Source organism: Castanea sativa, chromosome 4 (genome assembly GCF_040712315.1).
Source record: "Castanea sativa cultivar Marrone di Chiusa Pesio chromosome 4, ASM4071231v1".
Classification (NCBI taxonomy): domain Eukaryota; kingdom Viridiplantae; phylum Streptophyta; class Magnoliopsida; order Fagales; family Fagaceae; genus Castanea; species Castanea sativa.
In genome coordinates this window covers 31582154-31643101 of record NC_134016.1, presented here as the reverse complement: position 1 = coordinate 31643101, position 60948 = coordinate 31582154, and the positions used below count along the sequence as shown (strand labels likewise).

The 60948-nt window shown below is 34.7% G+C and overlaps 3 protein-coding genes across 5 annotated transcripts; 2 read left to right on the top strand and 1 right to left on the bottom strand.

Annotated features, from left to right (window-relative positions):
• Positions 1–8153: 8153 nt before the first annotated feature.
• Positions 8154–11798, top strand: LOC142631991 (uncharacterized). The gene is made up of 4 exons (XM_075806401.1): positions 8154–8658; positions 8805–8932; positions 10694–10855; positions 11469–11798. Exons 1-4 carry the CDS (start codon positions 8434–8436, stop codon positions 11560–11562), a joined length of 609 nt encoding a protein of 202 aa, XP_075662516.1. The 5' UTR covers positions 8154–8433; the 3' UTR covers positions 11563–11798.
• Positions 11799–20054: 8256 nt separating this feature from the next.
• Positions 20055–27908, top strand: LOC142631728 (putative AC transposase). Of its 2 annotated transcripts, none has more exons than XM_075806018.1 (5): positions 20055–20599; positions 21053–21121; positions 22154–22381; positions 22905–23779; positions 26717–27908. In XM_075806018.1, the coding sequence occupies exons 2-5, from the start codon at positions 21082–21084 to the stop codon at positions 27629–27631; spliced, it is 2058 nt and encodes a 685-aa protein (XP_075662133.1). In that variant the 5' UTR covers positions 20055–20599; positions 21053–21081; the 3' UTR covers positions 27632–27908. The 2 variants fall into 2 exon arrangements, with proteins under 2 accessions (XP_075662133.1, XP_075662131.1); XM_075806016.1 differs by having other exon boundaries at positions 20056–20599; positions 21049–21121.
• A 3950-nt stretch (positions 27909–31858) lies between these two features.
• Positions 31859–40244, bottom strand: LOC142631339 (uncharacterized). 2 transcript variants are annotated; one of them, XM_075805479.1, is made up of 7 exons: positions 39536–40244; positions 38508–38642; positions 37242–37603; positions 32893–33637; positions 32656–32752; positions 32508–32562; positions 31859–32268 (listed from the first exon to the last, which is right to left on the bottom strand). In XM_075805479.1, exons 1-7 carry the CDS (start codon positions 40008–40010, stop codon positions 32206–32208), a joined length of 1932 nt encoding a protein of 643 aa, XP_075661594.1. In that variant the 5' UTR covers positions 40011–40244; the 3' UTR covers positions 31859–32205. The 2 variants fall into 2 exon arrangements, with proteins under 2 accessions (XP_075661594.1, XP_075661593.1); XM_075805478.1 differs by having other exon boundaries at positions 37242–37606; positions 39536–40188.
• Positions 40245–60948: the final 20704 nt, after the last annotated feature.

Genomic DNA, 60948 nt, shown 5'->3' with positions numbered 1-60948 from the left:
TAACCTAAACTAAACAGAGTTGAGATGAGACTGTGACGAGATGGCCATTAAAATTAAAATGGTAGGAAAGCCAATTATTATTATTATGGATGCTTCATGCTTTATCTATTACTTTAATTAAAACGTAATCTCACTCGAATATATATATATATATATATATAATTTTATTTAAAACGTAATCTCACTGAACTGGGTCAGCCAAATTAGCGCTACAAAGCATGCCGATTGTACTCTAGATATATATATAACAATTCATTTACATAATAATGATCAGACGGTTTACTTACAAAATCTATAATATATTAGAGGAAGATTGGACGGTTTGGTCATTTTTAGGGAAAAACTTGGATTCATGACACATGGCGTTCATTAGGAGTAGCGTTATTAGGATGCAAAAGTTGACTACAGTTATTATCAATGGTTGAGATGGGTCAACATGAGAGATTGTCTTCACTGTTACTATTTGTTCTTTTCTTCTTTTTTCTACTTGAATAATAAAAACATTTCTAGCTCTAAGTTTGGAATTCCGGCAAAAAATATCACAAAATAACTCAAAGTTGACATTGGTGTGGTGTTGACCAGAAATACTCTAATGCCTAAATCAACAAAGGTTTAAAAAAGAACACTCACAAAGGTGATGGTTAGAGAAATCTAGCGTTTAGGGATAGTGGTAGCAAATTCATGTTCACATGTCAAGTTTGTGTCTTATCAACTCTTGAGTATTTAACTATATGGGTTAACACTAACCCAGCATGTTTATCAAACAAATGATTCTTTAACTCTAACTAAGGCTATCCATTGGAGCTCATACCCGACCAACTTGAGGCGAACCGTCTGACTCGCACTCGAAACCAGCTGACCCGACACCGGTGATGGTCGGCAACGGGTTTCAACCTCTAGAAACCGAGACCGGCGGGTCGGTTGACGGGTCCACTCTTCAAAATCTGATTCCAAACAATCCGACCTCCTATATATCGGAAACACCCACCGATTTTCTCAGGTATGAGGATTTCTGATCATTTCTCGACAGATCCGTTGAGATCCAACGAGAACTCGTCGAGATCTCTTCAAGATTTGGTGAGTTGGTTTAGAAATCTTGCTCGATTCGGCCATGTTTTGGCCAGATCGAGCAGATTTCGGCCAGTTTGACCTTATTTCGCCCGGTTTCTTCTTCCTCGAGTTTGACAAACCACCGATCGATCTATACTCGATATCCGAGTTGCCCAAACCGACTCATCTAACGGTCGGCGACGGGTCTAGATGCCGGAGACCTGACGTGGTCGGGTCGATTTTGGGTTGAGCACAAACTCGACCCGGACCGACCCGTGGACAGGCCTAACCCTAACACGACTTATTTATTAAACTTGTTAGTCATGTTGTCGACCCATTTATCAAATTTTATTAAAGGATATTTTTTTTTAGTATTAATTTAATTGATTTGAAATATGAAAAAAAAACAAATAGATTTAAAAAAAAATATAATTCAAAACTAACAAAATAATTGCATCATAAATAATCATTCAAAAGTAAAACATATTTCAATATCACTAATAGAAAAGAAAATAAGTTTATATATCTAAGGTTTTGAAGTGTACATTGGAAAAATAACAAAATAAATAGATCAGACATATCAAAAAAGTTATGTGGGTTGGACACAAACATAACACATTTAAAGCATCTCCAATAGGCTCTCTAAACCTATTTTTGGAAAGCAAACACAAAAAAAAAAAAATCAACTCTATCAGTCTCTCCAAAATGTTAAAAATAAAAAAAAAAAAAAATGAAACTTCTATAGTTGCTCTCTTGGTCTAGAAATCACTATTCACGCTTCATATGAATTAAATTCAATAAAATATCAAACCACTCAATTTTTTTATTCATCTCTCTCTTTCTCTCTCCATCACAGAAATACCCATCCCTTTCTTTCACTCTCAAATGTCTTTCTCTTAATCCAATCTATCAAGGTCACAGTCACCACAAATGGAACCCAATGGCATAGTACCTGGCATTATTATACCACCAATTGAACCTAACATAAAACCTAGCCAGCACTGTTGGGATCCATTCTTTTATTTTGATTGAAGCCAGCAACACAAAACAATTTTCATGTTATTGGTTGATGAAATCTGAGCAAAAATTTGGGTTTCTTTCTCTTTGTTTCTCTTAACCCAACACATAACAATTTAGATATTGTTGGTTGATGAAATCTAAGCAAAACGTTGAGTTTCTTGTTCTTTGTTTTCTCTCAACCTTTGTTTCTCTCTCTTTGACTTAAGATTTGGGTCTTCTTTCTAGTAAAAGATTTGGATGCTGTTGGTTGATAAAATCTTAGCAAAAGAAAGCTTTGAATCAATTCGTTTGGTAAAAATCTAGGCATAAGAGATTTGAGTGTTGTTGATTGATGAAAATGCAAAAGGGATTTAGGTATTTATTGAATGATAAAAGGTATCAAATTTTGGGAATAATAATAATAATAAAAGTAAAGAAATAATATTTAAGTGGGGATAGAGAAATGATAGAATGTCTATCAGAAAGTGTATATGAAAAAGTAAGTAGGCAAATTGTTTACTCTCTAAATAGGCTAAAATTTTGACCAAATTGCTGGAGATGTTCTTATTAAATAGGACTACCATGTCAACTTGAATATGATATGAACATGTTAAATCCTAACCCATAACCTACTAACTTCATGTCATATTTTGAGATTAATGTATTTGTGGGTTGTATCGGATTTTGTCAACTTTATTTAAAATTTAGATATGATTTTTCATACCTTGTCATGTATTGGAATGGATGCATATATAGGGCATCTCCTCCTGTCACATGATTTATGCCGTATCCAATGATTAGGAGGGTCGTATAACACATTTGGACAGAGATAAATGCAAAAGTCTTAGGATCGTGTATCAATTCTTACACATAGCTAGAGGTGTCAAATAGATGGATTTGGGATAGACATAATTGGGTTAGGTATATAAAACTCATTTACCTATTAAAATTCATTTAACTAATTGCTTCTAACCCAAACCCAACTCAATTCAATTATTATGGGTCAACCCACCCAATTACTTAATTATCAAAATTACCAAAATGCCGCTAAAGTAAAAATGACCAAAGTACTCTAAAATCTTCACATAATCTACGTGCAAGAATTAGAGTACACCTCTGGCCTTGAATATATAATTCATGTCCTCTAGCCATGAATATAATCCAACTGCTTCTGTGATTTAGGCTTTCCAAAATCCAAACTAAGACAAATATTTTTTGTGGATTTTTTTTTTTTTTTTTGTGGAGAATCATTAGTCTGTGACTTTCATTTTCATTAGTTGCCATACTGTAGCTCGTTTTTTCTTACTTCTAGGTGTATGGCTAGGCTACATGGACCACTTTAGAGCATTCACATCAGTCCATGAAAAGTCTTCTAAAATACAAAAAACTGCTCCTTTTACACATTTTGATAATAAAAAAACACCCACATCAATGGGTGTAAAATGGTGCAAAATATACACCCGGCTGTGGAAATGAACAGTAACCGTGTAAATATACACGGCTACTGTTCACGTTTAAGCGATTTTTTAATTATTTTTTTCTCTCTCTCTGTCAAACTCCTTCTCTTCCCCAACCATTACAATAACCCAGCGTGCCAGAATAACCACCAAACCCAGCGCCACCACCAAACACCACAGCACAGAGAATTAACCCAAAATCAACATAAAATTAACCCAAAATCAACGGAAAAACAATTAGAAAACCTAACTCAAAATCAAGACAAACCCACTGAAAACCCAACTCAAAATAATCAAAACTCACCAGTAAACCCAACCCAAAAATAGTCCAAACCCATTGGAAAACCTAGCCCAAACCATACTCAACGGAAAACTCACATGAAATGCCCAACGGAGTTGGATCTGCTGCCCGATCTGCTACCGTCGGGTCTTCCACTGCTGTCGCCCGATTTGCTACTGTCGGGTCTTCCATTGTTGCCGCTGGATCTTCCATTGCTGTCGTCGGTTGGGGGTGGGAGGAGAAGGGTCGTTGGTTGGGGGTGGGAGGCGAAGGGTCGGTGGTGGAGGAGAGAGGGAGGGGTGAAGGAAAGAGGGAGGCCAAATCAGTGGAGGGCTAAGGCAGCGAGCTGGATCAGCGGCGATGGCGGGCTGGGTGAGGCGGCTGTAAGGGAGAGAGTGAGGGAAGGAGAGGAACGTTCGAGACTTGAGAGAGCTAAAAAAGGAAAAATGGAGAGGAAATGGTTTGAGAATGAGGATTAATAAATAATAATAATAATAATAAAACAATAAATAATATTATTTAATTAGAATAGATGTGTAAAATAGATGAACTGGTGTGGGTGTTTTAGAAATGTGGTAGTATAAAATAAAAAAAATAAGTTTTTAGTGTAAAATAGATGAAAAATTTTAAACGGACTTATATGGTTGCTCTTAGATGGTCGAAAAAAGTACCCATCAAATACCATCGTTTCTTCCAAAAAAATTATTAAAAAATAAAATAAAAAAAAGCTATTTTACAAGGGGTATTAAGATAGGAAAAAACTAATGTGGTGTTTGGTATGGGGTAATATTTTAGGATTCTCAGGAATGTTTAAAGATTCTCATGTTTGGTTGCAAATCACGCTAAGGAATCAGATGCCAGGAGAATCTGGATTCCCCTCTCAGTAGGAATGTGGATTCCCTTTAAAACAGGTGGGAATCCAGATTCCCAAGCTTAAAGGAAATTGTATTTTTTATAAATTGACAATTTTAACCATTTTTCATTATCATTTAAGCAATTAACATAAAATATAAAACAAATTATTATGGATTAAACTCTTTTAAAATTATTATTAAGAATAAAATCATTTGAGAATTTAAATAGTTATTATTGTATTGTACCTATCATTTTGAAATATTAGACTATAATTTTAATGAATTTTTCATAATTAATAGTTTATATTTGGTTTTCCATTATTTATTTAGAGGAAGATTTTTTTTAAAAAAAGAACTTGGTTGTTCACATTCAAATCTAAGGATAGAATAGGAAAAATAAATAATTCATTTAAGATTCCTGGGAATAAACCAAGCGTTATCATCTCACATTCCTAGGAATCTTAAGATATTCCCAATGAAACCAAACATAGGAATAACTAGATTCTTAGGAATGTGATTCCTAGAAATCACATTCCTAAGAATCTAGATGCCAATAGTAATGTGGATTCCCCCGTACCAAACACCACATAAAGGATTTTAGTTATAATTAAACAATGGAAAGTGTCATTAGTGCCTGTTTGGAATCCTCTTATTTTGCTAAAATTAAAATTTTTTTGTTAAAAGTACGGTAAATAAAAGTAAAAATTAACTAAAATAGTACAGTGAGACTCATAAATAGTACCAAAAAATATAATAAGATCTATAAATACTAGTAAAAATAAGCTGAATAATAAAATAAATTAAAAAAAAAAAAATTTCCTTATGGCCACTCAAAGATAGCGCACAGGTTGAAACCAAACCAAACTAGGCGACAAAAACGACAAGAAGAAGAACCGGAATACGTGCGTACTGCAAAACGGAGTTGAGAATGTGACGACATGGGCATTAAAATTAAAATGACAGGAAAGTCACTAATGATTATTGATGCTTCATGCTTATCTATTACTTTAATTGAAACGTAATCTCACTCGAATATATATATATATATATATATATATATATATATATATATATATTTATTTATTTATTTATTTATTTAAAAGTACGTAATCTGAGTCACAACGTGGCTCATGAACACTGAACTGGGTCACCCAAATATGCGTTACAAAGTATGCCAATTGTACACCAGATATATATATATATATATATATATATATATATATATATATGATTCTTATAAAAAAAAGATATACATAAAATAATTCATTTACATAATAATGATCGGACGGGTTTAGTTACAAAAAGAAAAACAAAGAGAATAATACATTAAAGGAAGATCGGACGGTTTGGTCATTTTTAGGAGATGGCACCTGGCGTTCATCAAGAGCATCATTATCAGGTTGCAAAAGTTGACTACAGTTCTTGCCAACTGTTGAGATGGGTCAACATGGGGAGTTTGTCTTCATTGTTACTCCTTGTTCTTTTTTTCTTTTTTCTTTTTTTTACTTGAATAATAAAAACATTTTTAGCCCTTTTACGGCTTTACCCCCTATAGCTACTATTAAAGTATTGGTTTCGTAATGACTTATCTAGAGTGATTGGTAGAGTAGTTTGAGTTATGTTATTTGAGTGTTTTTGATATATGTATAGGTATAAAGGTATGTGAAAATGTGTGTAATGTTATTTAAAATATAAGTTATTGTGTTAAAACTCACATGCCAAACAGTCCCTTAGCTTTTTATTAAGGGTATGTTCGATTGGGGTGAAAATATGGAGGATGAAAAATAGGGTAGAAAATTACATTTTCTACTGTTTAGTTCAAGAGAGAAAACAAAAGAGACAAAAAATAGGGAGGAAAATTTTCCCCCTGGACCTAGCTTTTTTTATCCTCCCAATTTGGGAGAAAAAAGTGTTGAATGATTTACTTTACACAAATACCCTCACTTTATTCATCTCACCTACCCTCACTTTTTTTTTTAATGAGTGTAAATTTGTTGACCACGTTTTTGCTGCCCACATTTTTGTTGCCCAATTGCCCAGTTAAATTATTAGTGCAAGATTTGATTTATACAAGTTTTAGTGCAAGTTGATTTGCCCAGTTAAATTATTAGTGCAAGTTTTGATTTATATAAATCAGTGCAAGTTTTAGAATTGCCCAGTTAAATTATTAGTGCAAGATTTGATTTATACAAGTTTTAGTGCAAGTTGATTTGCCCAGTTAAATTATTAGTGCAAGTTCTGATTTATATAAATCAGTGCAAGTTTTAGTGCAAGTTGATTTGCCCAGTTGCCCAATTAAATTATTAGTGCAAGTTTTGATTTATAAGTTTTGCCCAATTGAATTGCTTAGCTTATTTGTTGCCCACGTTATAGGAATACCCTAGTTACAAAATCTTTTGCCTAGTTAAATTCATATGTACACTATTGTAATTTTTACATTATAATAATAAAAATATAAATATAAATTTATATGTATGACGTGGTAAATTTTATATTATTTAATGAATATAAATAAATCTATTTTTTACATATTATATAATAAGGGTATAATAGTCAATTTATATAAACTACATTTTCTATCCTTTCACTTTTCTTTTCAACTAAACAAAAGAGTTTTCTACCCTCCCACTTTTCCACCTCTCCAACCAAACACACATGAGAGAAAACTAAATCTTTTCTATCCTCCCACTAATTTTCTATCCTTCCACTTTTCCACTCCTCCAATCAAAAGTACCATAGATAAAAAGTAAGGACAAATTTACTTAATATCTTTTTATTAAATGTGAATTTTGACAAATCTACAATTAGATTATTATTTCTTCTTATATATACCATACTTGCAAAATTTCTAAAAAACTAAAGATCAATAGTTATCTCATCAATAAATTATTTAAATTACAAGTTTTTGTAGTTTAAAATTATGCATAAAATATAAGGCTATAGATCATATGGTAAATAATATCCAATTGAAACAAAATTTGATGTGTATTAAGAAGATAAAAAACATGTAATTCAGCAGTTAAATTTTCAAAATATATAATAATGTTTATTTTATTGAATAATGTGTAGATTTAGGTTACAATCAATTTTATAACTAAACTTTATCTAAAAAGTAAAAGATAAATCAAATAATTAGGTAATTGATCATGCGAAACCCACAAAAAAAGAAGAAATAATGAACTGACTTATAAATGCATCCTAAATGGGCACTAAATTAGAAATTTTATAATAAATAAGGTGAGATGTTTTTTCATTCTCTTATTATATCTTTCTTTTTAATTTGTTAAGGATGCTAGTTAATGCAATACATTTTGATTATAATTCTCATACACATGATGTCACTTTAGTGCATCAATCATAGATGCCTATAATCCTTTATTTCTATGTTAAGATTTCCTTAGTCCTTTAGTGAAATGTCTTATACTAAAATCCTTAAGATCCACACAAGATGTTTGTGCAAATTGCATCATCGTTTATTATATAACGTGTCTTAAAGAGGTTTTAGTATAACCACCCATATATTTTTTTAAGGATCTTCCACTGCAATTAATAATTAAAGATTGGTGTTTGTAACCTACCCAATTTTCTATGATCCTCAATTTGGCTAACCTACATAGAGAGAGGAAAAAAGAGAACTCAAACCTCACAATCAACCAAACTACAAAAACCAAGAATTTGTAGACTCAAGAGAGGGACAACTCACAAAGTACTAGGATGGAGTTTGACAAACCCAGCTCATAAAAAGCCTAGAAAGGAAGAGAGAGAGAGAGAGAGAGAGAGAGAGAAGTAGAAAATGGTGGATGTGAGAAAAATAGTGGTTGTAGTGGAAGAGGTGGAAGCAGCAAAAACAGCCCTTCAGTGGGCTCTTCACAACCTTATTCGCTATGAAGACATAATCACCCTCCTCCATGTTTACCCTTCCGCAAGATCCAAAAGCAAGAAGAAAGCTCGACACCTCCGCTTAAATGGCTTCCAATTAGCTCTCTCTTTCAAAGACATTTGCAACAACTTCCCTAACGTAAGCTTTTCTTATTCAAACATGTACAAATTTTACTCCTTTGTTTTCTTTGGTTCTTTCATATATGTTGCTTATTACTTTCATTTCTATGTTCAAAAATTGTTATATGATCATGATTAATACGTAATCGTAGGGTTGTGTTACAGACAAAGGTTGAGATTATTGTGACGGAAGAGGACCAAGACCAAGTGGGTGCGAAGATTGCTGCTATGGTTCGAGAGATTGGAGCTTCATCACTGGTGGTTGGACTCCATGATCACAGCTTTCTTTACAAGTAAGTCTCTGTCCGAGTGAGTTTGACATTGAAAATTTGCTAGTTTGTTGACAAGTCTCGTGATAATTGTGATAGTGATCCTTTTAAATCATATGGGTCCTTGTTGTTTTCACAATTAATGGATAAGTTATTTCACACAAAATTTATTGCTTAATTAATTTATCCACCATCATAATCATCATCATAATTGGTGATGTTCTTGATGGGTCATAAAACCAGAAAAATTCAAACTCTTTGGAATTGATATAGTGAGCTTCCCAGGAAGGTTCGACAAGAACTGGTCAACTGTGTTTAATTTTTGATGGGGAATAGCTTATTTTGAGTATTACTATCTACGCAACTTTTTTTTACAATTTTTTGATAACTGTTTTTTTAATTATAATTACTAAACTGGTTGATGGTAAATGATGAAGAAAAAAGTGTTGGATTTATATAATAAGTTGTGTCCATCGTTCACAGTCACTGTTTTTTAAGCAATTGTGAAAAAAAAATTGTGTCTTATTTCACGTTATGTACCAATTTTTAATGCGTCAAAGTCTTACTACTAAAAGATTAAAAATTTAAAAGTAGATGGCATTAATGGGGTGGTGTGAAACTGTGAATTTCACAATAACGTGGCTTGACATCTGAGAGGGGCTGTGGACCTTGGTATGGTATGGTCTATGTATGAGCACTGCTCAATGAATTTGCAGAGAGACAGAGACTGTCACCAAATGCCTTGGTCAAGCACGTGGAGTGATTATGGTGATAGAAGAGGAGAACAAAAAGAGTTTGGGCTCCACAAAAAGATTTACGAATTGGTCATTTTCTCAGAAAATGAAATTGTTATAAAATATGAATTTATGTGACTCAAAATCATTAGATCATTATCAAGTTCTTTTTGCTCAGGACTTTAAGGTCAACTAGGAAAATGTTAACCGATGATTTAAAAGCATTAGTTTAGAAAATATTTTTAGATATTTTTTATGGAAAAATAAAAAAGTAACTCATTTTTTTGACAATTTTTTTTTTTATATTCTTCATTAAAATAGTATGAAATCTTTTCTAAAAATTTTTATTAACAAATACCTTTAAAGCACCTGTTAACTAGACTATTTTAATCGAGATTTGAAAGGTATAAATCTCTTTTTCCAACTAAGATGTATTGGGCTGGGATTATAACGACTTGCCATATTTTATGCATCCTAGAAATCTGGGTGGGTCCGAATTAATAATGATCTTCTAAATGTTTCATCCATTATTGGCAGTATCTGGATAGAGAATGTGTAAATTTTGATTTTGACAGTTTTTAGAGTACTATTGCACACTGTTCAATTACTAAATCAGAGGCATTTATAAAAATATTCATTCCCAAGCCGCTGATAATTGAATAATTACACGTTATAGGGTAATTCTGAGGTACTCCCGGAGAACGGAGAATAGTGTTCCCTCCTCTCACATTTATAGTGGGGTTCGCTCATTAAATTCATAGTGAGATCGACGATGAATGTGAGAGGAGAAAACGCCATTTCACTATACTCCAGGACTACCAAGAATTTTTCCTTTTTATGTGGAAAAAATGAGCTGTACTCTTATCAGGATAAGCTGCATTTACTCAAGAATCAAATCCTTATCCAATTCTTCAAGTTTTTACTGCATTAGGCAGTACATGTTCCTAGTATGTGCAGATAAAAACAACATTGATTTTTGTGAACTTTGTATTATTACTTACAAGGAAATAATTCAACTCAAACCAGTGTTTCTTCTATTCATGTGGTATAGGTTGGCAATGGCCCACGAGGATGTTGCAAACAACTTGAATTGCAGGGTACTTGCCATCAAACAGCCACATCCATTACCATTAAGAAAGAAGACCAATGTAGTACGAGCACTAGACAGTTCAACTAACATGGACTTTTCACAGATTGAGATTGCTGGATTACTGTAAGATTCCTATGATTTTAGAGCTAATTTTTACCTGTTCATACCTGCTCCTGTGCTCCCTTCTTTGGGAAGCGTCCTTTAGAACCTTTGGTTGTGCTTTCTTGAGACATCATACAAGCGATTTCGTGCCTAATGACCAAAATTTTGTCACAAGAACCAAAGTGGTTCTTTGTGGATGAGTAATTTGAAGCCTAAAATGAAATATTTTATATGGAACTCGTATCATTTTTCATCAAAACATAATTCATGACATGTATTTCATATGTTGGCCCAATATAAATGTATGCAATGATCAAGCTGAATGAATGACATCCTAGAGAGCAAGGTTTGCATCAAATATGAAGAATCCATAGCAACACTGAATATATGCATTCGTTTCAAACTAGAATTGGTTAATTAACATGCATATATCATATGCGTTTCTCTGATTCTTTTTACTATAATGTTAAGAAAACATGCTCAGAATAAAATGCCACTTTGGAGTGAAATATTGCATCTGACTAGTGTAGATAACTAGATCTTGTTCTAAATTTTCAAGAATATATTAGATTTAGTTTTGGAAATTTTTTGTCATGCGCCTTCAATTTGCCAAGTTTTTATATGAAAATTGCAGTGTCCCTGATATTCCGCCACCAAAAATTCCGTACCGAATATGCCCAAGCCCTACAGCAATTATTTGGAGATCAAGGAAATCAAGGAGGAAGTAAAATTTCTTGAAGTGGAGGCTCAAATTTGAAATTTATCACAGGCTGAGGTTCAGCTGATATAGCCCACTTTTTCTTTAAAGAAAAAATTATTTGGGCATGGCCTGGCATACAATTCAGATTTAGCTTTTTAACTTATTCTCACACAACACACAAAATACAAATGAAAAGTGGAATTGACATCATCTGGTTGTTTGTGCTTACATTTTTTTTAATATAAGATTTGAATCATTTGATCATATGTCATTGTCTCTGTGCACAGTTATGAGTAACATTCTTCATCTTTATCTTACCTCAAGCTAGACAGTCCATGGCACAGCGTCTTCTGTACCGAATTTTTTTGTAATTGCAATTTGCAAAGCGTGAAGAACCTGCACTGATGCATTCTTTTGGCATGAGCTACCAACTCTAAAATTTATCCACCGAATTCCTCTTCTAACCTGGTTTTGTCTCCACTAAATTATATATCTAGAGGACAAACTTGGAAAGCTAAATATTTTGATTAAATATTAATTAGAAAAACTCATTACAGAAAAGGTCATCATGACCATTTGTTTTCATTTTACAAATTGACATGGAAAATATCATTTGTGCTATCATATGGAGAGGTGGTTTAGTGGTAGAAAGTCCTGGTGATCATTATAGTTACGAGTTTGAAAATTGTGGATTCAAGTAATAACAAGTCTCATTAGTACTCAAGTGGTCTCACTCTCACGCCATAACGTGTAATGTGGAGGTATAAGTAGTGTGGGGCAGTACCTACACTTGCAAACACCTTTTTTTTTTTATTACAAAAAAAGAAAAAGAAAATTCATTTGTGCTGTCAAGGCAGCTTGAAATTTGTGTCCCATAGATGGTGTAATTTGCAGTATTAAGAAAAAATTCTGACAGTGCAATTATAGTTATAGAAAATGCCTAATATTATTGCACAAACGCCAAGCCTGCAACAAGAAAATAGAGATTCTAGTTGATGTAGTCCAATAAATTACCCACATTCAATTCCTATTGTAATGCCCAATCAGAATATGTAGAAAAATAGACACAACCACAAAACAAAACAAGTCAACAACAACAACAACACCATTAAAAAATCGTTGAGCTAACCAATTCTCCTACTCTTTCCAACACAGTTGACTTAAATAGCTTTTTTTTTTTCCTTTTTTTTCTTTTCCAAAACACTTCTATAAAGCTTTACAACAAAGAACAATTTTTAAAACAAACAGCTAAGGAAGTGGGTTTATATTATATTTACGGATGTGTAAGGTTATAAAATAGGTAAATATCGATATTGAAATCGAATACAAACTGAAATTGTACAAGATTAAACATTTAAAACGAAATGTAAATGTATGATAAATTTCAAATAATAGTTCAATATCTCATGAACTTATTTTTAAATTTACACAATTCAATATCAAGTCGTTTAAAATGATTATTCATATCTAGTGGATAGCAATTAATACAACTGTGACAAAGAGTGATTTGATTCATGTTGAAGAAATGAAAAAAAAAAAAATATATATATATATATATATAGAGAGAGAGAGAGAGAGAGAGAGAGAGAGAGGAAAACAAAAATAACATTAATAAAAGTAATAAAAAAGAGACATCAATTAAATATTTAGTAGAGATTATCACTTCGAATATAATACATTTTTTTGAAAATAATGCTTTATTGTGTACATATAAACATATAATATTTTATATATGATCAAATCAAGTTTCATAGTTTTATATTTTTTGGCCTATTTATGAATGTATTTATCATGTTTGACCTTGTTAAATTGTTGAGCTTCAATTTTTTTTTTTTTTTATATAGAAAATTGAGCTTAAACTTAGGATTGAGTTTGACTTATTTGCTAAATAAATTAATATAAATATTTTTTCCCAAACTTAGCCTAGTTGTTTATGAATAGCTCATTCATTCATAGCAAAAAGAATATTGGCAAGAATTTGAGAATTACAATAATTTGATTTCAACAAAAATAAGATTAATGCTACATCCAAAACATTTTGAAAATAATTTAACAACAAATCTTATGTGGTAAGTTGTTATTGATTCTAATTAGGGCTTAATACTGACATTACTTTTTTACCCACTAATAACAGCTTATCACATAAGATTTTTGAAAATAATATGGACATAGCATTACTTCAAAAATCTGCCCCCAAACATAATTCTTAACCCCTTATCCAACAAAAAAGGCTTAAAAACAACAACCAAATTTGCCCAAAATAACATAAAAAATAATCCAAACAACAAGTGAACAAATTATTCAACAAAAAAACCTATTAAAAAAATTTCTTTAATCATTCAAATTTGTAACTCGTTCAACTTATTATATAAAAATAATTTCTAATTTCATTTATCCTTAAAAAACTGTATCAATAGAAATACTGTGCTTGTGAGTTCTCCTTGGTGGTACTAGTAGTTATGCTCTCTTTGGCTTTGCAATCACAATAATTTTGCTCTCCTTACAATTTGTCTCGCAATTCTAGCAAATACTATCATCTATTTCTCTTTCTATCTGTCTACAATTTTCTCTTCTTTATTATCATTTTAAACATCTCTCATTTTACTATTCACGTTTTAGCATTTTTAGTTTTCACTTTACCTCTTTTTAGATTTTGAATAGTTTAAAATTTTTAGTGACCACACTAAAATAATTCCTAGAACTACCACAGCATGGTAATCTTACATTTTGGAGAATCTTTTTAGATTTCTAATCAAACTAAATATGGACATACTTACACTTGTGGGCACTAAGTTTTTAGGCATCATAATCCTAAGAACCTGGGCGTGGAAGACATTAGATTTTTCAAACCAAATGCTCCAACTACAACAAAAAAATTAAAAGTTTACGGAATTTGACTCTCAATTAAAAAAATAATAAATAAAGAAATATCATCACATATGAAATAAAACTGTAAACACTATGTTACAATATTTTATGAGAGTTTTCTTTGCTTTCATTTTACAATATTAGTATTGAATTATACTAGATTAGATTTAGTTAAATTTATTAAATTCATATAAATAAATTGTGTATGCTATTTGATAATTCTTTATTATTTTTTTAATAATTCAATAGTTAGAGGTGGAATGATATGAATCCCAAATATACCAGTTGAAAACAAGGAAGTCAATACCGTACCGGAGGCTGTACCGGTTTGGCCACCGGTACGATATATTTCGGATACCGGTCAATACCGGTATACCGTTTCGGGTTTACCGCTATTTTATATATATATATATATATATATATATATATTATATACACACACAAAAATCTCTAGAACCATGTTTATAAGCATATAATATTTCCCTTATATTATAGTAAATATAAAAGTTTATCATAAAACATTACTCAATTCAGAACAAATTATTTATAGTTTTAGACTTTAGTATCAATTAAAAGGAAAAAAAAAAAAACACACAATATAAAAAATAGAAAATTTAGTTGTTCATTGCATACTAAGAAAACAAATAATACTAATAAGTTAATATAAATAAGTTACCATTATACTCTTACAAAAATTCAAAAATTACAAAACTAAAAAAAAAAAAAAGTTTTTTTTTTTTGTACCGGCCGGTACGCCCGGTACCGGCCGGTATTGCCCGAAATTGGCCGGTACGGCCGGTACGCGACCGGTACGGCCGGTATTTTTTCCGGTACAAAATAGAAGTGTACCGGTACCGGTGCACTGGCCGGTACGGTATGTACCGGCCGGTACGGCCGGTACCGGTACGGTATCGACCACCCTGGTTGAAAATATTAAGAAGTGTCAATCGATTGAAGGATTTTTTTTGCTGAATTAAAAAATAACTTAAATAAAAGTAAACTATAACTTGAATTGATAAACTTTATTAATGTAAGTGAAGCATACATCTAGGCCATAAAACCCTTTAAAGATATGGAGGAGATCAGTTTCTTCCACCCAAACTGTTTCCTCACACAAAGTGGTAGCAAATATCCATAGTGCTTGATGTGTTCTTTCATCTCTAACAGATACAAAAGTGGAAACAACACAATTGAATAAACATAAAAACACACCTTAATAATAATAATAATAAAATCTTTAAATGGGGATAAAAAGGAAAACAAGATAAAAAATAGCTTGATGTGGTTGGAATTGGAGATGGAGCGGCCCTTTGAGACGGTCAAAACCAAAGATGGGGGAGCGGGTGGTACAACTATGCAACAAGAAGTTAGAGAGAGAGAGATAGGTACAGTTTTGTGTACTAAATTCAACATTTTTTTCTTCATTATAAGTATGATTATAATAAATTTATTAAAAAAAAAACATTGATACAAAGTAATTTCTTTCCATTTTTTATCAAAAGACTGGTGCATTAATAATTTAATATTACTAAAAAAATTACTCTAATTACCTAGTGACGAGGGGGGAAAAGAGTTACATATACAAGAAAAAGAAATGAAGAAAATTCTTATATTATTACAACATTTTAAAAAAGTTTAACAAAAAAAAAAAAAAACATTGTTAAAAAAAACATTTTTACAAAGAACATTGAAAATTATAAATGGGGTTTACTTTCTCAAATTTCCACTTTGAGAAAGTGGAAATTTCCATGAGCTTGTAAATCAAAAATAAAATTTCAATGAGCTTGAATGCTTGATGGGTTTTTTTTTTTTTTTTTTTCCAACGAATTTCCAAGTCATGTCGTCATGGATAAACCTCATAATTTGTTTATGTTTGTCAGGAGTTGTATTTTGGTCTTTGCAATTGTAAGAATAAATTAAATGAAATAAAAACAGGATAGAAAGAATAAATTAAGTGAAGAAAAAAAGACAGGATATAAAAAGTGGTTATGCTTTTATTTATATACTTCTAGATACAATAAAATTTCAATATATTATGTCTACTTCATGATGATTGCTAATTATTACAGTATTATGCTAAGACATTAATCAGTTTATGATATAAGTAGATTTTAAATCTCAAATCTTTTATTTGACAACAGGAAACTTTACCAAATGAGCTAACAAGAATCCACAAAAAATAATGAGTTTGATGTAAAGATATGTGAATAATGTTTTAGTTAAAGTAGAAAATGTTGGCTAGAATTGAACCAAAAGTTTATTAAAAGTTGATTCGGTACAATGTTTTATAATGCTAGTGTCATGCACTTTGTTATAATTTTTTTACATGGCAAACCGTAAGTGGTTGAGAAAAAAATGATGAGTCTTTGCGATAGTGTCATACAGTCAATCAAATTCTGTCACATAAGATAGTTGTGACAATGTGAGTGTGAAACTACGTCGGTAAAACAATGTAACTTAGGGGGGAAGGGAAATGACTTTTAGGTCAAACTAGCCTCTGAGCACACGCATAAACGAGTGCTCAGAGGCTAGTATAAAATTATATTGTTAGGTTGGATTAAAATTGATTAGTAGCTGATTTTAAGTGTAAATGTGTAATATATAATTTTTAATGTCTATCACACCATCAGATTTAATTTTAACAAAGCTAGAAATAGGATTAAGGCTCAGTTGAAAAAAGAAAAGAAAATTTAAACAGTATTAATTTCTTAAAACACCAAGAATACCATTTGAGAAGTCCACCTATTTTCTAAGTTTAATATAAAGTGATGTAATTTTTTTTGATGCATCTATTTTTTTTTTTTTTTGAACCCAAGCCCAAAAGATTAATGAATGAAAATTATTCCTTTTGAATTGCGAACTTTGTAATGACAGAAGAAGATATACCGGTCATAAAGTGTCACAATTATCATTTTTTTTTAAATGAGCATTATCAATTTTTTGTTTTAAAAAATCCTAAAAGGTGGCCACTTAGTGCTAAAAGGTAGCTAGTTATTACACATCCACAACCATAAAAAAATTTCAAATGCTAAAGACTCTCAAGTTGTAAACACATAAATTTTTTTTATTCAATTTTTTAAATGTATTTATGTAATTATATTTAATCCAAACAGATAGGCACTTAGTACACATCCATAATTAAATTTTTGTATGCTTAAAAAAACTATAAAAAAAAGAAGGGCTATCAACGTTACACAAATTAATAAATATAGGCATACATAAGTAGGATATTTACAAAAAAAATGATCTTTAACAACTACTTGATAGATTGACTACCACTTTGCTCACCCGAATTCATCCAATGTGCCTGCTATGCAATTTAACAAAATTATTTAAAAAAATACAAAACAATAGAGAGCAAGGCTTAAATGTAAGAAAAACAAAAAACAAAAATAATAGGAGGAAGATTGAGCACTACTTAGAACACATACACTAAATAATGAGTCAAACCCAAGAACCACAGAAAAAAAAAAGAAAAAAAAAGACAAATGAAAATATATCATTCATACTCTTTAAAAAATACTGATTAATTAGAGAAATATTAAATACCCATCAATCTGACCAAAGAAAAGAAAAGAAAAGAAAAGAAACGAAAAGATAAGATAAGATAATGATATGGAAAGAATAATGATAACAAAGTGTGGTCCTATTTTGTAGGCAGTATTTTATGTGGGAGTTAAATTTTTTTTTCCCTTTCAGACTCTAAATCACGATAAAATAATAAAGTTTTTGTTTTTTTTTTTTCTTTCTAAACTCTAAGTCAGCATTCAACTAAATTTGTTTAAAAAAAAAATCAATTTGAGTTTTAAAAAACTAATTTGAGTTCAAATAGAACAATGCTACAAATATCAATTTGAGGTTTATAAAACCAATTTAAGTTCAAAATTCAAATACAACTTATATATGAAAACGTGAATATAAAAAAACCACGTGCATGTGATGAGATCTCATATTTGAAAACGTGGAAAAATAAGTTCACAAAATAGAACTCAAAATTTTAAAGCATTAATGATTCACAACAAGCAAAATAAGTTTCAGATAAGTTCCAGTTCCACAAACAATGCCACAAATAAACTGTGAGGTGGGATGGGAAAGTTTTGGTAAAATCCCAAGTGGCATGACTTTAATCCACTTACCTTCAGGTTAAGGTATCTGAAGTTGAGCATCACTTTTTCTTTGATAAGAAACAAAGCCATCATTTTTGGAGATAAAACAATCCTTTTTTGATACAAAGTAAGCAACAATTATCCTAGAATTTTAGATAGAGAACCTTATATATATGATTTTATTCCCAAAATCTACCTCATAAATTTAATTTTCTCATTGGTAAACCAACCCATGGAAAAGAAAATTAACACAATATCTAAGAAAAGTGAGAATATAATAAACGTGGTTATTAAAAACAAGGAATATAAGAGAACGTGAGACAGACTGAGTTTATTTCTTTTATTTATTATTATTATTTTTTTAAGATAAGATAATGATTTGAAAATGATAATGATAATAAAGTAAGGAAACCAAAAATAAACCAAATATAAGAAAGCAAATACTGAATGACAACTCATAAAAGCAATTGTAATACAAAGAATCCAACTCACATGAGACATTCTAAATAGAGATGATGAAAGATACTTACATTTTTGTCATTGACTACACTTCAAGTCCAAAGTCCAAACAGTCTGTTAGAGTTGGAGGACAAAGCACACGAAAATCTTGAAGATTTACACCCCAATGCATGTTCCTTGAAGTTTAGATATGAAAATCTTGAAGTTAGACACCCTAGTGCACACTCCTTAAAGAAATATGTGAAAGAAATTAAAGATAAGGTTGAAATATAAGGGTTATTTTACACAAATATTTGATTTTTTTTTTCTAGAATATAAGATGTTGTTCATGAATTAGAAAACCAAAATAAAAAAGACCAAAGTACATTGACATACACATACTGTTGAGCAGGAGCAAATAGAAAAAATGATAATAATGGTGAAAAGAAAATTAACATAGAATTGAGAGAATTAGAAAACTGAAGAATAAACAATTTGAGTTTAAAAACCAACGCGAGGGTCCTAGGAGTGTGGTTTTGTTTTGTAGATAGCGTTTTAAATGGAAGTTAAAGAAGCATTTTTATTAAGTTTTGTCCTTACTTAAACGTAGGCTGTAGGTATATTTTGGAAAAAAAAAAAATCTAGTCCAAATAGAAAAAAACTCCTTAAATAGTAATCTATTATAGATAATAAATTTTGATGTTTTCAATAGATGCATTCGGAAAAAAGAAAAGAAAATGGCCACTTTTATTAAAAGGGAATAGTAAAAAAAAAAAAAAAGGGAGAGGGATTGCAGTAAATAGTAAATGAAGAATATTTAGCGAGAAGGGAAAAAAAAAAAAAGAGTAAAATAGTGAGTAAATCCGGAAATGAACGTTTAATTTGAAATTGGGTCGAGACATGGAGCGAGGCTGATGGATTTTAGTTTTAGAGCCAACAGAACGAAAGCTAGCTGGGCCTGGGGCTCAACAAAAAAACACAACCGCATTTAAAAAAAAAAAAACCATAGCTGGCTCGGTTCCTTTGTCCGACACTCACTCAAGTCTAAGTCATAAGTCATGAGTCATGAGTTTTGATTAAAAACGGTGGCGTCAAAGACTCAACTAAGAGCAAGAAGCGTGCGTTTGGTTGAGTGAGTGAGCCGTCTGAGATAAACAAAACAAGAACGAAGGGTAACAAAAAACAGATCTGAAGCTTGTTGGGTTGGGTCTCTCTTTTTGTCTCGCGGCTGAGTCTGGGATAGGCTGAGAGGCTCTGCATAGTCAAAAGACTCAAAGCTCATCTACTTTTCTTTCTCTCTCTCTCTCTCTCTCTCTCTCTCTCTCTATCGGCTAAGATAATTAGATCCGGCTTTGATCTACGTACTAGCGCCGCTGATCCCTTCTTTTTTCAGCTTTCATCTCCCTCCATTTCTTCTCTCTCTCTCTCTTTCTTTCTTTATTTCTTTCTTTCTCAGTTTTCTTTGCCCACTTGGTTATGCTCAGTCTCCAACCACCCAATTCCACCACACACCTCACTTCACCACTTCACGGTCAGTGACCCCCGGTCACCGGATTACCACCCTCAGTTTTTTTTGAGATTGTGTTTCTTTGCAGTGAGGACTTGAATTGAGGAGGACCTTTGGTGGTGCTTCCAATTCGAATGAATTTTGGGGTAAGAGCCTATAAGCTGCTGCTAATCTTTTTTTTGGCTTCCATGATAATAATATATATCATATGTTGTTTGGCTTCCATTTCTTAGTTCTTGATAGTTCCTACTAACTCTGATTGTGAAGCTCACTATTTTCAGTTTCTAATGGCTTCAGTACTTATATGTATGTATGGAAAATTGATAAATATAAATAATGTTCTTAGTTTTATTTATGTCACATGCCTGTGTTTTTTTTTTTTCTTACACCTCTTTCTTTTGTCGTTCATTTTGTAACTTATACAATTGTAATCAAGTTCCCAAGATTTGTTATACAATTTGATTTTTTGGGGAGCATAATCAATTAATTTTTGTAATATATATAGGGATTCTAAAGATTTGATCTTTAATTTTTTTTTTTCCTGAAGAGTGAAGATATGATTTTTTTTTCCTCACAATTGATGTTGGACTTCTAGACAGGAACAGTGAGTGGGAAGGCAGGGAATCAAATGGACTGGTCCGTAACAAATGCATTTAAATCTTTCAAAGGTACTGGAATTAATATATCTTGCTAATGATATTGCTATTTCGTGAATAAATTATACTGCCATTATATTATGCAGACAGCATTGTCTTTCATAATATTTATGCGTAATTTATACTACATAGAAGCCAAATTTCATGTATGACAATATAAGAAATACTTGTCAAACATATTGAGATACTTAAAGCAAGGTAGAGGCTAATTCTTACATCTTAATCAGTGTAGTCAAAGCCAAGCCTGGCAAGGCAAGGCACCACTAAGGCGCCTTTAAAGCCTTGAAGCGAGGCGCCTTTAGCGAGGTTCTCTCACCTTTAGAGCCTAGGCAAGTTCCTTAAACAGGCTTTAAGGCACTCACGTGAGAACCTCAATGAAATTTAGAAAAGAAAGGGAAATTTTGTTATTTGGCAAAACTAGATGGATATATACTATATTCACATTAGTGGATCTCTTTCTCATACTTCCTTCTCTCTCACCTCTCTTTGTTTTTGCATCAATTTAGGATTTTTTTTTTTGATAGATTTGTATTTCAATCATATCAATCTTTAGTATTAATAGTAAATGAAGGTAGGCTTCTTTTGTTCAAAGAAAAAAAACCTCCAACTCTTCATAAGACTTGCATAGAGGAAGTTGTGGGGAGCAAACATTTAGATTAGGCTGTTTTCTTTGACAAGGGAACATATCTTATTACCACACTTGGTCTGTAGTTAAAGCATATCTCATTCTTGATCAGAAATGTATATGAACAAGTCTATGATTATTGCTGGCTTTTTGAGCTTCTTAGTTCTTAACATGTATATGTGTCAGTTTGTTTGAAGTGATGTTTCTTTTATGGTTCTACTGATCTCCAGACGTTCTGGTAGGAGAAGATTCCCTTTTTTTTTTTTAATGATCATTTACTGCAAGCTAATCCTTATTGAGCAGTGGACTTGCCATTTATTTTGTTTGTAATGTGGATATTGGGCTTTTGCACTTAGGAATTTCAATAATGAATAACCTATGAATCTATGATTGTTTTCATTTGTTGGTTCTTGATGTAGATATGGAACCCAAATCTGTGATGGATATGGCACTGCTTCCAAACATTGATCCAATAGATATTGGATTGGGTTCTTCAGAAAAGGGAAATGCAAATGCTGTCACTACAGCTAAACCGAGAAAGAAGACAATGACATCAGTTTATCTCAAGTTTTTTGAGACAGCTCCTGATGGAAAAAGTCGGAGGTGCAAATTTTGTGGACAGAGCTATTCTATTGCAACTGCCACTGGTAATTTTTTGTGCACCTGCTTTCTTGTTGTTTTTGTTCTTGATAATATTAATGTTATTTTGATACCTTTTCTCTCTTATCCCTTGCAATTAGTCTAAGAAATTCAAGGGTTACAATGAACAAAATCCAAATATTTTTATAAGCAATCTACGAAACTATTACAATGTGCTTCATAAGAAGCTCAGCTCTTCTTGTATGAGTGGCTATTAGTTGCACTCGCTCTCAACTTGTTAACTGGATTTGCATCTTCCTCTTTCTTGTTCATTTATCTCTAAGCCAATTAACTTTGACCGGTCATGAGCTTATAAAGAAGTATTTAATAATGGGAAATGGAAAATCCCCCTTCCCCGAACGTTATATAAGCAAGCCTGTTAAAAACAAACCCCCACCCCACCAAACCAAAACCAAAACCAAAAGGGGTGTTATCCAATTTATATTTCTTATATCTGTCTCCGGTTTTGAGCCTATCATGTTGTGGTCAAATTTTGTATCTATCTCATTCATTTTTCCTTTATTGGTGAAGGAAATTTGGGAAGGCACCTGGGTAATCGGCATCCAGGATATGACAAGTCAGGGGATGCTGTCAGCAATTCAACACCACAGCCCATCACCACTGTAATCAAGAAATCTCAACCTCAAGCAAAAGCGTCCCATGTGGATTATGATCATCTAAATTGGTTGCTCATTAAGTGGCTCATCGTAGCTTCTCTCCCTCCTTCAACCTTGGAAGAAAAGTGGTTGGTAAATTCTTATAAGTTTCTGAACCCATCAATACAACTCTGGCCATGTGAGAGGTATAAAGCAGTATTTCGTGAAGTTTTCAAAAGCATGCAGGACGATGTAAGAGCATCTTTGGACCAGGTTTCCTCTAAGGTCTCCATCGCACTTGACTTCTGGACTTCCTACGAACAGATTTGTTATATGAGTGTCACATGTCAGTGGATTGATGAGAACTGGTCTTTCCAAAAATTGCTTCTTGATATCTGTCACATACCTCAACCTTGTGGGGGTGCCGAGATTTATCACTCCCTGGTGAAGGTTCTTAAGATGTACAATATTGAGAATAGAGTCCTCTCCTGCACCCACGATAACAGTCAAACTGCCGTGCATGCCTGCCACACTTTGAAAGAGGACCTTGATGGTCAGAAAGTGGGTCCCTTTTGTTACATTCCCTGTGCTGCTCGTACTTTGAACTTGATCATAGATGACGGATTGAGAACCACAAAACCAGTAATCTCTAAGATCCGGGAGTTTTTACTTGAGTTAAATGCATCTGGAGAGATGACTGAAGATTTTATTAAATTTACTACAGCCTATCAAGAAGGTAGTTGGAAATTTCCACTGGATGCTTCAGCAAGGTGGAGTGGCAATTACCAGATGCTAGATATTGTGTGCAAGGTACTTGCTTGTGTTGTCTAACTCTCCTACTTTATGATAGAGAAATTCACAAATGAAAAATCTATTTGAACTTTTGGCCAAATAGTTATGTTTTTAATTGAATTAATTATAAATTACAATTAAATGTGAGAAAAAAAAAATCCAGATACGATTGATTTTTTTTATTTCCCTCTTAGAGAAAAAGTGAAGAAATTATCAACCTTTTAGAAGAATGTTTTGATTTAAGGAATGAAGCTTTGTCAGCACAACTTGGAGTCTTGGAAGAAACTAGCCAAAAGTCTGAAATCAGGTTATTAAAAGCATCCTCAATGAACTAGCCAAAATTTTAGCTAAAAAACAGCTTTCTATTTAAGCTTTCCACCTTTTCAAATACACTGTCCAACAAAATCTTTGTTCTTTCTCTACTCCATTTAAATCTTCTTCTTTACTATTATATTATTCCTTTTCTCATTTCAGCTGTCCCCTCCCCCCTCTCTCCTCCCTTCACCTCACAAACCCATCTCTCATCTCACACTCTCGGGGATCACACAATGTATGTGGGCTTTTCTTGGCTTTTGAGTGATTTCTTTTATTCTTTTTCCGTTTCTGGAAGGGAGCCTGATGGGAGTTTTAATCTAGTGAGGGTGGTTTGAGTGATCTGGTTCTGTGAGTGATGGTGGAGAGCATCTGGGTTGCTGGTTTGGGAAGATCTGAGAGGTGTGGGGGAGCTTTTGGGTGGGGGGATTGTTGCATGGGTGTTGTTTAGGCCACCGTGTGTGTTTCCCTGTTATTGTTTGACCACTTTGTGGTTGCTGGAATTTTGCTGTATTTTGAGTTGTTGGATGACCGTGTGTGTGTGTATGTGTGTGAGAGAGAGAGAGAGAGAGAGAGAGAGAGAGAGAGAGAGAGAGAGAGAGAGAGAGAGAGAGAGAGAGAGAGAGAGAGAGATGTTGGATTATTAAAAAAAGAAAGAGAAGTTGCTCAGCTATAGTGTCTTGCCTAGTGTGGTGAGTTACTGTTTAGATCGTTGTTGGGGATTAGATAGTCATAGAGCCAAGTAACGATCCCATTGAGGATGCTTTAAAAAGTTCTATTTGGATTTGGGATTTTTTTTTTGGTGTTAAGTAGTTCTATTGGGAGAACAACCAGACCAGTTGCTGTGTTATGAAAACATTCTTTACTATTCCTACATATGTGGCTAATAAATTGGAAAGGTCGCAGTGGAATTTTTTGTTGGAAGGATTGGAGGATGAATTTGAATTACATCTGGCGGAGTGGAATACTGTTTATTCAACAATATATTGGGTTTGGGTGACCATATTGGGCTTATTTAATGAAGCTTTGTTGGGTAAACGGTTATGAAGATATCTGATGGAAGGAAATCATTAATGGAGATTGGTTGTCGGACCAAATAATGGATAAGATTAGGGTCAATGGACAACTAGGGTTGTAAGAAGAACATATAGTTGTAGTCTTGAGAAGCATCCGTTCAGGTTGGGAGAGATTTCTAGGCTATATGAAGCAGGGATACGATCTTGGAATATTTTCTTTTGTATGAGCTATCAATGACCGGAAATTGGAGCTCCTTGAGGTTTTTAAAATTTCGTGCATGGTGTAGTACCAAGATCAACATGTGGAATTATTGGTGATACTTTCTATGCTACTATCCCAAGAAGAGAGGGTCTTGACCATTGGAGCTGGAGGTTGATCAGCAATAGTCAACTTGATGTTCTTATTATGAGGTTTTAAGAGGTTTTGCATTAAAGAGTTGTGTAGTATAGCTCCTACAATGGTTCCATTTTTTGTATGGACAATTATGTGGGGTAAAATTTTGACATGTGCCAATCTTTCGAAGAGAGGAAATTATATTGGTGGATTGATTTGCATATATTAAATGTAAAGGTGAGAATATGGAGCATTTGTTAGTGCATTATGATGTGGCTCAGGAGTTGTGGTCTGTACTTATTTCTATGTTTGGGGCACATTGAGTGACTGATGTGTAAGGCTGTTATGGAGCTCTTCTTTGGATGATGGAATTGGTTTGGAAAACGTGGCAGCTATTTGCTGTGGAATATGGCCCCCTTATGTCTGATGTGGATGCTTTGAAGGGGGAGGAATAATTGCACTTTTAATGGTGCAGAGGTTTCAAATATTGAGCTGAAATCTTTGTCTGTAAGATCTCTGTTTGAGTGGTCTTGTTGCATGGGGGTTAGTTACATGCATTCACTTGTAGATTTTTTAGAATACTCTTTCATTTATACTAGAATTCTTTTCTCTTTACTCTTCTCTAGAAAAGTTTCGTGTATACATGATTTGTTCATAAAATATCTATCTTTATCAGTAAAAGTATTATTTATCAAAATAAAAAAAAGTACTTTAACCACTGCCTTGAAGCTAAAGGATAAACAATTTTTGCATATATTGTATAAGTGAACACTCACAGCTTTTGAAACATGCAGATCCATGACAAGGGTAAAATTCCCCTCTTTATTTATTAATTTATTTGTTTAATGATGCTACTACTACAAAATTTAATTACGTTATATAATTTCCTGATATAATCACTAACAAGACAGCTCTCCAATTCTCTGAATGGTTGTTGAAAAATATAAACAGTGTACTTTAGTACCTCAGCTGTTGGGGACGTAACTCAAATGTTAGAGCACTAGAGCACTTGCTATGCATGCAAGAGGTACAGGATTTGATACCCTGCATCTCCAATATGCCTGATAAATGGTATTTGTATACTAAAAAAAAGTACCTCAGCTGTTGAAGTTTGCCTTACATGCTAGCAGTTGTAGTTCTATCTTGTAGGTGTCATTGGATGTGTAATTTTTCTGACATAGTTGCTATTGATAATAATTGCATAAAATAGCCTGTAGCCTCTATTGTGTTTGTGCGTGTCACATATGCATCGATGTAGTGGCTATTGATGGAGTAGAATTTTACATGACACAGGCTAGTAAGTCTATCGATGCTGTTATCAGGAAGTATGAGGAGAGACTAGGCAATGGGATGCTGCTGAACTCCACAGAGAAGAATGCAGTCAATATTGTGCACCAATATTTAGAACCCTTTTACAAAACCACAACTAACATATGCACAAGCAAGGTTCCTACAATTGGACTGGTTCTCTTCTTTATGGATCACATCTCTGAGACGATTGCTGTCTGCAGAGACTCCCGTCTCAGCCCAGACTGGCTAAAGAATGCGGCCGAAGACATGGCCATAAAGGCTAGAAATTACAATAACCAGGTTTGCAACATATTCACATACATGACAGCAATTCTTGATCCTCGAATCAAAGGAGAGCTAATTTCTGAGAGTCTCAGCTCAGAAAACTATCTCGAGGAAGCCAGAACCCATTTCATGAGATATTACTCTACCAGCCATTTTCCATCCATGACTAGTGGATACAATGCACAAGAGATTGAAGATGGAGGGAGTGTCTCTTTTGCAGAGGAAATTGCTCGAAAGAAACGAAGAGTAAGCTTGAGCACTGCCACTGATGAACTCACTCAGTATCTGTCTGAGCCTCCAGCTCCAATACCAACAGATGTTCTGGAGTGGTGGAAGGTCAATAGTACACGCTACCCCCGACTTTCTGTGATGGCTCGAGATTTCTTGGCTGTGCAGGCGACTTCAGTAGCACCTGAAGAATTGTTTTGCAGCAAAGCTGATGAGATAGATAAGCAAAGATTTTGTATGCCACATGATAGCACACAAGCTCTCCTCTGTATCAGGTCATGGACTCATGGTGGGATCAAGTTAAAGTTAAAGTCGACTGAAATAGACTATGAGAGGTTGATGGAATTGGCAGCTTCCGCTGCAGCAGATCATAGTACTACTGGTTCTGACAAGAAACAAAAATGATGACAGAGACACAGCGTTGCTTATTGATATTGACTAACTATTTCCACAGATTTCTTAGTCATATCTTGAGATGACGACTTGTATATTACCTTTCCCTCTTAGAAAAGGGAAATGGGTGTGCAATTCACCTTTTTTTTTTTTTGATTGTTGTATGTATTAGGTGGACATCATTTGTTGTACAGTTGAACTGAAAAATGCTAACAAGAGAAGGAAACAGACGAATAAGTGTATCTGATTATTTGAACATACCAGTAATGTTATGAAGCAGCTTAGCAAATCTTTATGTTGTGGCTGTCATTTTAACCTGGATGCTTAGTGAATCTGTACGTTTTCAAACTACAAAAAAAAGCAAGATATATGTATTTGAAAACTTGGTAGTTGGTAGAAGACCCTAACTAATCTGTTGGGTGGATGGACAAAGATAGAGGAAGACCAAAAATTACATTAGTAGAATTGTAGAAGTGATAAAAAAGATTGTCAATTAAGAAAATAACAAAGAACATGATTTTAGATAGAATAAAATGGAGAAAGTGAATATTTATGACTGACCCTAATTAATATGTCGAGAATTCATAGTCGACCTTAAAATTTTGGAACTAAGGTTATTATTGTTGTACTTGGTAGTTGGTAGAAGAGGAAAGAGTGACGATGAAGAAATAAAGAAGAAAATACGAGGTAAACAATACTTATTCACAGGGAAGAAATAGAGAGTCAATGATACTTTTTCACAGGTTGGTCTTCATTTTCTTTTTTTTCCTTTTTTTTTCTTTTGTGCTAAGGAGATGGAGGAAAGATGTCTTGTGTGGATACTCTAATAATTTAAATTGAAATCTAATCAACTCTTTTTCCTCCAGCAAAAAAGAAAAATGTGTCAATGCTAGTGTTCATACGCGATAGACTTTTAGCATATATTCTTTTCTTAGATTTGCCTAATGTGGATTTCCAAAATCCAAGATTGCTAAAATAAGAGATCTCATAATCAAAGTTCCTACTTTTAAAATTTTAAGCAGAGGGAAGTCTATCCAAAGCAGGTTCAAAAAGAGAATTTAAGAAAAAGTTGAGGCCCAGATCCTTATAACTCAACGGCATCTCCTTGTCTTTCCTTTCTAACAGACATCTTGGGTTTAAATATCACCACCTCTAATTATCAATGTATCAAAAAAATAAAAATGAAGTTGAGCATCATTATCATAATTATTTAACAATGATAATAAAGTGGAAGTCCAAATAGAAGTTATATTTTCAAATCATTCGCATTTTTTTTTTTTATAAGATGACGAAAATAACTGTTTTAGAATCCAATCAAGAGAACTTGCAAAAGGAAACAAAAGCATAGGAAAAATACCGAGTGGCAATAAAACAAAGGAATCCAACAAATTCCAAAATGCAAAGTGAATTGTACATTCACTGTTAGAAAATGTCAGAATGTTCAAAAAGCCACATAGGAGAACAAAACAAATCAAAAGACAAATGATAACATTCAGGACGAAAGAAGTCAACAAGCACCATAGCTGTCAGACCTAAGGCAGAAGCAAGGATAGCTGCTAAAGAAAGACAAAAGAAACTAGAGACATAAAGAATAAGACTGCTAATAAGGAAAGGAATACGGTAAGGAAGGGAAACTAAGGCAGCTAAGCCACTAGTACGAAGGAGCAAGATCCATAACATCAACTGCTGAAGAATGAGGTTTGAGTTGATGAACAGGAGAAGGCCGCAATACATCTCCATCACCATTCTCCCACGGGGCTGATGAATTAGGTTTGAGGAAAATATATGGGATAATGAAGTCTAAAAAGAGAGAGTAACAAGTTCAATAGATTTATAAGAGCATCCACGCACTAGAATCAATTTTTTAGTCTTTTACCACCACAAAAAATCACTTTATCTATTTTACATTCTTACATGCAGTGGTTTTATTTTAGCTTTTAACACAATAAAATAATATAAATACTACAATAAAATAATATTTCATTCAATCACTAAAATACAACCACAACTACCATCAAAGCCATAGAAATCACTACATAGAGACAGAGAGAAAAAGTAGCGTAAACGCAAAATAAAATGCATAGAAATCACTGCACAGAGACACGGAGAGAGGAAAAGTAGTGTGAACACAAAATAAAATGCAAAAGAAAGAATAAAAAATAAAAAAAGTAGTATGAATGCAAAATAAAAAAAATATTTTTTTACCCTTAAGCTACAATGCACAGCCAAAAATAGTTGTGCATTGTAGATGTGGAGCCAAAAAACTATTGCAGGGTACTTTTTGAGTTTTAGTGGTGCTAAAAATAGCTATATAACTATTTAGCACCACCATTGCTAGTGCTCTAAGAAGTGAATTTCATTTTAGAAGAATACATCGGGTATATTTCTATCTATCTATTATAATAATTCTTCTTAAACTATACTTCATTTTTATATACTTTTTTACATTGTGCTAAATGTTAACAATAAGTTTAAGAGCACAATTTTTGTCACAATTTACTAAATGGTCAGCTATGAGTGGTGATCAATTAATTTTATGGTATATTTAGAACAAAGAAAAATAGAAGGAGAGGTGAGGTGGCTGGAATATTCCTCCATCTAAACACAGGGTTAATAGATTTACCACATTTTCCCCCGCAATACTTATAAATTTACAATCAATCACTTCAAAAAGTTTCAGCAAAAGTTATGTCCTTATACTTATTGTAATGGTAATGGTGAATAAGTGAAATGAAAACACTTAACAACTCACAATCAACCACTTTAGCAAGTTATGGTAAAAATTGTATCATACTTATTGTAATAATGATAAAAAAAAAAAAAAAAAATGCTTCAATACTCCTCTCATTATGAAATAAAGATATCCCCAAAATTTGATTTCATTGTTTTTAAAAGAAAAGAAAACTTGTGTAAAGACCAGTGTGGTTGGGACGTGGGATTTCTTTGAGAAAAATCTAAATTAACTTGGAAGGCAAAAATATTTTCCAAATTAACCCAGGAGGTTTTCTTCTTATATAAAAAAAATTATTAGAAATCTTATTTCCACTCGCACCTGGGAGTACTGTGTAATGGGAGATAAATGAGTGTTTTAAAACGACACATCTAGAGTGTCGAAAATGTCACAAAAAATATTCTCCATATTAAGTCTTAACTTGAGGAAATAAACTTGAAATTTTAGCTAAGAATAGCTAAGAATTTGGCATTGGGTAATGACAATTAACTTTAAAAATATCTTTTTTGGCCAAATCGTCTTCATATGCAAGGTCATTTTCTTTGAGAAACAAAGTTTTCTTCCAAAATAATTTGAAAGAATTTCTTCCAACAAATTACGTGACGATTCATTTTATTTAAATACATAACACGACTTGATTTATAAAAATAAAAATAAACTAAAATTTATAATTAAAAAAAGAAAAGAAAAAGTTACATGACTTACTAAATAGGTCATGTGACTGAGAATACACAAAAGGTTTTATCAATCACCATGTAATGAATTAAAGAAGTTTTGGAGATAAACCTTTTTCTTGTTTGATGGTCAAATTCTTAGGCCATGCCAATGGATACTAGGGCCTGGAGCAATCAACGGAGGGGCAGATCAAGTCATGTCCAGATAGTTCCGGTTGTTGACAAATTTCTAACCTATAGTCACATTGATTTGTTCTATCTCAAACTTGGTCCATACAAAACTGTTAATTCCTCGTTTTATATACAGCCCCCCTTGTGGATCATAACCCCTGAAAGTTTGAGCAGTTTTTACAGTACAAATCACAAGGCACCGCCAGAGGTCTTTTAACTCATGAAACAGACAAAGCACACTATAACAGAGAATAGACGTGTAAGATTTTTAACCTCTTAGAGGTCAGGCCTCAAAACGATAGCAAGTGCCTTCCACCAAAAACAAGTGGCAGGTTCAAGGCCGGAAATCAACCTCTTCCAAAAAATATAGGAAGAGAGAGAGAAGAAGAATAGGGGTAAGAATGCTTACCAATCATCTCTCCTAATAAGCATCATAAAAGTGGAAGCTTTGTGCATTAATAATGACCTTCTAGCGACTTGCCAAACAGATTAAATTATAGTTTTCTTTCGCTCAATGATAAAATAATAGCTCAGAAATGTCGACTGAGTGTCACAATGCTAAAGGACAGCAATCTATCAAAGCCACCAATGCTCTTCTGGGGGACAGATCTTCAACTAATGAATTCAACCAAGAGATTTTTTTGGCAAACAAATCAACATGTATTTGTGGAAAAAAAAAAAAAAATACTAGCAATTCACTACCACCATTTATGAGAACTTGCAAGCCAAGCAATCATATACAAGAAAATATTTGGATTACAATAAATGTAGAATGTTTAGGAGAGGCGAAATTCTGCACTCTTCACTTGGTTATGTTTTTACCCAAAAAAATTCAAATACCATTGAGACATATGACACAACATTATCATTTCCAGATGAAAAATGGTAAGAGATATTCCTAAGTATTGAAATAAAATTTTTTTTTTTCAAATTTCATTCCCAAGGACATTTGCAAAAAAAAAAATGATGAGCCTTTATCCAGAAAATAGTGTAGCCCATGCAGACTTTATCTAGAGAAACACGTGATCTCTCCGATACTCACGAACAATGACAGGTACACTTGTGGGTGGGATCTACAATAATAAGAATAAGAGAATAATTAAAATACTACAAATTAGAAAAATCTCAAGCTTCCAGATGAAAAGAATAATTCTACTACGAAAGATTAAGCATGTATTTCAAGTAATTTATGCCAATCACAGATTGCATATTGGTGTCCTTGGACTGTGAAGAACAGGTACTAATCCTTGGCATGCTTATAAATAAACGGTAAAGACTAAGATTCGATGATCTATATTACAACATGACTTACCATGCCATAATCTGTGACAATCATGGAGATGTAATCTGCAGGAGTAGCATCATACCTGTTACAGAGTCCCAGCAAGATTAGTGAAATTTGAATAATTCAGAAAAAAAAAAAAATTTACAACTTATTTTTCTTTTGGTGATATGCTTACATTAAATTCAACAGTTGCAGATTTTCCTTATTAGCCCAATTATTCAGATAATTCACATCCGTTCTTCCAGGAACTTTTGCAATAGCATCTGGATCACCTGCAAGAGAAGATGCTCAGACTTTATCATACCTAGTGGCACAAGGCTTCCATTCTACAGGGTTTGGGAGTGTGTTTGGTAAATATAATGTAATTAAAGGAGAAAAACAAATTAACATCAGCTCATATAAGATGGCATACCTAGTTCGTTAGAGCAGATAGAATCAAGCTGTACCCTTTCATGAAATTTATAGGCTTCGCAGCAGATTAAAACTGGAACATGGAAAGCATTAGCGACCATCGCAACAGACGCAGTCCCAACCCTTGAATATACAGTTCCATTGGATAATACAGAGGCTGCCCCCAGAAACACTTTTGTAACTTCATGCATAATATAAGAGAGCGCATTTATATGACTATATGCACAACTCAGACCCTTCGCTACCAGCCTACGAAGTAACGCTTGGCCTTCAAGCTTTGGACGAGAGTCTACTACCACAACACGGAACTGTTTCCCCATCTCATGGGCATATAACAGAATCATCTCAACAACACATGACGATCCATAAGTGAGAAGAACATCTCCATCCCTAATCTTCATAACAGCATGTCTAACTATGACCTTGTCTGCAAGTATTATCTTCTCATTAATGAAATGCTCAATATCTGAACAAAGTGCTGCTTTTGCTTCTGATTCAGAAAGAGTTAAAGGTAAGTCTGATATACGGGTCTTTAAAAACCTAATTGCATTTCCCATGCTGATCGAAAGTGGCCTGCATTCAATAAAGAATGATACATAACTGCTGATCTTTGCAGTTAAATCTCTCGCAAGAGTTTTTTCTTGTGGTGTGGAGTAGTCCTCAATGGCTTCCTTAAAAGCTTGAAGCATTGCAATACAACGAGCGTTGCCCCCAGATATATCTCCAGCTAAATACTGTAATCCAACCTGACAAAGATTCATCCCAAACAGATAATAAACTATTTTTCTTTTGACCAAGATAAAATTGGAAGAAATCAAGGGTTTGGCTTAGATTAGAACTTGGGGACAACAAAAGAAAAGGAATGAAAAGAGGCATAAAGAACTAGAGGGGGAAGACGAGTTGGAAATTTGTTGTATGAACAGGTAAATTTCACAATTGTGGACATTTACAGTGCCATATTTCTGTCTAAGTCCAGTTCTTTAATTTGCCATGTCTTTGCCCACATCATGTTGTCTGTTCCCATGTCTGCATGGGTGACAAAGCTTGGTGTTTGTTACATAAAAGGAAGTAAAATATTCTGTTTTCAATTTGCTAAGGCAAAAGCTTCACCTTTCTTATTATTAGCAAGGCAGGTTTGGCCCCTTTCTATTATAGAAATGGATAGCTAGATTTCAAATAGTATCTGTTATTTATAGTTATATTACTATTTATAGCTGTTATTATAGCTATTTATATTGTTATAAAGGTACCTTATGAAGATCGAAAACCAAAAAAGTAGTAATTGCTAGCAAAAACATAATGGTCGCAAACAATCAATATAGACTGATCAGAAATCTAATTCAGATTTAATATAACACCTGTGGGTACCTAATAAATGTATTGAATTGATTCTTTTGAATGACTAGATCCGATTGTAGCTTCAAATATTGGAATCAAAGGGATCTAAAATATATTAAGCATAGCCTTTGTGAGCACACAATATACACACACACACACACACATAAATTGGAATTTTCACCTCTCTACATGAATGTGTGCATTTGTATATAATAACCTCAATACATGGCTAATAGACTAGAAAGATTGCAATAGAACTTTTTTTGAGGGATGGGTCATGAGTTTAAAATCATGTGGAATTTTTTTTTTGATAAGTTAAAATCTTGTGGAATTTAAAATTGGGGGTAAGAAAATGGGGAACTTCTACCAAGCCCGAATGGGCAAATGGCTATGGTAATTAGGGGAGGAAAACTCATTTGCAGAGACAGGTTGTTGCCATGATGTATGGGGAAGATTGGAGTTGATGGTTAAAACGGAGGGAAGTACTCATGGTTGCAGTTTATAGAGGAATTAGGATGGGTTGAGATAGATTTGTAAATCATGAACAATTTGAGGTGGGGATGGCAACTGCGTGAGGTTTCGGCATGGCAAATGGATTAGGATCAATCTCTGAAGGAGACGTTCCCCGGATTTGTATGCACTTGTAGTTGACAAAGATGCCGTAGTTAACTCTTATTTAGAGCATGTGAGTTTCTTTAGAGATTGTAATGAGTGGTAGTTGGAATCGATAGCATCTTTGTTTGATATTTGCATCCCAATATCAGGACAGATGACCCTGCTTAAAATAGGCGAAGGTTGAATGACATGGGTAGGTTCAATGTTTGTATGTGGCATTGAGAGGCTCATGTAATGCAAACTTCCCTGGCAAAATTATTTGGTGTTCTAAGGCTTTGAGATGGGTTCCAATTTTTGTATGGATAGCTTGGGAAAAGATTCTGACACGTGACAATCTCATAAGGCAAGGAATAAACCTAATAGCATGAGGTTGCAAGTGTATGTGCAAAATCAAGACGTGGATCATTTGTAGTTGCACTGTTATATTGCATGTGCATTGTGAACCTTTACCTTCTTTGTGCTTGAGGTTCAATGGGTATTGCTGAGGAATGGTGTTAATCTTCTACCTGGTTGGAGATTATGGTTTAGCATAAGCCCTATGTTGTTTGGAACCTAACCCCACAATGCCTGTTATGGACACCATGAAGAGAGAGGAATCATTGCACTTTTGAAGGTGTGGAAGCCTTGGTTATGTGACTGAATATGTTTTTCACTAGATCATTGCTTAAATGGCCTCATGTTTTGAGTCCTACTCATTTTCCTATAGATTGTGTTAATTCTCTCATTTCAAGTGTAATTCATATTTTGTGTAATTCTCCAAGCAGCTTTATGTACACTTATTGTATTACATGCGATAGTTTCTCTTCATAAAATCCAATTTGGCTTTATGCTAGGAAATTCTACCATGGAAGGTATTTTCTTACTTAGACGTCTAATGGAAAAATATAGAGAAGCTCGTAAAAATTTTCATATGGTTTTTATTAACCTGGAGAGGCTATGTGGTGTGTTTTGAAAAACAAAGGATTTCCTCTAAAGTATATTAAGATGTTGGAGCTGTAACTAGTGTGAGAAAAAGTGAGGCAGCACAAGTGAGTTTCCTATAACTATAGGCTTGCATCAAGGATCAATATTAAGCCCATGTCTTTGCACTAGTGATGGATGAAGCTCCCTAAATCAATTTAAGAGAGAGTCCTTTGGTGTATTTTTTTTTTTTTCATATGATATAGTTCTAGTGGATGAAACTAGAGGTAAAGTTAATGCTAAGTTAAAATTTGGCAAGACACTAATGCTATAAAATCTAAAGGCTTTTGATTAAGCATGACTAAAATTGAGTATGAAAGCTGATAGGACTCGATCGTCAATAGATACCAAAGAGAAAGAGGTTTCAATATATTGGATCAATAATTCATAAAGATGAAGAGATTGAAGAGGATTTTAAACATAGGATAAGAGAAGGGTGGATGAAATGGAGATGCGCATCAAGAGTATTGTGTAATGTAGAATACCTATTATGTTGAAAGGGAAAATTTTATAAGACCAATATACAACCAGCTATGCTTTGTGGTACAAAATGTTGGGCTGTTAAAAAGCAACATATTCATAAAACAATGCAGCTAAAATGAAGATGGATAAGCAAAAATACATGGAAAGATGGGATTTAAAATGATAAAATTCGCTTAAAAATTAGGGTGGCCCCTATTGATGAAAAGATGAAGGGAAGTCGCTTAAGATGATTTGATCATGTTTAGAGGAGCGATTGATGCACCGGTTAAAAAAGGTGAGTTAATTCAAGTAGAGAGAAGGGGAAAAAAGGGTAGAGGAAGACCAAAATAACGTTAATAGAAGCACTAAAAAATGACATGTCAATTAAGGGAATAACAAAGATTATGACTTTAGTTAGAATAGAATGACAGAAATGAAAACATGTAGCCAACCCTAAATGACGGAAAAGAATACATGTAACCGCCCTTGACTCATCTATTGAGGATCCATTGCTAACACCAAAATATTTGGGACTAAGGCTTGATTGATGTTTGTTATTTTTTTGTTCATGTATGTATTGTATGTATATATGATAAAGGGTAAGGCTTAGCTCCAGTGCACTCGAGCCGACACGATGCAAACATGTCACAAAAAACGAATACGTGTCTTTATAGTGTTGGCTCTAGTGCACTAGAGCACTAGAGCTTAGCCATGTCCTATGATAATATCCTTTTTAATTACTTTTTATTATCTTTCAAAACCTGTAGAAAATATCAAATGATTAATTGATCATATCATAACCACCAAATGAGCCATAGCTCAACTGGCACTTCCTCCCTCCAAAATAATAGGATAAAGGGTGCTATCTTGGGTTCAAGACCTACTCAGTGCATGTGTAACTTACCAATATAAATAAAAATATATAAATAAATAGAAAAACACTAAATGATCATATCCAAGTTCCTAAAAACGTACCTTGTAAATAGCAGGATGTACTGGGTCAAGTTGGAAGAATTTTGACTCCAAATCGGGAAGCTGAGTTCCATGTTCATATTGAGGCAAATGCCGAAACAATTCAACTCTGTTTCTAGCTTCAGTTTGTTTGACCACAGCATGCTTTTTAGCCTTTTGCACTCGGCTCTTATCATCAAATTGCATGCGTGGAGCAGGAACATCTTTCTTTCTTTCTTTCTCGGGTGGACGATCACCACCCTTCTTGTCAAAAGATACAACTGAAACTGGAACTGAAACTGGAGGGCCATCTTTCTTTTGTGAAGGTTGCTTCACAGGTTTAACAGGAGCTGCTCCCTGAGATACAGCAGCAGATTTGTTTCCCTCTGCTATACATATCACATGAGCAAAGTAAAAGCAAACAGTAAGTGCTGGTTGTTTATAGGAGCAATAAAGACCTATTGGACTCGGTTAAGATTTAGAACGCAATCTTAAATTACTAAAGGACCATTTATTATAATATTAATAAAGACCTATTGAACTCGGTTAACACTACTATAGCCCATTACAAACTTCTACCAAGGAAATTGTTATATACTCTGGCCTATATATGAGCCATATTGCTAAAACCTTCATAGATACAATAACATAAACCCTGATGGAAAGTGTGGCCAATAAATGGAATAATGCTGATGAAAATTTATAAGTTTGACAGTTGATGTCCCAAACAAAATCAGAAAAATCTTTCCTAAGAAATCCCCCTCCCCTAAAAAGCAGAGTGGACAAGTCAAATCTTAAAAAGTTCAGCTTAAAAGCAACATATCTGAAAACATCAATGTATTAAACAAAAAAAATTCCAGACACCATCTGCCTGAGTCACAAAAAAGGAATAGCATTTAATGATACAATGCAGCTCTCTCTCTCTCTCTCTCTCTTTTCTTTTTTCTTCTTTTTTTTGGGGGGGAGGGGGGGGGGGGGTTTAAATGCTCAAAAACCCTTCTAGTAAGCAGAAACTGCCTATTTAAAACATTAGGCTTCCAAAAACAGCTTGAAAGTCTACAAACATTCAAGTCTGCCCACAATCATGCCCTACTTTGGTATCAAAAGGGCAAACCAACATTTAGTTGGTCTGGCCAAGAATGTTTAATCACTTTCTCCCTATGGAAATAGGTAAAAAGTAAAAAACTTATTTAAGTGGGGGAAAAATGTTGACAAAACAAGTAAATAGTGAAAATAATAGATGATAGTCTTCCAGGGAATAACACATATACATAAGATCAATTCTTGGACCTTTTCCAGAAGCTTTTGCAGCTCTCTGGGCTTCCTGCAAGGCACGCCTTTCAGCTTTGGTTGTTTTTGCTTTCAGTGGCTTTGAACTAGATTGAACTTCATTTTGCTCTTCCACAACAGCTTTTCCACCCTTGCCTGCATTTTGTTACAAATTATTAGAGAGACTAGAAGTCCAATATAAGTATACAACACACAGGATCCACATACAATCATTAATCAGTAAACTTCCAGCAAGAGGGAAAAAAAAAAAACTATGAATATGGAGCAGTAACTTAGTAAACTCGTGCAAAAAGAAACATAGAAATCAAACTTCTATAGGCATGATTATGATTTTTTTTTTTGGTAAGTAAAAGTTTATTGGAAAAAAAAGGGTACTACCCAAGTAAACAAGATGTATACTGCAAGTATAACACGGAAATAGAAGCAAACAAGAAGTAAATTTTTTAAAAATACAGAGCTAGTGTAAACTCAAGGAATCTGGGAAATACAAGAATCCCATGACAAAATATGCCATAGATTGCAAAGTCCAATCAAAGCGCCTAGCATTCCACTCTATCCAAAGACACCACATGAGACACAATGAAGCTGCTTAGTGCTTACCATATCCCCGCATTGCCTCTTCTTCCAAACCGTCCCTTCAAACACGGAAACATCTCTTGCACCGACTTTAGCATTAGCCAAAAAAATGCCAAAGCACAATGCAAGAACAAGCAATTCACATTCTCCACATCATTATGAACTCAAATACACACATTGATAAAATAAATCCCAACCACCAACAGAATACAATCACTTTAATACAAAGCTTACAACTTACAACCTATACTTGAAGATTCAAATTAATTATTTCCCACAAACAAAAGCATTACTTTGGGGTCAGAATTAGAATGGATTTTTGAAAAAAAAGCTCTATGTCCCAAAACCCACATACCAAATTCAATTCATACTAAGATTCTCAACCTAAAACCAATACTACTGAAAATTCAAACTCATTCACAATTCAATTGTATCTAAAATTGAAGCATTACCGGTTACTTCGACGGACTTCTTCGACTCCAACCTCGGCGCTGCCGAGGCCGAATTCTCCGGCGCCCTCTCGACCATCGTATCGGGAAGACTCGAAGCGTACTTCCCCGACTCGCTCCGGCGGAGCCACCCACCCGACTCCTCGGAGAACTCCCCATCAACCAACCCGACCCGGCTCGACGGAGACGAAGGCAAGGGCGACGAGCTGAGCAGAGACTCGGACGGGTTGTAGCTCCCAACCGGCACTTGGTCCGCACCGGTCTGGCGGCGTAGCCCAGTCTCGGGGACAGGGACGGCGGCGGTACGGTCGGAGGGTTGACGCGGCGGCAGGATCATGACGGGGGAGAGAGCATTGCTGACGGGAGCGTCGGAGGCAAGAGGGGTCCGACCCAGATGGGGGTTCGGGTCAGGGGTGAAGAATCCGACGTGGCGGACCTTGGGGTCGCTGACGGTTCGGGAGGCGCGACGCGCTTCCATGGAGGAGGAGCGTGGATTTCAATCGCTAGGGTTTTGGTGAAAGGAACTAAAATTGAAAAAAAAGGTTATTGGGATTAGAGAATTTTGACGGTAGTATTTGGAGGAAGGGTTTTGGGAAGTGGAGTGACACTCTCTGTCACAAAAGAAAACTGCTCTTTTTTGGCTGCGGGAATGTAACGTTACCTAGACCGCAGTTTTCAGATTTGACGACTCAATCTGGTTGTACTGTGTACCGTGATTATCTGATTCTATTGCTTTTTTTCTTTTAAATGATTTTTTTAAAATAAAATATGATTACAATATTAGTTGTAGCTTTAATTAACAAAATAAATATTATTATATATTTTGAAAATTTTTTAATATATATATTAAATTTTGTATTAATTAGATATTATTTATTATCTACTAGATTGTCCTGTAGTTTTCTCTCTACTTAAACATAGGGGTTTAATGACATTTTTGAACTAAAAAATGAGGAATTCATCACACGCACGTGCGATGAGACTTTTCTTTTTTAGTGGTCCTATTTTGTAGAAAAAAACTGTATTTAATTATTATATATATATATATATGATTTTTATTTTAAAAATCTAATTTATAAGTGAATAAATAAATTTAAAAATTAATAGGAGAGTGGTCCTATTTTTTAGGCAATATTTTAGTGGGAGTTGGAGTTTCATTTTTACCGGATTGTCCTTTAGTTTTGTCTCTACTTAAACATAAGACTGTAGGGGCATCTTTGACTAAAAAAATGAGTTTTTACCGGATTGTTCTTTAGTTTTGTCTCTATTTAAACATAGGACTGTAGGGGCATTTTTGAACTAAAAAAATAGGAATCCAAACAGGGGAAGCCCTTTAAATAGTAGTATAGATAAATAAATTTAAAAATTAATAGGAGAGTGGTCCTATTTTTTAGGCAATATTTTAGTGGGAGTTGGAGTTTCATTTTTACCGGATTGTCCTTTAGTTTTGTCTCTACTTAAACATAAGACTGTAGGGGCATCTTTGACTAAAAAAATGAGTTTTTACCGAATTGTTCTTTAGTTTTGTCTCTATTTAAACATAGGACTGTAGGGGCATTTTTGAACTAAAAAAATAGGAATCCAAACAGGGGAAGCCCTTTAAATAGTAGTATAGATACTACTATTTAAGGGGTTTCCCTATTTGGATTCCTATTTTTTAGTTCAGCTCTATGTTTAAATGAGACAAAACTAAATGACAATCCGGTAAAAACTCATTTTTTTAGTTCAAAGATGCCCCTACAGTCTTATGTTTAAGTAGAGACAAAACTAAAGGGCAATCCGGTAAAAATGCAACTCCAACTCCCACTAAAATATTGCCTAAAAAATAGGACCACTCTCCTATTAATTTTTAAATTGATTTATTCACTTATAAATTAGATTTTTAAAATAAAAATCATATATATATAATAATAATTAAATGCAGTTTTTTTCTATAAAATAGGACCACTAAAAAAGAAAAGTCTCATCGCACGCGCAAAGCGCGTGTGATGAGACTAGTATAATTTATAAGTTTATAGTTTATGTATAATTTTAAATTATAAAAACTTACCGTTTAAACAATTTATTGATGACATAATTTTTAATTTTTAATTTTTTTAAATTTTTACAAGTATGAAGAACATAAAAAGAAGATGATGTAGTTCATATATTTTTTTTTAATAACACATAAAATAAACAACCCATATTATTATTATTAGTGGATGTATCATATATATATATATATATATATATATATATATATATTTTTTTTTTTAATAACACATATAAAATAAACAACACATATTTAATATTTATTATTATTATTATTTATTAGTGGATGTATCATGTATGTATATTAAATAATATTGATATGATTATTCAGCAAAAAGAAAAAATATTGATATGATTTCTAACTTTTATGAGGTCATAAAAAATATATAAATATACATATACATATTCCATCGATGCCATTGGACTCTCTCATGAGCAATCAAGATGGATTCTTCTCGTGCTGGTTAGGTCAATAAGTTTTTTAATGAGGTGATTTGCCTAATTAGTGATTGTGTTTTCCAACTCATCAAGAAGTTAATGGTGAATATATAATAATAAAAAAATCATCCAATAACTTTTTTTTTTTTTTTTATAGTCTTCAATATTATCAAATCAAAATCAACTGAAATAGGGGAACAAAAGTCAACTTCAAAAACTATCCTAGAGACATATGGAAGACTGAGATTGTTGAAACTAAACGACTAGAAATTTGAAAGTGAGAGTTTAGCAGTAGCATGAGCTACTATGTTACATTCTCTCTTACTCAACTCAAAGAACATATAAGAAAAGACTCTCTAAGACTAAGAATGCTACTAATGGTGTTACTGATGGACCAATCTGGGGTGGTTGATGAGGAGGATGAAGGATCAAAACAATTTTTCGTGTCTCCCTCAATGACAATGTGTGGCCATATTTCATCCTTAACAAACTAGATAGCCCAAAGAATGGCCGTTGCTTCTTGCCCATATCTTCTGGACTTCACCACTGTAGTCTTTAGCAAAAACACACAATTGCATTGCTATTCATGGCTATGGCAGTATCAGTGTTAAGCTCTATCTAACCAAGAGGAGGGGGTGGATGCCATCTGCAAGGGAGAGCAACATTGTTGCATGAGGGCGCTTCCCTGATGGTGCTTACTGAGGAGAATTCTGCAAGGCATTGATGTATGTGTTTGATGAAGGCATGAATAACCACTATCCCACCGTGGTGCAATATATGATTTCTTACCCGCCAAATTTCATCAAGGATTGCAGCCATATTAAGAGTAATGAACCATTGGTTTTCAAGGGGCATGAAGCTTTTAGCGGGTCAATGAGCAATTTGGTGATATCTTCACTTGTAAAGAAAGGATGATCAAGTTTAAATCCCCAACAACAAGAACACCACAAAGCTTTGGCTGTTGAACATTTAAGGAATAGATGGACTATGGATTCGGCTTCTTGGTGGCACAGGGCACACAAAGGATAATTGGTTATTTTCCTTTTAAAGTTTTCATTGGTAGGTGCGTAGAGTGTTTGCTTTGATTCTCTATAAATGCATCTTGACTCTTTTAGGGGCCTTGATTCTCCATAGTTTCTTCCAAACAATATTTGAGCTTATGAGGCTGTGGTGTTGTTCGGTTAATCATCTAATCAATATGTAGTTCAACTATTTGACATTTTTTGATGTTTCAAATCCCCGCACCATTCATCACAACTCTCCCATATTTCAAAGCCACCACATCATATTAGGCTAACACACACACACACACACACACACACAAAAAGGAAAACCACCACAACCCCTTTTTCTCTCTAAATTCATTCTTTCTCCCTTTAAGCTTTCACAAGTCACCAATAAGTGAATATATGTGAGATCCAAAATGAATTCCAACCAATAGGACATTTGGGGAAGTGGCTCAAAAATAAAAACCCACCATGGGAAAACACAATCTCACATTGGAAAACTAAAACCCACTGCTCCCTAACTTGTGATAACCACCGTCAGTCTTACCCCCATCAATTGTGAGAGTTTTTATTTCGCAAATCTTAGAGCATTCCCATTAGACTACGTAAACTAGTATTCAGCTAAAAAAATAGCTAACCCACACAATTGTGTTGTGCGTTAGCCTCTTCAAACTAGAACACATAAGTAGCATATGGATAGTACCTCATTACTATTGGCGAGGGTACTGTTCACTATTATTAATAAAAAAATTTATTCAATTTATTAAACTGTGTATATGACTGTCTAAGCTACAAGTAGTTTACAAAATAGTTTAGATTAGAAATGCTTAAGCTACTTAAGCTATGTGTAGTTTGTATATAGCATTTGGTTAGTTTTCTATTTTGACACTTGTCAAACTCTGTATTAGCTAGATTATAAATTAGTTACAGCTATTAGCTTCTCACGTCTCTGATCCTATTATATAAAGGTAGAGCATAAGATATTTATATACAAGTCAATACAATTCTCTCATATCTCTCTCTCATTGTTTGATTGCTTTCCTCCATTGATGAAGATTGCATGAGAGCTTGGATCCTAACATGGTATTAGAGCCGAGCTGTTTCAGAGTCTTTGTTCTTCGTACACTCTGTAATTGCTAGCTCAATTCTTTGTCTTCTTTGTGCATTGTTTCAAATCAAGTAGAAATTTTCTTCGTATTTTTTCTCTTGATTCACGCACAATTTTTCTCCTCTGTTCTGATTTTCTTTGCAATTCTAAGCAAACTAAATTCAAAAATTAGGGTTTCAGATTTTGAATTTCACTTGGATCTTGATTTGATCATTGAAAATTCATTTCTCAATTCTTGTAATAGAATCTTAGGGGTTTCGTGATTGAATTTCACTTGGATCTTGATTTGATCATTGAAAATTCATTTCTCAATTGTTGTAATAGAACCTTAGGGTTTTTGTGAGTGAATTCATTGTCTAAATCCTTAATTCTTCAGAGATTTAGATACGATTCTGGAATTCTGGTTTAAAGTTCATCATTTTAGGCTGTTGTTCATCGATTCTTGGTCCCTGATTTGAAGAAATGAGTGATAGCACTTCAAGTACCTCTGTTCCAACCATTCAACCATGGCAGAATTCTGCTAGCCCATATTTTTTGTCTAACAATGACAATCTTGGTGTATCACTAGTTGTACAAGCCCTCACTGAAGAGAACTACAACACCTGGAGTAGGGTTGTTCTCATAGCTTTGGATGCTAAATCTAAACTGGGATTTATTGATGAATCTTTGTTAAAGCCTCAATCTGTGGATCATCCTCTCTACATTGCGTGGTGTAAATGCTGTACTATCCCGGTTGTTCAATTCTATATCAAAGGATCTTCAACCTACTGTGGTTTATTTCAAGACAGTTAGGGAGGTTTGGTTGGACTTACAACACAGATTCTCTCAAGGCAATGGACAATGCATTTTTGAGTTAAGGCAAGAAATTTGCTCTTTAGCACAAGAGGATTTGAGCATCAATAGCTATTACACCAAGTTTAAGTCATTGTGGCAAGAACTTTCAGATTATAGAACTTGTTCTTGTGGACATTAGGCAGAAGATTGTGTTATGTCTTTTCTGATGGCTCAATGAAACTTATACCACAGTTAGAGGGAAAATTCTACTGATGGATTCTATTCCTTCTTTGGGCAAGGTATTCTCTCTTTTGCTTCAAGATGAGAAGCAAAGAAAGGTTGGAAAGAAGAAAACCATTGAGTCTTCTGATCTAGCAGTCAAGGCTAATGGTTCTAGCAAGTCATTCAACAAAGCTAAATCTGGCAGACCACAATGTACCCATTGTGGTGTTTTGGGCCATGTTGCTGATAAGTGTTATAAGCTTCACGGGTACCCTCTTGGTTATAAGTTCAAGAAAAAGGGTTCACATGCTACTCTTTTTGCTAATAATGTTGTAGCAGCTAATGTTGCTCTTGATGAAAGTGTGAACTTGACTCGTTCAGAGTATCATCAATTGCTTAGCTTGTTGAATTCCCAGTCACTTTGGTACGCAAGCACCACTAGAAGGAAGTTCTGACACACACCAAGTTGTCAATATCATCACTCAGCCTACCACTGGTCTTCAGGAACATGAGGTTGCAGGTATTTGGTTAGGTCCTTCCTTAGACTATTCTGTTTTTTCTTCTAGTGTAATCACAACCCATATTAGTTCTGGTGACTAGATTTTGGATAGTGGTGCAACAGACCATATGATTCACTCTATACATTTTTTTAATTCTATCACCTCTATAGTCCAAATCTCTGTTAGGTTGCCTAATGGTGATATGGCTAAGGTTTCACATATTGGGACTGTCCAAGTTTCTCCTACTTTGTTGTTAGAATATGTGCTTTGCATCCCTAGTTTTCTCTTTCAATTTAATCTCCATTAGTAAACTGACCCAATCTTCTTCTTGTTGTTGCATCTTTCTTTCACAATTTTGTCTCATTTAGGACTTACAGCTCTAGAAGATGATTGGGTTGGGTAAGAAGCAAGGTGGACTCTACACATTGCAAAGCCAATCTATTGCTTCATTGCCTGCATCTATTTCTACTGTCCTTGCTAAACTATCTAGGTTTTCTTCTTTTTGTTTCAATTCTTGTACATCTGTTGTTGACAAGACTAGTCTATGACATTGTAGGTTAGGTCACCCTTCCCCACAAAGATTAGTCTTGTTGCAATCACTTGTACCAAATGTCATTACTTGCAATATTAATAAAACTTTTGATTGTTCTGTTTGTCCTTTAGCCAAGCTAAAAAGGTTGCCTTTTCCTTCATCTACTTCTTCTTCTCCTTCCTGTTTTGATCCGATTCATGCTGACATTTGGGGGCCTTATTCTACACCTTCATTAAATGGATCTAAATATTTTATTACTTTATTGGATGATCATAGTAGATGTACTTGGGTCTACTTAATGAAACACAAATCTGAGACTTCATGCTTAATTCAATCCTTTTATAATATGATTTTTACACAATTTCATGTTCATATTAAAATCCTTAGAACTAATAATGGACCTGAATTTGCTTTAAACTCTTTTTATGCTTCCAAAGGGATTATACATCAGTTTAGTTATGTGGAAACACCACAACAAAACTCAATAGTTGAAAGGAAGCATCAGCATCTCCTTGCTATTGCTAGGGCTTTGAGATTTCAAGCTAATCTTCCTTTGAAGTTTTGGGGTGATTGTGTTCTTACTGCAACTTAGCTAATTAATAGAATTCCTAGTCCTCTTTTGCATGATCTCACTCCTTTCCAAATGTTATTAGGTAAGTCTCCTTCCTATGATCATCTTAGGTCCTTTGGCTGCCTTTGCTATGCATCTACCTTGGCTAGAGATAGGTCCAAATTTGATCCCAGAGCCAAGGCTTGTATTTTCCTTGGTTATCCATTTGGTACCAAAGGATACAAGCTTTATGATTTGGCTTCTAGGACATGTTTTGTCTCCAGGGATGTTGTCTTCAAAGAGTCTTGTTTTCCTTTTTAAACATTGGACTAATAAATCCACTCCTATCCCTTCTTTCTCATCTTCTGATCCATTGTTTCCACCTCAACCTGTTCTGCCCGAATCCAGTTCCTCATCTGTTTCTACAGATCTTTCTTCTCTTCCTGGTCTGCAAAATTCACTCCTGCCTTTACCACAAATATTGCCACTCCTCCTGATGAATTTCCAAACCTGGTGCCTCTTTCTTCTGTCTTAGAGCAGTCTCATTCTACTCCTAATTTACCTATGATTCCCAATTCTATCTCTCCACCATCAGCTCAGCCTCACAGAAAATCTTCTAGACCTCATAAAGCACCCTCTTACCTTCTTGATTATCATTGTAACTTGGCTTCTTCACATGCGTTGGCTTCAACTTCCATTACTCAGTCTCATGATTCCAATGCTTCCACCAATTCAATTATTCTCTACCCTATTTCCTCTACTTTGTCTTATGATCGACTTTCTACTTGTCATAGGGCTTTTGCCATTTCCCTTTCTGTTTCTAAGGAGCCTGGTTCTTATGCTGAAGACATCTCGGATCCTAGATGGCAAGAGGCAATGCAAGCTAAGTTTGATGCTTTTAAGGCTAATAACACTTGGGTTATGTGTTCCCTTCTTCTTGGCAAGGTTCCTATAGGGTGTAAATGGGTTTACAAAGTAAAGTTAAAGGCTAATGGCTCTGTGGAGAGGTATAAGGTTCATTTGGTGGCTAAGGGGTTTACCCAAACTGAGGGAATTGATTTTTTTAAGACCTTTTCTCATGTGGTTAAGTTTGTTACTGTTAGGACCTTACTTGCTCTTGCTGCTGTTTCTGGATGGCATTTGACACAGCTTGATGTCAATAATGCCTTTCTCCATGGTGATCTTCATGAGGTCTACATGCATCCACCACTTGGGTTTGGCAACAAGGGGGAGGTTTGTAGATTGCTCAAGTCATTGTATGGACTCAAACAAGCTAGCAGACAATGGTTTGCTAAATTGTCTACCACAATTATTGATCATGGGTTTGTACAATCCAAATTTGACTATTTAGTCTTCACCAGAGTTAAGGGATGTTCTATTATTATCATTTTGGTATATGTTGATGACATCTTAATTGCAAGCAATGATATGGATGCAGTGAATTCTTTCAAACAGTTTTTGGATAGTAAGTTCAAACTTAAGGATCTTGGTACATTGAAGTATTTTCTTGGACTTGAGGTGGCTAGAACTACCAAAGGTATCTCTTTATGTCAGAGGAAATATACCTTGGATCTTCTTGTTGATACAAGTTTGTTGGCTAGTAAACCTACAAGCACACCTATGGAACCGTCTGCAAAATTCAACAACTCTATTGGTGAACCAGTTTTATATGTGTCTCAGTATAGAAGATTAATTGGGAAACTTCTTTACTTAACCTTGACCAGACCTGACATATGCTATTTAGTGCATAAGTTGAGTCAATTCCTTAGTTCTCCCAAGGTTCCTCACTTACAAGCAGCTTATAGAATCATCAAGTATTTGAAGAAAACACTAGGGCAGGGTTTGTTCCTTTCTGCAGATTCAAATTTACAACTGAAGGCTTATTGTGATGCTGACTGGGCAACTTGCATTGACACAAGAAGATCTGTCTCAGGTTTTTGTGTGTTCCTAGGGGATTCTCTCATCTCATGGAAGTGCAAGAAACAGCAAGTAGTTTCAAGGTCCTCAGCTAAGTCTGAGTATAGGGCTATGGCCACAGTAACTAGTGAAATTGTGCGGTTGCTTGCCTTATTCAAGACCTTTGGGGTGCATCATACACAAGCTGCTTACCTGTATTGTGATAGCAAGGCTGCTCTATACATTGCTGCCAACCCTGTGTACCATGAAAGAACAAAGCATGTGGAAGTAGATTGTCACTTTGTTAGAGAGAAGATTCAAGCTAGTGTAATCAAGACTTTCCACATTCCAACAAGGCATCAAATAGCAGACCTCTTTACTAAAGCCCTCGGACGAAGACAATTCTTTTATCTTCTTTCCAAGATGAACTTGATTAACATATACAGTTCATCTTGAGGGGGAGTATTAAACTGTGTACATGACAGTCTAAGTTACAAGTAGTTTACAAAATAGTTTAGATTAGAAATGCTTAAGCTATATGTAGTTTGTATATAGCATTTGGTTAGTTTTTTGTTTTGACACTTGTCAAACTCTAAATTAGCTAGATTAGAAATTGGTTATAGCTGTTAGCTTTTCCTGTCTCTGATCCTATTATATAAAGGCAGAGCATCAGATATTTATATACAAGTCAATACAATTCTCTCATATATCTCTCTCATTGTTTAATTGCTTTCCTCCATTGATGAAGATTGTATGAGAGCTTGGATTCTAACACAATTCATACCCAATCTCTCTCTCTCTCTCTCTCTCTCTCTCTCTCTCTCTCTCTCTCCACACTGATCTGTGGTGGTTGATTAATTTGTTAAGGGGTGTTAGTAGTCTAGTGGTGGTGCAAGGTGGTGGAGCTTCTCTCTCAGTTTGAGAGACTCTGTGTCTTCCCTTTCTCAAGAATCATCCATCCAGATCAATGTGTTTTACTTGTTGGTAGTAATGCACGATGGGTTGACATGCTTTTACGTGCTCGTAGATCAAAATTTGTGGGTTGATTATTTGGTTTGGGTTGATTCTTTGGTTGATTTTTGTGGGTTAATTTGTTTTCTTTGAATTGATTTTTGTGTAGTTAGGGTTGTGTTTGTTCTAGGTTGGGGATTGTTTATGGGAATTTTAGTTAATCTGAGTTCGAATTTTTTTTGACAAAATATGGGGTTTGTATGTCAATATATGGTGTTTGTTTATGGGATTTTGGAGAGATAAAATATAATATTTAAATAAAGTAAAAAAATAGAGTATTGAGTTTAATGAGTGTGCATAAAAAACTCGAATAGCTAAACTAGAAAAAGTAGAGTTTTTTATCAATAAATTTAGCTAAAAATCTGTGGAGGCTAATACAAATGCTCTTAGACCTAATCACTAATTATCGTACATGGAGGTGATTGAAGCTACACAAGTTTATCCCATTGTGCCTACCCATTTTTCTATATTATTTTAGTTTTTGATCCCCCATATTGTTGCTCTTATCGATTGTATACATTCAGCCAAACTTCTTGTTTATTTTCATAAAAAGACACGAATTAAATGACTTGTCATTGCAAATCTATGGCCCGATTTTGTTTGTGATTTATTAGGAAATGTACTCTTGATAACGTATGCTTTTTGTTTTGTTTTGTTTTTTTAAATGTTGTATTGCTCATGTGCTCCTTACAATCTATGGGTTTCTTTTTTCTTTTTGCTAGTTTGGATTATGGTGTATAGGTGGTGTATACACAATGCAATCTTGTTTTTGGAAATGATATATATATGGGTTTAATATTAGCTAGAGGTTGTAGCCAATAAAATTGGTCCATCATTTGCTTTGAGAAATAAATGAAAATAATAACATTATATGAAGCACAAAAACTATACAATTTGTTTATGAAATGATTATTATGTTTTTTAGAAATACAACACAGAAATTTTGAAGTTTAAATTGTAATGTTTCATTTTTAGGATAATTAATATGCTTATGATTAAAATGAAATTATATTTTGATGAAATGTTATGCATTACTTTGAGGCATGACAGAATAACAAATAAATGTTTCTTCACGAGTAGAATAAAATGAGGATAATATCATAATATCAAGAATGAAATGGTTTCCATAAAAAAAAAAAACATAAAAAAATTGAAATGGTAGAGCTCCCTCCGAATTTATTGCATTGTTAGTAACAATGGCATCTGATAGCTTGCTGCCTATATATGTGGATACAAAAATAGGGGCAGAACTCAATTTCCTAATATTTGTTCCTTATCTTCTTCTAAGATACAAGTTATACCCTCCAAAGCCTGGTCTAGGGAATTCACCACTAATTTTGAGATTTCAGTGAAAATGGACTCACCACTTAGTTATAGGTCCAAAGACCATTTTTGAATTAGGCCTAAAGTTACGATACAAACATAGGGAGATGTTAAGCAATCAAACCCACTTGATTGAATGGATTTAACCTCCACTCATATTCATAGGGCATTTTCAATTAAGGTATAGGCACCCCATTTTTTACCCTTACGACTTAAGTTCTTGGTTATTGATATCAACATCATAGAGAGTAAGTATCAACCAAGCAATGCATAACATTGCCAAAGTATTTTCAAAAAAAGAAAAATAATATTGTGGACGTAAGGCTCATTCCTACATATGTAGGGTAAACCATTGCATACACCAATTAGACATGTTGAAGCAAACCCCCAACCATGCCTTACACCTCTAGCAACTCAAACAACAAATCCAAGGAAATCTCAAATCAAATCTACCATACCCATTCAAATTTCCTATTCACAGAAGCCAAATACATTTGAAATCAAAATCTAAAACAAGCACATGCAAGGATTGTCAAATCTTAACAATCAAATCTAAATCCCCAAACCCACAAGTTAAACAAAGAGAATCTAAATCCCCAAACCCGCTAGTCAAATAAAGAAAAAATAGAAGAAGTACGTTAATAACCATTGCCGTAAATCACCGTGGTTGCTATGGTTGTTGGGTTTGGCTATCACTAAACTCGGTGCAAAGAAAATAAAGGGAGCAAGATTGAATGAAAGTGGGTGAGATCGGAGAGGCTTTGCAGCGAGGAATGAAGAAAACCACGGTGGCAGCGGCAAGCGGTATGGAACGGTGAGAGAGGACCGGCTATAGAAGCTTTAAGAGAGGGAAATAGAGAGAAAAGAGAGAGTGAGTTTCTGAGATAGAAAGAGAGAGAAACAGACAGTAGTGAGGCTATGAGGGTTCCAACAAAGGGAGAGAAAAAAAAAATGAATAAAATATTATTTACAAAGCTATAGTAACCGTGTATATTTACATGGTTACTGTTGTAGATGTGTATATTTATACATTTATTCACCCACTAATGTGAGTAGTTTTGGAGGGAAATGTGTAAATTTGATCACTTTTTATATTATATATAATTTGCTGGTGACCTCATGGAAAGGTGGAAGCAATTAGTTTTCTTATAATAGATTAGGACTATAATAGATTACAAATATTCTATACTTAAAAAAATGACTGCTAAGTTTTTGGCTCATTATGTAGCTTGTTGTGTAGCTTTGTAATCCATTTGCCAAATCTCATAATTATAATGAGCAGCAATGGATAAGAGAATTTTAAGAGGGATCTAAATTTTCTTCACAAGAATAATACAAAAAATTATGTTAAAGAGGGGATGGTAAAAGTTCAAACCTAATTACAAAAAGCTACACAACAAGCTACATAATGAGCCAAAAACTTAGCAGTCAATTTTTTAGGTATAAAATATTTGTAATCCATTATAGTCCTAATCTATTATAAAAAAACTAATTGCTTCCACCTTTCCAAGAGGTCACCAGCAAATTATATATAATATAAAAAGTGATAAAATTTATACATTTCTCTCCAAAACTACTCACATTAGTGGGTGTATAAATGTATAAATATACACATCTGCATTAGTAACCATGTAAATATACATGGTTACTGTAGCTTTGTAAATAATATTTTAATTATTCATTTTTTTCTCTCCCTTTGTTGGAACCCTCATAGCCTCACTACTATCTATTTCTCTCTCTTTCTATCTCAGAAATTCACTCTCTCTTTTCTCTCTATTTCCCTCTCTTAAAGCTTCTATAGCCGGCCCTCTCTCACTATCACACACTGCTTGCCGCTGCCACCGTGGTTTTCTTCATTCCTCACTGCAAAGCCTCTCCGATCTCACCCACTTTCGTTCAATCTTGCTCCCTTTATTTGCTTTGCACCGAGTTTAGTGATAGCTAAACCCAACAACCACAACCACAGTGATTTACGGCAATGGTTATTGACGTACTTCTTCTATTTTCTCTTTATTTGATTAGCGGGTTTGGGGATTTAGCTTCTCTTTGTTTAACTTGTGGGTTTGGGGATTTAGATTTGATTGTTAAGATTTGACGTTCCTTGCATGTGCTTGTTTTAGATTTTGATTTCAAATGTATTTGGTTTCTGTGAATAGGAAATTTGAATGGGTATAGTAGATTTGATTTGAGATTTCCTTGAATTTGTTGTTTGTGTTGCTATAGGTGTAAGACATGGTTTGGGGTTTGTTTCAACATGTCTAATTGGTGTTATACACCTTGTGGTAGTTGTGGTGGTGGCCAGGGCAGTGTCCGTTGTATGTCTTGTGGTGGCAGTGGTGGTGCCTGTAATAGTGGCCAATGGTGGTAGTTGTGAGAGAGGTGGAGAGAAAATGTTGAAAAAGTAATAAAAAAAATGATGAAAAATAAATATTATATTGAAATAAAATTTTAAAATAGACAATATGATGATGCTGGTGTTTTGAAAAAGTAATGTTGTAAAATAGAAAAAGTATGTTCTTAATTATTGTAAAATAGATAGAAAAATTTAGCCGGACAGCTCTTAAATGTCATATTGTAGTACTATATGTCAATTTTTTTTGTTTTTCTGTTTTTTTGGTAGCACTACGTCAACTTGTATTGCGTGTAGCATGTATGTGCATTAATAGATTTTTTTGCTTTTTCCATGTACTTCAAACCGACCTTTTGATCACGAGGACTTTTTTTTTGAGAGAGCCATCAACTGAAATTTCATTCAAGAAGCTGTAAAATCAAATAACAAAACAAAGGAAATTTTTAGAGGAACAGACTCCATCTAGGCCTCAACGAAAAACAAAATCTGGCTCTCCTAACTAAGACATGTGCTAAGACATTGTCCAGCCTTAATGTATGAGAGAAAGATACACTCCAAAAGAAGCTTACAAAGGATAGTGTATCATTTATTAAATGACCCATAGAAGATTTCAGCATTTTGCCATTCCGTAATGCAGAGATGACAGTCGCAGAATCTCCCTTAACAATGGTGTCTCTAAGGCCGACTTCTTGAGTAAACAACACTGCACGATCTAGTAGTTCCACCATCTCAACCGAGGATGGGTATTGAATTTTCTCCGACAAGGAAGCCATTACCTCATCCTTAAAGTTCCAGACCACTACACCAATGCCCGCCTCTCCCGTTTCTTCAAAAATTGCGCCATTGAAGTTCGTTTTGTATATTCTAGCTGGGGGGCTTCCATTTTGCTCTTGTCCGTGGCTGTTTCATCCTTCTTTGTATGTTGCCATTCCTAAAGGATGCAAGGTAATGCTGGGCTTCGTCAGACACCTTGCTCAGGGGCAGCACTAATTCTTGGAGGTGCAGTTTGTTTCTTCTACACCATGAGGACCAGGCCGTGGTGGCAAAGAGCTCCAGGAGATGTGGCTTATCGCAGATAATATTAAGCAAGTCACAAAAAGATTCTTACGACGACCGGTTTCTATCAACCCAACCAAAGCTATGATTCCACACTGGTTGGATTACTTCACATTCCCAAAGAGCATAGGAAATGGATTCAGGTGCTTTTGCACAAAGCTCACTTTGTTGTCCAAAATCTTCCTTTTCATCAAGTTCATCTTCGTTGGCAGGGCATTTGAACAAGCCTTTCATAAAAAATGTTTGATTTTTCCTGGAACTGTCACTACAACAAAATGTACTTTTAGTGACGAAAATTACTGAGGAAATATTTTTCGTCGCTACAAATATAGATTTAGAGATGAAATATGAATTTCGTCGCTAATAATGAAAAAAATTATAACATTTAGCGACGAAAAATAAATTTCGTCGCTATTGTGATTTGAAAAATGGGTGCCAGCGGAGGGAACCTTTGGCGCCAGCTTAATTAATCTATAGTGATGAAATTTTTCGTCGCTAAAAGTTGAAATTTTTAGTGACGAAATATTTCGTCACTATAGGTATTGCTGTGGATAGTATTAGTGACGAAAATATTTTCGTCGTTGTAAGGAAGAATTAGCGACGAAAAATATTCGTCACTAAAAATAATAGTTTTACACTTATATGTTTTAGCAACGAAATTAAATTTTGTCACTAAAATTACTCTATAGTGACGAAATATGAATTTCGTCTCTAAATATCTTTTAAAATTCAAGGTCTTTAGTGACGAAATTAACCTTCGTCGCTAAAAACTTAAAATCCTAATACGATTTGCGACGAAAATGAAGCAATAGCGACAGAACAATCCGTCACTAAATACTTCAATATAAAGACCCAAAAGACCCATTAGAAAAGTTGAACAGTCCGTCCCTTGTTTCATTTTTATCTTCAGCTCCTAAACTCCCAAAAGACCCCAACCGATGCAGCTCCCAAAAGATCCCAACCCACCGTCGCCATTGAGAGCACACCGTCGCCGTTGAGAGCCCACCGTCGCCAATATAGCCCACCGTCATCGTTGAGAGCCCATTCGCGACGGTTTCGTAGCTTTATTTTTGCTCCAACCATCGCCGATTCGAACCCATTTGCGACGTTGGAACCCATTCGTCGCCGAATCGGACCCTTGAGACGATTCCTGGCTGTTCGAACCCAGTCGCGACGGTTTTGAAGTTTTATTTCGGCTCCACCGTTGCCGATTCAAACCCTTTCACGACGATTCAAACCCATTCGTCGCCGATTCAGACTCTTCACTGCCGATTCCGACCCTTTGCCTTCCAAGCTCTGACCCTTCGCCTTCTGAGCGCCGACCCTTCGTCTTCTGAGCGCCGACCCTTCGTCTTCTGACTCCGACCCTTCGTCTTCCAACTCCGACCCTTCACCGATCCAGCTTGTATTTGTATTTATATGTTAGAAATTTTGATATTATTAGCATTTTTTATGCTTTTGGAAATGAATGAGTTATAAACTGAGTGTGTTTGTTGTTGTTTTTGTAGCACTTAGTGCAGAGGATCATGCCGGTCTTGTTAATGCATTAAAGGCAAGTTTTTTCTTTGTGCTAGTGAGAAATGGTTTTGGTTTTGGTAGAGTTTAATTAGTAATCAGTTCATTAAGGGCAATAATGTTTTTTATGAATTGGGTAATGAGAATAATGTGAAAAATATGCTTTGGTGGCTGGTAAAAGCTCAGTTTGGGGATATGTTTTTGAAATGGGTTGATTTTAGCTAAGATTAAATTTTTTTTTTTTTTTTTAAGTGGGTTTGTGCATTTTCAAAGAGGTGAACTAAAATGACTGGGAAATAATCGGTGCTTTGAGATTCATTTTCATGATTAAATATAGTTGTAGGAGTTTAAAATGGTATTTAATTTGATTGCCAAATGGATGTTTTGATTCGCGGGTCTTATTTTGTTGATGATGCGTTGTTGGATATGTTCTGATGTTTGTGCAGGATAAGCTTCAGACTTTGGTAGCTGGGCACTCAGATATCCTAGAAACTCTGTCACCCAAAGTTAGGAAGCGCGTTGAGGTTCTGAGAGAGATTCATGTTAGCTTGCCTCTAAATGCTATCAGTTATGAGTGTCATCTTGCCCTGTTTTGCTTGTTCAATATTGTGAAAATTTGATCTTGGTTGAGTATGGAATTGAATTGATTTTGTGATTATTTTGTGCTTATATTCTTGTTGTTACTGTGCTCTAATAAAAAGAATGGTTTTTTTTTTTTGGGTATGTTTAAGTTCTTGGCTTTGGTGAGGTTGATGTATAAAAGATTTAATTTTTTTGATGTTTCTGAGTTTTGTTTGGTTGCAAAGAAAATGTGGGAGCTGGGTTTTTATGTTCAAGTGGTTACCTTTTGTAAAAGACTATGGCTATCAATTCATGCAACTTTGATGTGTTAGAGTTTTTTTTTTTTTGGTTTCATTTATGTTTTGGTATGGATTAAAGTTGAGAATTAATGCTTGTATGGTTTTCTTTTGGTTTGGTGTGTGAATGTTAGAGAGATTGGACGTGGACACCAGTGGAATACCGAGTACTATTTGTGAACATTCGTTTCAGTGTCCCTGCGTTTCTAAATGGACTTACTTATCTTGCCAGGTGAGCTAATTCTTGATTCCACAAACATTTCTTCCTTTGTGTTTTAAGTTCTTTATTGGAGAACTTGCCAGGTGGCCTTTTTGTTTTGATCTTGAAGCTCCAATTTCATTATATTATTTTGAATATTGTGAAACCCACATAATAATAAATAAATAAATAAAAAAGTTGTTCTTATTTATCCCAAATAATAATAAATAAATAAAAAGGTATGTTCTTTAAGATTTAATTTCCTGGTTAAAATGTATTTGTTAAAAAAGTAAGTTAGTTTGCACGTGTCTTTTAAGACATGTGGAGCTTATGAGGGGAAGGTAGAAAGTGGAAACACAAAGTGCATTAGAAAGGTAAGAGTGCTTCTTTTTTCTTTGACAATTGGAACCTAAAATGTGTCGCTTTTTGCAATAGAAGTGCAACTCACTTAGGCTTTTCTTCTCATCACTTTTCTGATTGTAGTAAGCACTACCTGTATTACATGTGTAAGCTATGAGTTTGTGTAGTAATTTATGAGAGGATCATTTTTAAGACTGAAGTAGTTATAAATTTAACTTTTCTTTTGCAGGCTAAATACACATTGTTTGCAATAATTTTGGATTTTTTTTCTGAAAGTTGTAAGCTTAGCTTGAGCAAAGTAAGTAAATTTTAGTTAAAAACCTTATAAAACTATATACTTGTGATGTTGGAAATTGGATTTGTGGTGGTATGTTGTGTTGGAGCAAGCGGGTGGCTTGCATGGTGTTATAAGGTGGTTTAAATACATATTGGGAGTGTTTTTCAATTCTTGTAAATGTGAATGAGCATTGTTAATTAAATGTGATAAATAGTATTTTATTTGATCTAAATACTTATAAAAATCTATACTTGTGATGTTGGAAATTGATTTTGTGGTGGGTTGTGTTGATGCAAGCGGGTGACTTGCATGGTATTGTGGGGACACAATTTTCAGACCAAGCCCAAAATGTAAGGGATCTTGGCCTAGTGAACCCAGTACAATAAATTTGTAGAGAGTGGGTCAAAGAGCTAGGTTTTAGTGCTTGGATAACAGTTAATATGGTTTTGGATGATGAGCCAACAAGAATTGAACCCAGTTTGTGCGAGAAAGTTGGTTCTCGACACAGTCCGAGGAGCTCTGTTCTAGCGTATATTGGATGACCATGGTTACAGGAGTTGTTGAGATTGCTATAGTGCTTTCTCTTCTCCTTTCTCCTTCCTCTCTCTGGGATCTCTACCCTTATTTATATTACATCTCTCCTTTCATCCTTACCCTACATGTGGACTACATGTGGACAGTTGATGGTTTATGCTGATACTTGTCCCATCAGCCCCCTCTAAAAGTCTTCTGGGGTGGTTGTAAGGCTGCCATAATACTGTTCAGAGGTCACTTCCTCATTAATGCAGTGGTAGCAGCTTCCCCTTAGATATTTTTGAGCCCTTATCCCTCTTGTACATTCATGGTGCTCGTTGCTATCATTAGAACTTTCTGAAAGGTCATCTTTAATCATTAGGATCTATACTTAGATTTGCGTTTAACTTTAGTCCGAGGAGATAGTACTCCTCGGACTCGGACGACCCATGCTTCTCGGCCAAAACCACATGCTCTCGGCCAAATCCCAAAATCCATGACCCCACAATAGCCCCTCAAAACTCCGGTTTTCTCCTCGCATCTGAGGAGAAAAGTGGGGTTTTGAATTCTTAAGAGTCGATTCTGCTTTGATCCTTTGATTTACACCTGAGGGAGTGTCGTTTAATGCGCCCCATATTTATACTGTGAATTGCTTCTTTCAGAGCTACCAATCTGAGGATTTGGTTATAGTATTGGGTCTGTCTTGACACTTAGTGAGAAACAAATAGATGTTGTGGAATGATAATTTCCCAAAGTATGGGATCCGAGGACTGAGGCATGATTGAGTTATAATTTAAAAACTTTGAAGAGAAATATTATGAAGTGTTTATCTTTCTCATATCATCTGGTCCGAGGACCGAGGCATGATTGAGTTATAGTTTAAACACTTTGAAGAGAAATGTTATTATGTGTTAATTTCTCCAAAGCAGGAGGTTTGAGGACCCGATATAGCTAAGACTCTTTTAACCACTTTAATAGATGTCAGTGTGTGTTAATTTCCCCAAAGCAGGAGGTCTGAGGACTCGTCATAGCTAAGGTTCTGTTTAACCACTTCAATAGATGTCAGTGTGTGTTAATTTCCCCAAAGCAGGAGGTCCGAGGACCCGTCATAGCTAAGGTTCTGTTTAACCACTTCAATGGATGTCAGTGTGTGTTAATTTTCCCAAAGTAGGAGGTCCGAGGACCCGTCATAGGTCTGGTTCTGTTTAACCACTTCAATAGATGTCAGTGTGTGTTAATTTTCCCAAAGCAGGAGGTCCGAGGACCCGTCATAGCTAAGGTTCTGTTTAACCACTTCAATGGATGTCAGTGTGTGTTAATTTCCCCAAAGCAGGAGGTCTGAGGACCCGACATAGCTAAGGTTCTGTTTAACCACTTCAATAGATGTCAGTGTGTGTTAATTTCCCCAAAGCAGGAGGTCTGAGGACTCGTCATAGCTAAGGTTCTGTTTAACCACTTCAATAGATGTCAGTGTGTGTTAATTTCCCCAAAGCAGGAGGTCCGAGGACCCGTCATAGCTAAGGTTCTGTTTAACCACTTCAATGGATGTCAGTGTGTGTTAATTTCCCCAAAGTAGGAGGTCCGAGGACCCGTCATAGCTCTGGTTCTGTTTAACCACTTCAATAGATGTCAGTGTGTGTTAATTTCCCCAAAGCAAGAGGTCCGAGGACCCGTCATAGCTCTGGTTCTGTTTAACCACTTCAATAGATATCAGTGTGTGTTAATTTCCCCAAAGCAGGAGGTCCGAGGACCCGACATAGCTAAGGTTCTGTTTAACCACTTCAATAGATGTCAGTGTGTGTTAATTTCCCCAAAGCAGGAGGTCCGAGGACCCGTCATAGCTCTGGTTCTGTTTAACCACTTCAATAGATGTCAGTGTGTGTTAATTTCCCCAAAGCAGGAGGTCCGAGGACCCGTCATAGCTCTGGTTCTCTTTAACCACTTCAATAGATGTCAGTGTGTGTTAATTTTCCTAAAGCAGGAGGTCTGAGGACCCGTCATAGCTAAGGTTCTGTTTAACCACTTCAATAGATGTCAGTGTGTGTTAATTTCCCCAAAGCAGGAGGTCCGAGGACCCGTCATAGCTATGGTTCTGTTTAACCACTTCAATGGATGTCAGTGTGTGTTAATTTCTCCAAAGCAGGAGGTCTGAGGACCCGACATAGCTAAGGTTCTGTTTAACCACTTCAATAGATGTCAGTGTGTGTTAATTTCCCCAAAGCAGGAGGTCCGAGGACCCGTCATAGCTCTGGTTCTGTTTAACCACTTCAATAGATATTAGTGTGTGTTAATTTCCCCAAAGCAGGAGGTCCGAGGACCCGTCATAGCTCTGGTTCTGTTTAACCACTTCAATAGATGTCAGTGTGTGTTAATTTCCCCAAAGCAGGAGGTCCGAGGACCCGTCATAGCTAAGGTTCTGTTTAACCACTTCAATAGATGTCAGTGTGTGTTAATTTCCCCAAAGCAGGAGGTCCGAGGACCCGACATAGCTAAGGTTCTGTTTAACCACTTCAATGGATGTCAGTGTGTGTTAATTTCCCCAAAGCAGGAGGTCTGAGGACCCGACATAGCTAAGGTTCTGTTTAACCACTTCAATAGATGTCAGTGTGTGTTAATTTCCCCAAAGCAGGAGGTCTGAGGACCCGACATAGCTAAGGTTCTGTTTAACCACTTCAAAAGATTAGAAGATATCAATATATATACCTTCAAGGACTAGCCCCGTCGCAAATCCCCATTAAATTGCTCATATGTTGCTGCCACTTCCTCTAATGGAGGTTCAGCGAACTCGGCCACCAAATTCGCGAGGACCTGGCCCATGACAGAGGTACAAGGCATGTGCTTGATGTCAAAAGCCCCCAGAATTGTGCCCCATTTAGCAATTCTCCTCGTATAATCCA

Bases quoted from the DNA above. Each gene is read 5' to 3' on its own strand.
- LOC142631991 (XM_075806401.1), top strand. From the start codon at position 8,434: ATGGTGGATGTGAGAAAAATAGTGGTTGTAGTGGAAGAGGTGGAAGCA. The intron at 8,659-8,804 runs GTAAGCTTTTCT...GTTGTGTTACAG, and splicing joins TTTGCAACAACTTCCCTAAC to ACAAAGGTTGAGATTATTGT. The intron at 10,856-11,468 runs GTAAGATTCCTA...TGAAAATTGCAG, and splicing joins ATTGAGATTGCTGGATTACT to TGTCCCTGATATTCCGCCAC.
- LOC142631728 (XM_075806016.1), top strand. The intron at 21,122-22,153 runs GTACTGGAATTA...TTCTTGATGTAG, and splicing joins TGCATTTAAATCTTTCAAAG to ATATGGAACCCAAATCTGTG. The intron at 23,780-26,716 runs GTACTTGCTTGT...TACATGACACAG, and splicing joins TGCTAGATATTGTGTGCAAG to GCTAGTAAGTCTATCGATGC.
- LOC142631339 (XM_075805478.1), bottom strand. From the start codon at position 40,010: ATGGAAGCGCGTCGCGCCTCCCGAACCGTCAGCGACCCCAAGGTCCGC. The intron at 32,753-32,892 runs GTATGCCATCTT...CTTCTCTTGCAG, and splicing joins TATCTGCTCTAACGAACTAG to GTGATCCAGATGCTATTGCA. The intron at 32,269-32,507 runs GTAAGTCATGTT...TTATTATTGTAG, and splicing joins TTGTCACAGATTATGGCATG to ATCCCACCCACAAGTGTACC.